Source organism: Pteropus vampyrus, unplaced genomic scaffold (assembly GCF_000151845.1).
Source record: "Pteropus vampyrus isolate Shadow unplaced genomic scaffold, Pvam_2.0 Scaffold2, whole genome shotgun sequence".
Classification (NCBI taxonomy): Eukaryota; Metazoa; Chordata; class Mammalia; order Chiroptera; family Pteropodidae; genus Pteropus; species Pteropus vampyrus.
The window spans coordinates 378710-449664 of NW_011888783.1; the positions used below are offsets into that span (position 1 = coordinate 378710).

Sequence of the window (70955 nt, forward strand, 5' to 3'; positions counted from 1 at the left end):
TGTGAAACAGTGATAAAAATGTCTATAATTCACAAAGTCAAAGCAAAGAAACAGAAACTTCTGAGTCATGAGATGCTATTCATTACAATCACAATTAGACAATTTTTGAGGCAAAATCCTCAGTCTACTGTGAAACAGCATTCTGCTGTGAAAGTCTATTTAAAAAAAAAATTAGCAAAATATTTTTTATTGACATTTGTGTTTTCAGGAAAAGCAAAAACAAATGAAGGAAATTCTCCCGAAATTGAGCAAGCCACTGGTGATATGGGTTTTTAGAGTAGTCAGTTAATATTTCTTAGTTGCATATCAAGGGCAAGCTTTCCAAGGAAGTGCAAAAAACTCAAGCAGCTGATACATGAGTTTAACCAAGTCTTTGATGCAGCATTTCTTTGAAGCTTTATGGGAGTTATTTCGTCTCAGTATGATTTTTTTTCTCTAATTCTAAATTGGGTTGAATTTAGTTTATGTTAGTGTTCTACCTGTTCACAGTCCAGTTGTACTAAGCAGGCTGTGGAGAAAGTTGTGGAACAGACTCTCTGGGTTCCAATCACAACTTGCTACCTACTAGTTGCTATCTCTGGACAAGGTACATTACCTCTCTCTACTTTAGTTTCCTCACTTATGTGATAGAGATTTATCTACCTCATGGCTTTGTTGTGAAAAGTAAATATGAAAATTTAGTACAGCGTTTAGTAAATAGTAAGCACTACATAAGAGTTTGCATGTGGAAATTTAGACAACCAGATATGCACATTAAAAACTAAGCATTAATTTGCTAATTTCCTGAAAGTTTTACCCTAACATAATCAATGAAAATAACCATGAGAGTACTCTAAATTCATTATCTAATTTAAATCTCAAATCAGATCTATGACATTGATATTGTATTTTTATTTCACCAATAAATGACTAAAAATTGGAGAGACACTAACTACTTGCCCACTCACTAAGTGAAATGGTGAGTTTGGGCTTCAAATGCATGTACTCTTAGAGATCTAGAAATTAAGTATTTTGCTGTGCAACTTACAAATCTAAAAAGAAAAGTACCAGGGAAAATGAAATATCAGTGAGGTTTAGCAAAAAGGTGATGGATAAAACGAGTTAGCAAATGACAGGAACAACACTTGCATGCTGTTTCTCTGAGCGTAAGGCTGCAGTCTTTACCTCTCAAATCTCTTGCTTTAAGAGTTTCCAGAGATAACAATGTCTCGAATGAGAGAGGGTTATGAAAATACATTTGCGAGCACATCATAATTAGCAAAACACTTAATTTTCATTTTCAGATGTGAAAAATCAAGCTGTCAAGTAATCCTCCTACATTTGTTGGCTGCTAATAGGTAATAAACAAGCTCATTTTTACTTCACTGAAAAATATTTTTTTCTCTAAAGAATGGATTGAATGTTACTTGAAAAATAGTTTCTATCAAATTTTATCTGTTTTGAGGTTATCATTTGAGTTTCACCATTTGGCTGCACCTTCAGATCATGAGAAGACTGAGACAGTGAAAGAGACTGCTATACTAGGAAGAATTAATGAGATACCTTTATCACCTTCAGCAAGAAACTAAATTAGACTCACACTAATGATAATTTCTATTCTAGGAAAAGTCTAAATGCCTACCTAAGTATACCTGTTACTCAGAAATATGACAGATTAAAACAATAAAATACACACATTTGCATGGCACAAAGAAGCAATTACAGAGAATCATTTCAAACTCCTTTCTTTCCTTAATTTTTTTCTAATTTTTATCTAATTCTAACCACTAATTTAATTTTTATTTATTGTTTTATCTATTTTTGTTTTCATTATGAGGAATATACTTTGTTACACACAATCTGTAGGGAGTGGGAGGAAGTGGAAGAGATGGGACAAGAGAGTAAATCTGGGCAAAGAACTCTAACTGGTGATTAGGAGATTGTCCTGAGTCAATTCATTCTATAAATGGTTTTGGGGCACCAATCATGTGCCAGGTACAATGATAGGTACTAAGGACTGAAGAATAAAAATATGGTACCTGTCCTTATGGAATTCGTAATCCAGAAAATTCTTATTTTCTCAAGAATATTAATATTTCACAATTCTTATTTTCTCAAGAATATTAATTATACTTCCTTATTGTTTTATTCTGTTCTCTATTTTCCCATTTTCTCTTATTTCTCTTTGTTTTTCTTCTCTATTTGCTGAATGGCTTTCCTTTTCTACCTAATTATTTCTTTGTTGTCCACATAAATTAAAAAAATTTTTGTGTGTGTATGGCAGAGTTTATCTGCAGCTGGGTTTTACTGTATTATTATGTGATGAAGCATTCTGTCGTAGAAATAGTAAGCTCTTGGCATTTTTTTTTTTTTCTCGCAAAGAAGAATCTTGTGATCTCTAGTCTGAGGGTTAAAAAAGATTGTTATGCATATTTGACTGACAATATTTTGAGACCATGATCTTGGAGTCTATTGTTTCTTATTTGTTAATATTTTATTTAGGTTTTTTCCCCCATTAATATTTATGGGAAAGATTATCCTGTATTTTTTTCTTTTTTTTCTAATGCTCTTTTCAAGTTTAAATGTTCAAGTTATTCTGAATTCATAGAACAACTTGTAATATTTGTTTTTTTTCTCCCTTTGGGATATTTTATTTAAATTGGTATTTTTCCTTCAGTTGTTGAAAAAAATTTACCACCAAAAACATCTGGATCTATAGTGATTTCATGAAAGAAATAATTATATATTTGATTCCTTTAATAGATATATGACTATTCAGATTTTCTATTTTTTTTCTTGTGTCAGTTTTGGTAGGTTTTGTTTTTAAAAAAATTGTCCAATTTACCTAGATTCTCTAATTTTTGGTATAAGTTTTTCAAATATGTTATTATGATCTTTTTACTGTTTCTTGGTTTTGTAATAATGTCTCCTTTCTCATTCCTGATATTCTTGCTCTCCTCCCCCTATCAATTTTAACTGATAGTTTATCAAATTCATTAGTTTTTTCAAAGAACCAATTTTCAGGGTTTTATTTTCCTTTTGTGTTTGTTTCTTATTTTATAAATTCTGTTTTTTTCTTCATTATTTCTCTCCACTTTCTTTCATTTTTTGAAATGTATACATATTATGTATGTTTTCATATTAGATAACCTACTCAGTTTGGGAAATTAAATAATATATTCTAAATACTGAATTCATCAAAGAAGAGATAAAAATTAATTTTCACTAAAACAATGAGAGTTACTTCTACTTCTGATTGGGTTTTTAAAAGTCTCAAGATTCTGTTGCTCTTAGCCTAAGAACTGAACATGCCAGAAAAACTATAAAAATATTTTAAAAAATTCATTAGAGAGTTGAAAACAGAAAGAAATCTAACTGAATAGAATTGCAGAAAATGGTAGGACTGTAGAGGAGAGAAAAAATCCACACTGTCCTCATTCTAAGTGGAATGATGAATGAAAAAGAATCTGTCATAGACAGGGTTAAAGGGAAACCAGACAATTTTGAAAGGATTTTTAAAGGTCACATGTAGACTGTGTGACAGATTAGAATTTTGGGGAGCGCCAGTCACAGAATAAATCTATACCCACCTTCCCAGTCTTTCCCACGAATTCTCCCAAAGACTTGGAGGTAATATGACAAAGGCTGGGAACAAAGCAGGAGAGCTGAGATATCTATTTTCAGCCATGCAGAGATACTTTGAAATCCAAAGTAGCTTTTCTCTGAAGGTGGAGGCATAGTAGGAATGGGAAATTCATCCAAGGAACTCTGGGCTCTTGGAATGAAGGCATATCAAGAGAACTGAGAGATATCTATGTGAAGTGCTCCAGAATTTCAGCTACAAAAGACTAAAATAAGAAAGAAGAAATAAAAGAAACTCCACTTGAAGGGTCAGGGTCTCCCATATTCCCAGGGCTAGAAGCAGGACTGCAGAGCAGAGAGAGATCTCCCCAAATGAAGAAAACCAGGGGTAGGCATAGAGAGCAAAGAGAAAAACAGTGACACAAAAGGTTGCACAACAAGTTGTAAAGGAGATATATACCATAAATTGGAAGCTATTGACTTAAATGTAAAGCAACAGAGATCTCTTCAATTTCAACAGTGTTCAGATGCACCCTGTCCCCACCCCACTCCCCCAAGGAAAAAAGCGCACAGAAGAGAAGATACTAGCCTGTCCTTCAAAACATTTGAAGACAGGGTTAAACTGATTCAAGTTAATAATGAGAGAGATTATCTCATAATTCTCTTTTCTTTTAATATCCTTGTCAGGTTTTGATGTCGACATGCAAAATGTGTTTTTAGTCCTTGAAATTTGTTGAGACTCCTTTATGGCCTCACGTATTGCCACATTTTATAAATGTTCCAGGAGTATCTGAAAGGAATACATATTCTGCAGTGCTATTTTAGTGTTCTATAGTCAATTTTGTTAATTATATTATTAAAATCTTCTATAGTTCTCCTGATATTTTGTTTGCTTGTTCTAGCAGTGACTGAGAGAAATGAGTTAAGGTCTCCTAACATGATTGCTCTTTCCATTTCTCCTTGTATTTTTGTCAATATATTCATATATTTTGAGATAACATTATAACGTGCATACAGATTTGGAATGGTTTTATTCCTTGTGGACTGACAACTTTATCATTATAAAATGTCCTTTTATTTTTTATCTCTAATAGAACCTCTTGTCTATTTTGTTTTACATTAATGTAAGAATATCAGGTATTTTTTGCTTAGAATTTGTATGGCATATCTTTTTCCCTACTCTTATTTTCAATCTTTTTGTATCACAATTAAGGTGTTTCTTTTGTAAGGAGCATATATTTGAGTTTACATTAGTCATTTTATTATTTATTTTGTCCATCTCATGTTGTTTTTTCCCCTTTCTTTTTAACTTCTTTTGAATTAATCTAATATTTTCTACGATTTAATTTACACTTTAGTAGGTTATAGCTTCTTTTTTTTTTTACTATTCTTTTTTTAAACTGATACAACCTGGACATGGATGAGAAATTTAGGACTCATGTAACAGTTTTTTGGGTGTTGGTTAGGCACTTCACCTTGGAATGTCATTATTGATAGTATCTTGAGGAAAAATGTCAAATTTAATATCATTTGCAATAAGATTAGACAGATATGCTTTGCATTTTAAGGCAACAAAATTTTGTGTCAATTACTTAAAAAATGGGAAGTGAAGTGAGCTAGGAAATTTTCTTAAAGCTTCATTGTATTTCAAGGATAATATTTAGATCTAAATATAATTTTTTGTTATATAAACTGTGGGTTGTTGATAAAAATGTGAGGGAGGTGTCTAAATTCTCCCATCCTCATCTCATTTCTGAATACCATCACTAGGTCATTGTTTAGAGTTAACAGCCATTTGCTTGTTGGGTTGAAGATAATAATATTTCTAATTTTTAAAAAAAGTGGGTGTTTTTTTGTGAGCTTCGAGGGAGGAAAGAAGAATTAAAATGACTTTACTGCACATTGCTTAATTGGCAGTTCCTACCACAAAAATTTAAGGCTAACCACTAATCAGTGGTGACTCATATAGGCTCTCAGGGAAAGCTAGGTGTTTTTATTTCTTGACTGTTTCCTTGATCACTACAGTGGAATTTCTTTCCAGGAATTTTATGTCTAAACTGATCAGCTTAGTTTATTTATGCAGTTGAATAATTGTATCTATTGATTTGGATCTTTGATGATGATAGTGATGATGATGATGAAAATGATGATGATGAAAATAACGATGATGAAAATGATGATGATGGTGATGATAATTCAAAAAATGCTTATTGAGCACCTGTAATGTGCCAAGCATCATTGTAGGCATGTGAGCTCTAGCAGTGACTCTAACAGACAAAAATCTCTTAATTCGTGGAAATTACATCTTAGTAAGTGTGGAGGTTTGGTAAAAATTAAAGAAACAACTAACACTTATTGAACATTTGCTATATAAAAGATACTAATTTAAATGATCTACCTGTATTAACTCATTTAACCATCACATCAATCCCATGCAGTGAATACAATCTTATGTAGAGGAACGTTGAAGTACATAAGAGTTAATTTGGTCAAGCTCATCCATTTTGTAAATAGTGGACTCAGTTCAAACTTAGGGTGGTTTCAGAGCCTCATTCTTAGCTCTATAGTATGAGCATGATAATATATAAATTGATTTTGATGATGGTTTTGAAAGGATGCCATGGATACCAGTTAGGTCTAGATATAAAACCATTCTATGGTCATTGCATGACTTAGAATTTTCTCCTTTATTGAATTGAGGAATTGATAATAATATTGAAGATCTAACTTCAATTTCTGGCATTATGAAACTATTATTTTTAGTGTAATAGATTAAAGATATTTGAATGCTTTCATGATTATTTTTTAGAACTTAAAAAATCATCCTGTGTAGTACTTTGTAATCATGAGCATATTTTGGTATATTTGCAATTACCACTTTTTAAGTAGACTTTACTTTTTAGAACAATTTCAGTATTTTATAGAAAAATTGAGAAGATAGCATGGAGAGTTCTCATATACCTTTGCACACTGGATTCTATGTTATTAATATTTTAAATTAGTATAGTACATTTGTTAAATGAACCAATATCAATACATTCTTATTAACTGAAGTCCATAGTTTATTTGGATCTTATTAGTTTTTGGCTTAACATTTTTTTCAGTTCCAAGATTCCATCAGGTTACCACATTACATTTAGTCATCATATTTCCTGAGGCACCTCTTTGCTGTGAGAATTTCTCAAACTTACCTTGTTTTCGATGGTTTTGACAGTTTTAAAGAGAATTAGTCAGGATACGTTGAAGGTTTCTCATCTATTAGAATTTATCTGATGTTTTTTCTCATGATTAGACTGAGTTATGGGTTTTGGGGAGGAAGATCACCAACGTAGAGTGCCATTTTCATCACAATATATCAGCATGACTTATCACTGTTGCTATTGACCTTGATCACCTGGTTGACGGAGTATTTGCCAGGTAACTCCACTTTAAAGTTCTTCTTCCCTCCTCCTTTCTCTACACACTTTCCATACTGTACTCTTTGGAAAGAAATTACTATGTACAGTCTACACTTAAGGAGTGAGGAGTTATGTGCTCCCTTCTTTAAAGTGGAGCATCTACATACATTATTTGAAATGCTTCTGCACAGATTTATCTTTTTTTTTTAAATTTAGTTATTTATTCCATAGTTTATATCAGTATGAACTTATGAATATTTATTTTATTATTTGGGTTATATAGCTCAATACTATATTTATTTGTTGCTAAAATTGTTCCAGCTTTGTCCATTGGGAGCTCTTTCATTGGTACCTGTATTTTTTTTCTTTTTTCTTTTGATATATTCTCATCAATGTGGTGGGTTTTTTGTTTATTTATTTGCTTTTTGAGCATCTCCTTACTTTCTGGCACTACAAGTTGCTCCACATTCATCTTATGTATTTCCTATCCTAGTCCTAGAATCAGTTATTTCTCCAAGAAGCCTTGATTTCTTTTGTTGGAGAATGGTAGTAGAAACCAAGATCTAGACACTAGGTGTGCTTGTTTCTATTGGCGTATTATTTTTTTTAGACCCTCTAAGTTGAAAGAGCAAGGAAATAAATGTGTGTATACTGCTCATGTATTATGTGTGTATATATAAATTTTTATATATGTAATATATGTGCAATATACTATACTATAAATATATATATGTAATTGTCTGTTAAGTTACATATGAATTAATATTGATGTATTCAACTCTAGTGCATTGTTACATGGATCATTCTTGCCTCCTCCACTTGTTTATCTACAAATTCTCACCCTAAGAGGGAGAAAATGGCTCTTACCATTCACCATCCATACAGATATACTCCAGGCAGCCCTGAGGTCTAGGCTTATTAGGAGAAAAATGTTATTTGGTAGAAATAAATCCTGGAAAACTGACCCAGTGAAATTAACCTTTAATTCTCTCAGATTTACAACAATCACCACAGAATGTACTGGGGTTGTTACTTGCTGAGTCAAGTCTCCAGAACAGTTGAGAGGAGCAATATTAGTATCCGAGTGCTTCTGTGGGGTCCTGAGAGCAGAGAAGCTTGCCTTTCCACCTGGGAGTGCTGCTGAGATTCTGGCTCTGGTGGCCTATATAATATAGGTAGTTATCTTTCACTTGCATTACAGTAACTCATTTTTTTTTTTACTTTGATATGTTTTTCATTCAATCACATCACTGTCAGATTATAATAACAGCTACATAGTTTGTTATGTGGCCTCAATCATAACACTTTATTTTTTAAAAACATTTTTTCATTCTCAGAGTTACTCTTTTTATACATTTTTACAGTTCAGTCATAGCTTATTTTCATCTGTAATCTTGCTTCTCTCTCTATGCATGTAGCCATGGAAACCATCACAGAAGGCCTGTGTTTTACAAATCGTGGTATAAATTATAGGCCATTACAATTGTTATGTTACTTTTCTGGTAAGAGTGCTGCATTTTCACCTATGAAAAGGGTTATGACTGCTGTTAATTCTAAGAGGATTTGTGGTAGTTTGGTGTGGGAGTAGGTCAGGAATGCTGTGGTCTTCCCATCAATCAGTGTCATGATGAGATAAGTTATTACTGGATAGTTTTAATAGCTGCTTTTAAGTTTACTGCGAATGACTATATCTCTAATTAAGGTTCTTGAATCTATTTTAATTTTCCATTAAATATTAAACCTCACAAAACTCCCTTTAGAAATACATATTATTCCACATATTTGTGAAACATTTACTTTGTGCCAGGCACTATGCAAGGTGTTATAGGCAATAAGCTCAAAGAGTAATGGAAAGAATGAAACAAATATGAAAACCAGCATAGCATAAAGAAGAACATAGAATGTTAATTGTTTAAGGATCAATGAGTAAAATAGAAAACACTCAATGTATTTAAGACAGAGGGAATTTAATGCAGGAAATTGATTATTCAGTTGCTAAAAGAGAGTAAGAGGCCAACCAAAGATAGTGAAGCAAAAGCAGAAGGTACTACCAGCCCTGGGCTGGAAAAACAAAAGTAAGAGGCAGTGTTACTGGAGCCCAGAGACACAGGCCATTGAATCACTGAGTGGAAGATGAAATCATGGGTAGCCTGTCGACAGGGGCTAAAACCATGGAAAAGATACAGCAGCTGTCAGAGATACCTGCAGCATAGAGGAAGAAGGTGAACATCTGGCTTCTCTGTTCTTCTTGACCTCCAGTCTTTCACCATTGCTTTCAATTGGCCAAACCGAGATGAGAGTCTCCTGAAAAGGAGCCTGGTAATGCAAACTGTAAGGATCAGTTCTCATAAAAACAGAGTAAGAGAGGACAAAAAATGGATCGAAAGGTAAACAGATCCTGGATTGATACTGAATGCTGCTGAAGATTCAACGTAGGGCTAGCTGAGATGAGATTACTGCAGTTTTTCTCACATGCTAAAATAGGTTCTATTCTGTATTTGAACTGTATCATCGAACACACTGAACAATTTCCACTTCATTGGGAAGGAAAATTTTGAAAATAGCTAACAACTGGCCTAAAATATTGGCTTGAGAATTTGGTCTCTATTCCTTTCTGCAGGTATCTTTGCAATCTTTAACTCTAGTCTCTAGCTTAAAACCAAAGAACAGGACAAAACAATGCCTCAACCACCTCCCACACCACAAAGTTTCTTTAAGCTGATAGATGTTATTTGCAATATCAAGGCCTGTTTCTTTTCAAACTAAGGAAAATTGTAAGTGCACACTCAAACACACATTAACAAAAATTCCAGAGTTGATTATGGGTAACGTTATAAATTTTATGCTTAGACAAGCTATTGCATTATATGGGACTATTTGATCTTTGTATTTAAGAACATGCTAAGCTATATAATGTAAAGTTATATTAATACATATATACAGATAGCCAAGTCTCTGAGGACAGATTCCAACAATTTGTTGAAATATTTTTGGAAAATATAACTACACATACACCCATAAGTACTCAAATATGAACATTCTAGATTTAGATGATAGAACAATAAAATTTAATAGTTCTGAGAGGACAGAGTCCCCAAATTTTCTTAAATTTATTATATTATTATTCAACAAAAATGTTAAGTACACCTGGGGTCCAGTAAACCTTATGACCTCTTTGATACTTTAATATTTTTCTACTTTTTTTCTTTTTCATTCTTTTTTTCCATTTGTGCTAAATATGATATATCCCATGATTTATATTTAGTCCTTTACTTTGTACTTACTGTTATGCCATTCTTCAGAGATTTCATCCTCTGCTGTAGATTCTATTATCACATTTGTGCAGATATTTTTGCAAATATACATTTTTAGTTCTGAATTCACTCCTTTGTTTTTGTGTAGTATCTCTAGTTAAATGCTTCCATCTTATTATTTAGATGTTCTGCTGTCATATCAAACAAAACACTTCAGTATCAGTAAGGGTCCAGGCAGGAAAGAGATGACATACTCAAAGAACTAATTAAAGATATTTAATGAATAATCTATTTATAGAGGTGTGGACAGGATTAAGGGAATCAACAAAGCATGATGACATATCCAAGGATGAGCAATGTCAAAAAACCTTACCACCCTTTGGCCTGAACATCTAGGGAAGAGAGTGGTTACCAGAAACTGGAGAGAGCTAAAGCTATAAAAGAAGGAGTTCTTGAGAAATGATGTGGCCGTAGGTAGAAGAATGCAGCTTCTGCTAAAACTATAGTCCAACTTGGAAGGAACAGGGGGAGAAAAAACACCTGATCTCTATTTTCTCCCACCACCTCATTTCCTGGGCCTCTCATCGGCCAAACCTAATAGGAATCCAGAGGACAGAGGGACATAAGTGATGTAGACCAGTCTCCTCCTGGAGCACAGGCTAAGGTAGAAGTAGGAGTGGAGGCACAAATGGAGAGTAATCAGTCTGAAATCTAAAACCCAACTGATTTTTTTCCCCCAAATCAGCTTCCTTTACAAATTTTCTTAATTTTACTAATGTTATTCTGATTTACTACTGAAGAAAGACAAATCAGACTTTTCAGAGATAATCCTGGCTGACAACTTCCAAGGATACCTGTCTGGTTTCCTTCTATCTAGGTCTCTAGTAATGAGGATGAAATCTTGGGACTCACTAGCATTAGGGAGACACTATAGATAGATGAATGGAATCTAGAGTTAGACTATATTAGGGCATCCAATGCTGCAGAGAGTCAACAAAGTCTGAGAGTGTCTATTGCTCATCTGTTTCCTATTCACAGGGATATAAAGACTGGTGAGCTTATATCACATAGGACTCAAGGAATTGAGCTGTTATAAGTGGTGGTTAAAAAGACAGAGCTGAAGCAAAGCAATCAGAGGGTACATGTGAATCAAACCAGCAGTCATTATTATAGAAGTGCTACAAAGCCTTAGATAAGAGGGACATAGTGAATCTTTTCACAGGAAACAAAGCAGAAACAGAAAAAGTAGGGAACATAAAGTATAAGCAGGTCAAAGTGAAGTGATCTGAACATAGGAACTGGTATAACACTTTATACATGATAGAAAGCTGTTGTAGAAAAACAAGTTATGTGTATTCTTGATATCACAAATGTGCGGTTTTTAAAATTTACCTGTACAGTGAACTGTGCTTGACAATTTTTCTATGTCTCTCTTGGGCAGCTGCTTGAACAATTATTGTAAAACTACCATTCTCTTCAAACCCCCGCCGCATTCTTGGTTTTCAATCTTTTTATCAGAGGAAGAATTTCTCCAAACTTCACACACACTAACAAACAAAACAGACTCTTAATGGGGAATTTATTCTACTCTGTCTCTTTTACCTGAAAGCTCATCTAAATCTTTTATTATATTCTATTTTCCTCTATTCTCTAGAATAAGAAGTGTTCTTCCTTTACCGGACCTTTGATCTCATTCTTCACCTTTTTTTTCTGATACTTTGATCCACAAATTAATAATTTTTCTATTCTTTATTGTCAGCATTTTTCTTCATATTAGCTTCTTCTCAGTAGCCTATAAAAGTGGTCAAATATTACCCAAAATAAAAAAAAAAAAATTGCAGATTTCAACTCTCTTTTTAGCTATCATTTTATCTTTCATTTCCTCTACTGCCAATCTTCTTGAAAAGATATACTGTGTTATCATCACCTATTTGTCATCTCAAATTCATCTTTTTATCACCTCAAAATCATCCCTTTATCTACCCTGATTTGACAACAATTACTTCACTGAATATGTTCTGTAAAGTCGCAGTTGAATTCTGGTCTGTGACTTTAACCAGTACACCAATCTCATGGCCTTCCATCCAAGACTCTGAATGCACAGTGTCTTACTCTCTTCTTTATAGCCTATCTTATTTCATTAAACTACATTTTTAGTATTAAGAATACATAAAATTTGGGGTTTTTATGTAATAGCACTTAGGTATTGAAATATTGGACTTGTGAATGAAGAGACGATGATTTGTAGGGAAGATAGGAAAAAAGGGCGAGGCTGTGGGCAGTTGAAGGTATTAATGGAAAATTTGTCTACTTCAACAGCCATGGGGTTCAGGCTGGCTAGGGAAGGAAGTGAGAACAGAGGGCACTAAAAAAATGGAAGAAAATAGGTTGTGTGAAGAGGAATGGGGGTAAGAGATTGGTCTGGATGCAGTCAAGGTACATGTAAATGAGGAACTGAGATAGAAGACAATGGTAACAGACAGAAGTATTATAGGGTTATGTATTTACCAGAGCAATTCTGAGTGATGATAAATTCTGGACGGTGGCCATCAGGGAATTTAGAAGAGATTAAGATGGAGAATTTTAGTTTGAAATGTTCAAAAAATTATGTCTTTTATGTGGGTGGGAAATTTGTATATTATGATTTTTTAAATCTCTAACTATGTGCCTAAGACAGTGTCTTGATCACTGTTTTTCTTTAATTATTAATTGATTAGTTTATTAAAGACCATATTTTTGAATATTTAATTCACTACAAAAGCTTAAAATGGTCTTACCTTTGAGTAGTACTTTGTTGATTACTTAGAAAAAATATTTATGACAAAATACTTAGGAATACTGACATATTCTTTTTTTTAACAAATGTAAATTATTTTTATTAGTGATGATGATTAAACAAAATCTTTCTCAGGTTATCTATCAATTAGTGCACATTGGTAAGTTAAATAACTGATAAAAACAGTTTTAGATTTCATATCTGTAAGTTTTATTTGAAATGGTTTTAAAATTTTTGAGAAGTTTTTTTTTTTTTTTTTTTTTTGCTATGTTAGTCATAAATCTTTGAGAAGAAAACAGCTGCAAATGGATAGAGGGAGAGTTTAAGAGTATATTCTGTTTCCTCTCTGAGACAAAGGGAAGAAAAATCTGTTAGCTCAGCAGGGGAAGTTTGTTTTGCAACTTGAAAAGCCTTTGATTTTCTTTTTTATTTATTTTTTATTTGGAAAACAGCTGATAGGCTATAGTAGCAGAAATTGTGAAACTAGAGAAAGTGAAGTTTTTATAGATAGACTAGAAACACAACCAGTTTGTAGCAAGGCACAGGCCATTTCCAACAGAGCAAACTGTGTGCACACATGGAAAATTCCACCCCTCATTGGGCTGTCCTAGGATTCTTCATTCCAAAAAGCTCTGCGAAGGAAAGATCATAGTCTTATAATATATCACATTTGATCCTGAACCCAGAAATCACTCAAGCTTGAAAAGAGATTTTAAAAATCTATATGCAGTATTCTTTTTCATCCATCATTTAAAGATATTAAATCACAAATGAGCCTACTTCTTTGCACTAACTGCCTTTCCATTTTATTCTTTAAGTGCTTTGTTTTGAGTATGTGAAAAATAAAGACCAATTTTTAAATCCTTAGGGAGAAAATTGCTTCCCAAAGCCCATTCCATTCTTCAAGACTATTATTACAGACCAAAACATTAAAATGCCAGAGAGCTAGTGGAACAATAAAGCAAAGGTCAGTCGGCATGATACTAACTTAGTCAAAGAAAGTACTTTCCAGGTAAAAGCATTTCTGCTTCTTCTAAAAAATGAAAATGGTAAAGAAAACAATTCATTCACATGAAGTTCATTTGATTTTCTCTGAGAAATATATTTTATTTTCGTGGCCTGGACTAGGAAGCCTGGAAAAAAAATCACCATGAGCTGTTATTTGCATTTCACATGTTGACTGATTGACTGACTAATAGCCACGTCTTACTCTGTAGGGAGGAGAATATTGAAAAAAGATGAAAATGTAAGTGTGCCTCTGTATGTGTGTGTGCGCGTGTGTGCGTGTGTGTGTGTGCACGCGCGTGCGTGCATGCGCTTCTGCATGCTTTGTGTTTGTAGTATTTTTTGTTACAAGATTCAAAGGATAGTTCTGGAAAATAAGGAATGGGCTCTGTTAGTAAGAGATTATGAGATTATCTGTGTTTGGACTTTCTCTGATCTTTTTGAATTATTTAATAGTTTAAAAATGTTTTGTTTCTAAAGCACAAAACTGCAGTTGTTATGGAAGAAACATGGTATCGTTAGGAATTCAGACCTGAGGTTTAAAAAAATTCCTCAGACTTATCTGACTCTATTAAGATGACCAAATACTGCATTTTAAATGAAAACATTGAACATAACTTTTCACTTATTCATGTTGGAAATAATCATTAAGCAATCGCAATGAGCTTGTTAATATGCTCTGTGCTGAGGCTAGATAGAGAGGAGGAGGCAAATTCTCTGTCTTCGAATTGCATACAAATTGTATCTTGTGTAACTGTTTAGAGATTTCAACAAGGTACTTTGGGGAGCAGGGTCAAAGGGCAAGTAAGGCTTAACTCCCTAGGATGGTGGTGGTGGCCGGAAGGCAGGCAGTGTAAGGGGAGAAAGACGAGCAGAGTTGGAATATGGAGGAGTCCCCATAAACATGATTAGAGATTTGAAAGTCAAAAACTTGGATTCATGCAATCTTCATTTTTTCCCCTTTCCAAAACCTCTTTGTCTTTGCCTCTCTCAAAGTATTGCATTTACTTATAACACTAAATCATATGACATTTTACGAAAGAAAACTGAAATATGAAAAGATTCCAATTAAGATGTTTGCAATTGAATCTGACACCATCAAAATAATACATTGCATACATAGGCTTCAAGAAAACATTTTAAATTGGCTATTTCTTTTGGTGTCTGAGTATTGTCCATAGTTCAATGAAATTAATTTGCCTTGTAATCCATAAATTTAAGAGGGAGATATAGTTGAGCCATGCTTTATTAAAACATGTAAGTGCTACCAGGCTTCCATTTCTCACTTCCTGAAGCATGCATGTATCCTTTTATTTAAATATAATATTTTATTTGCATATTTTAACACTTATTTTTATATAACTTAACTTTAATAATACTTGTCTTAGTTTTTGAGCTTCTAGCAGGAAACTCCAGATCTAGCAGACATACAGCTCCCTTGGTACTTATCATTGCCCCATAATGGTTTGATTATGAATTTTAAGGACTATATCTTTGGTACATGTTGCTTTCAGCACTATTTATGTGCCGATGTGTATGTATATGTATAATTTGCTTTACACTATCACTTATCCTCCAAGGGCCATTTTTAAAAAAATACTTTGGCAGAAAGTTATATTAAGAAGGTAATTAACAAAGAAACATATGAGTGATATTTCAGGATAGTCCTTAAAACTGGCCAAAGACTCTCAGCCTGATTCTCAAAGATGTTTAGGTAACTGATCTTTTTTTTTTTTTTTCCTGGTCTCATCATTGAATGCAGAAAGATTCTTAGACCAAGCTTTGTTGGCAAAGAAAGTCTAATGAAGGAATGTACTCGTTTCTGAGTGTTGCACATTTTCTGTTCTCGGGTATTGTGCTGTGTATATACAACTTCAAGATTTGTGAGGACTACTCAGCCCAGATGAGGTGACCCTCTTGACATACACACATACTCAGATAGCACACATGCATTTGGTCTCACTATCTGTCCATTCAACTCAGGAGAACAGTTGAGTTTTCAGAAGACTGGTTTTTAGAGTGATCATGTAATGCATTGATCAAGCAGGACACTTTTGAAGAACAAGGGGGTACTAGTAACAATTCTTCAGGGATATGTGTAAACCAGGACAGTCCAGTGTGAACTGCAATATCCATTTATTCTAGATTATGATACAACCCTCACTCACTTACTCCCATGTTTCATTCTTAGCTGTGTGCTCCCTAATGAGCCTTTTGAGACACAAATACTTGCATCTCTGCCTTTTCTGGAAAGTGTTGCTGATATCTCATTTTTATATCTCTATTATGGTGACTTATTTCTGTATCTTTTAGAAAAGTAAACTTTGTATCTGATCCTTTTTTCTGTGAATTTAAGGGTGCCATTGATATTTCTGAAAACAGGGGTTATATAATATGCATGTGTTACATATGAATACAAAGAATTATGACCTTGCACAAGTTGCTTAACCTCTATCTGACTTAGTTTATTTGTCTTAGTAAAATTGGATAATGGTATCAATCTTAAATCTGTCATAATGTCTACTTAGTACCTAAGTATATTAACTACACTTAGAGTTCTTATAGTAATTAATAGATAATGTATTTGAAGAACTTCGAACAGTGTCTATCATGTACAATGCTTGTAGTAATTATAGTAGTAATTATTGTTATCCAGTTCCTCATTGCCTCACCCACAGTCCTAGACTCTGTGTTTCTTTCCTGCATCTACATAGGAGATCTTGTCTGTCAATGATGCTTATCTGTTCAGATCCTCAGATCTTCTAGTTATGATAACAGTCCACTGAATATGCCATTTTCTCCCATACTAGATTGATTATCGTTAGAATGTGTTGCTTGTTTCCTTGTGGCTCAACTTTACAAACAGCCCAACCTTAGGGAAGCTGGCAAGAAAACACTCCCATTTGCTTGAGAGACCTGCTATCTGTCTCTGCAGCTGGTGATTGTATCATCTTTCTTCTCATCTCTTCCTAAGGGACACAAAAGAGAAAGAAAACTATGTCACCATGCTTGCTGGAGTGCTAGCAGCAACACCTGGTGCCCTGTAGGTACTCAACATATGTTTGTTGAATTAAGCTGCATTTTTAAACTTTTCTAAATCTATCTTAGAAATAGACATAACAAATTTCTAACTATTTTCATTTGACTAGAGGTAATTACATGGTTTGTGATCGTATAATGATGATTTTAATGTTGGTGACAGAAAGTTTCCCATGACCTGTGGTAATGTACTGTTAGTGAAATTAATGCCAGATACCTTTGTATACTGACTTCACTTTTCATTTTGATAAAATGAATATAAGCCAAAATTTCAATGGTATTATTAACCATAATATTTATACCTTCAGAATGTGTACATAATAACATTTGACACTAAATGGAATTGGGATAAAATTACTTAGTTGTTAAAGAATGTTTGCTTTTATGTGAAGTTGAAAATTTATAGATTCCATCAGTAAAAAAATGTTAAATGGCCATTTACTATATGCTATACACTAAGCTAAACACTGGAATAAATAAGACAACACATGAGCCCAGTTATAGGCATAACAAGTTTTAAGATGTACATTAAACGTCCAAGTTTAGATGGAAGATGTCAAGTAGGGAGTGAGATGTACAAGCCCAGAGGTTATGTGAGAGGCTGGAGACATAAATTTGGAAGTGTTGGCTTACAGATGACATTTAAAGCCTTGAGATCTGATGAGCTCATTAAGGGAGAAAGTCTAGACTACAAAGAAAAAAAAAATGCATCTCGGCCTGAGCTCTAGAGTGTCAGGATATACAATTTTTTCATAGTTCTAGGAAAGAGACTTCTTGCCAAGGTCACAAGACAAATGTAATTAAAGTTAAAACATAGTTTTTATTGTCTATTATTTAAAATATGTTAGCAGAAACCTGGTAAAGAATGCATCTGTTACGTAGTTTCGATCTACACACAAGGGTGGTTAGTTACTTTTGCAGTACAGTGATCAGAGATATACACTTTAGGGGGAATCAGTAGTTGAAAGACTCATGAAAAGCTTGAGCTATAGAAGTGGTTCAGCTGTCTGAATTTTTCATCAGCCCCACAGGATGTGTCATGTAGCTAATGGAGAACTGAAGTTTTCCATTACTGAAGTTTCGTTAGTGAAATGAGTGTGGTTCATAGTATGTGTGTTCACTAGAAATATACAAAATATTCCATTCTTTATGATTGGAAAAAATAATGCAAGGAGTCCAACAGCCTGTATTCTTCAGAAATATATCTTATGATTAAGACTGTACTCAGAGACTTACAGAGGATTCTGTCATCTGACACTTGCCTAGTAGTTTAGCTGAATATTGCTGCTAGAATTATTGGTGCAACTGTCTTGACTGAATTTTCATGTAGGTACTTTTTAAAGTATTTAAAAGGACACAGAACTGAGACTTCATCAAGTTATCGAATGTATTATCTAACATTTTGTTTTGCTTGATAAGAAATATTTGTACAGGTAGCAGAATGTAGTCAGATACTGGCTGTGGTCAGAAACTGGCTTTCATTATAATATACAACCCAGTAGCAAGAAGTGTGTGTGTCTGTGTGTGTGCGTGTGTGTGTGCGCGCGCGCGTACATGTGCCCTCGACCATCTTTAACTAACTATACCAATATCTACCAAAATAACTTACTAATTATGGTAACAGTATTTAATTGTTGTAGATTAATTTGTACAATGATGTTACTTGAACATCTAGTGTGATAGAGTGATTCAAATCTATGATAGTAGTTTATAAGGGGAACAAAACACCCAAAATATCTATGGTGCATAGAATTGGGGAAATAAAAACAAAATCTTTTCCCAACCCAGAAATTCCTTCCATAAAGAGAGTAGGAAAAGAAGACACTTCTATTATTAAATAAGCATTAAACCAGAAAGTGATGCCCATCTCAGGCAATCAGCTAAGACAAAGAAAAGAATCTCACCCTTTCCTGTAGCCAATTAGACCTGACCTATTACATCTATCTTCTCAAGATAAACAGTAACTAATTTTCAAGTAGAAAGACTTCATGACACCATTTGTCTCACATAGTTCATCCTAACTTTACCTAGTAATTGGTATAATCAGCTGCCTTAGCTAGTTGGCTTTATTGAGAGGAAAAACAAGCATTTCTTGTGACAGGAGAGCATTTTGCCCCTTGGAGCAAGGTACCCACAGAAGTTAAGCTCTTACCCTTCCACAGAAACTGGGAGATTGGGACGCTATTCCCCTTATGTTTGCATTTCAGAGAGATGCCTCTCAGGTCCTTGGGAAGACATTCCTGGGTCTTATAGCTGACAAAAGGCCTATTTAGTTTTTAAACGGATTTATATAAGGAGAGAGGACAAAGTATTTAAAAATGACAAGTTTTTAAAAGTGAATGCTCAAAGAAAAAGGAAGGAAAGAAAATTTGCTTTCCTTATTTTCAACAGAGAGAATTAAACCTTCTAGTTTTTATTTGTAAAAATAAAAGAAATAAGACTTTATTTGAAAAGCAGTTAAGTGTTACATATTTTAGGAGAAGGCTGGTTGGTTACGGAAGGAATAGGGTTAAGAAAGACTACATGGAGAAGGTGAATCGAGGAGTTTAAGACTGATTGGGATTTAGAAATGTGTAAATTAGAGTAAAAGCCTTTCAGGGATGATGTAAGTAGCTGATTTTGCTTTTCTACTGGGAGAAGCTGGTATGTCTGGACTAGGTGGCTCAGGTTCCTAGTGTTCTTAGGTACACCTGGGTGGAGGAAGGGCATCTGTTCCAAGACTTAGGGGAAGTGTTGTGAGGTTAAGCCAGAGTGGCCTCAGAGCAAATCCCTGAGAAATGCATCAGGGAAGCCACGTAAAAATCATAGCTGGGAATAGTAAATAGGGAAGCCTAAACAAGAGGTAAGAACTCAGAGATGTTCTGGAGACTTATTAACATAAAGAGATCAGGTCTGGTTAAAGATGCTGAGACAGGACGGACATATCACTGAAAGCACAGTGTGCATTTATTCCATGGGGCCATCAAAATAAGTTTAGTTTGAATGGAATATTAAGGGTTTATGAGAGAAGTTAGTTTACCCTGCCTCATTCCATATATCTTTTAAGTCGCTTACGCAGAATAAACAAATGATAGATTAGAGATAATAAAGAATACCATCGAGAGTATAAATAGAAATTTTAAAATGACCAGGAAAAAGAAATATCTAGACCATAGGAAAAACTGTTATTGATATAATTTAGCCACAAGTTTGTTCGAGCATTTGTAATAGTCATGATAATAATTAAAATGGATATAGCCACTTGTATAACTTTTCTATTAAAAATAAAACTTGGGGGGAGAGGTAGAAAGGTAAAGGGGGTCAAATATGTGGTAACAAAAAGAAATCTAACTATGGGAGGTGAACACACAGTGTCTATATATATATGTGTGTGTATATATATATATACACACACATATATATATGTCTTACTGTTAAAAAAAGTGAAAAAAATTGCTTTTTTTAAAAAAACAAAAACAAAAACAAAAAAAGAAACTTACTAGATGAAGCAATACTTTCACACAAAGTCAAAAATTATTTTTATGTGCAGTTTTGTATAAAAGATCTAAATAAGGTCCTCAACAATGTTCAGACAGCTAAAGCAGTGAAAACCAGTAAATAATTCTCATAGGTTGACGTTAAGTGTGTATATATTGAAAAGATTAGAAAGATAGATTATGGTTTGAACATAGAGGCCTATGATCTGCAGGTTAAGCAAGGTGTTTGAACTTCATCAGATTGGCAACAGGAAGCTATGAAAAGTTTTTGAGTAGAGTGAATGACGATATCATCAGTAGGAAGATAGATGAGGCAATCGTGTTAAGATAGATTAGAGAGAGGAGGAAACTGAAAGCAAGAGCCTTTTAAAAGACTGCTATAACCTATCTGTGAGATAATGAAAGAGTATGTTAAAAAAGGAAAAAAAAAGGAACCAACATAAGAGATATTGGTGAGTAAAAATCTATGGAACTTGACTATCCATTCAATATGGAAAGAGAAGTATTCGTAAAATAATGAATTACAGTTTTGAACAGGGAGGATAAGTTAATAATCATTTAAATTAGCAGGAACAGGGAACAGAGAAGGAATGGATTTTGTGGAGAAGGCAATATCAGTTTTGGACATCTTCGAGGTATTGGTTGGTGATACAAAGGAGGAGATACTTAATTAAGAAATTGGAGAGGCAGACCGAAGCTCAAGAAAATGGAGCTGGACTTATAGCTGGTCATGTAGTTATTCATATAGTGGTGATAGTGGAAGTAATTCTATTAAACTTTAGATATTATGCTAAATTCTATGGAAAATTTTAGGACTATCAAGTCCAAAAATCAGAGCTTGTATTTGGCATCTAGAAAAATATATTTTTTCTATAAGTCTCTAAATAATATCGTTATTTATTATTATGAATAACCACATAGCAGAAATAAGTATTATTTACAATAGAAGCATGAATTATTTTGTTTTGTTGGCAAAGAAATGTATTAATCATTTAGAAGTGCAGAATGTTGGTATTTTCCTATGAAAACACTCTGACCTCCCTCCCTCCATGAGTTTGTAAAGTTTTCTCTACATTGGGTTTAAAATGTTAAAACAGGAATATCTAAGAGTGCTATCATGGGAGCTGATATTTAATGGTGTTGCCAAGAAACATGACAAAAATATATACGTCCAATTGTGAATCTATATTTTTGCTCATGTTCCAAATTGATAGAGATTCTTTCAGAAAAAAGGAATAGAATATTGCCATTCCAATCACTCCATTGTGTCAGAGAGCATACAAATAATTACCAAGTTAGACAGAGTTCAGTAGAATACAAAAAACCTGAAGGTTACAAGTAAAGATAACAGTGACCATTTTTTAGGACTATATGGAAGAGAAAGAATTTATGTAGTTGCAAATGCCAAGATTTGCTGAACTGAATTATCTTAGCATTCACCCAACAGAGCTCACACAGAATTCTTTAAGATCTTTTCTTAGATGAGATGATATTTCAGGTGATCATCCATTATCTGTTTTGACATTCTCGATGTCAAGGCTTTTGCCTGGAATATGGTTTTCACCTCTTGGGCTGGAATTTTTCTTGGAGACTTTCTTCAGACCTACTCTGTTCTCATCCTGCCCTTTACTCTGCATGTTATTGTGTTTCCATTGGCCAGCTGTTTATCTGCCTGGGGCTACCAGATATCTATCTATGGTCAAATTTCTGAGCCCTCTACTTGTTCAAGATGGATGTTCACTCCAAACTAATAATTTTCTGTAAATTGCAATATGGGCACTGAAATCATCTTATCACAAGAACTTGGAGCAAAGTTACTAGGGGAAAACAAGACACGAAGAAGATGTAGAGAGAAGGATGAGCTGGCATATATCTGTTTTTTTTTTTTTTTGTATAACATACGCTGCCCTATTGTTTTATTAAATCTGAGCCAGGTTTCAGCTGGTTGCCGAACTGCCTTAAAATCTGAGTTCTTAAGCAAAAAATAAAATGATGGGAATAACTGCTAGACTGTTTCCAAATCATTACCAGAAAGAAGGCTGGCTGCATGTGGGATGAATGGCAAATAAGCCTGTTTCAATATTATTTAATGCCAGAGATTCAGGGCTTATATTAAATTATACTTTAATTTAAGATTATTGGACAACAATTTCAGTTGGAATGTTAGCTATTAGAACTTTCTATATTTCTAATAGTTTTAAATATATTCTACCATCACATACTGTAAAATAGTATACTATACTTATTATATTATTATTATTATTATTATTTTATTTTTTTTTAAAGTAAAAAGAGAAACCGTCGTTCTCTTTAAAATAATACAGTTGGCAACCACTCCAGGTCTCACAGCATATGGGTACTTGGACTTGGCGGATATGATTTGGCGATTACTAACTGGCATGCCCAGAGTGGATAAAATCAGAGAAAGTGGGGGCCCTTATAAATCTCTTTTAAATAGACTATTTCTGTCAGGGTGTGCCCCATATTGTTCTTTACACATTCAAGTTCAATTAATTAGTTTATTTTCTTTTACTCTTTAGCTTCATTTTTGTTTTTGAATTCGGTATTAGGGTGAATTATGCTTGTCTCGGCCAAAAAAAGTTGAGTATTTTCTATTGAAGGAAATTTAATCCTAACACTTATTTATTTATGAGATAGGTGTTAACATTTGCCTCATTTTATTAATGAAGAAGCTGAACCTAAATGGGTGCAACTTCTTCAACGTCATCTACCTTAGAAGTGGTAGAGATAGGATTTAAACTAGATCTGTCTATCTCTACACCATGTTGTCTACTAATAATTAGATTTTTTTTTTTGCTTGAGGGTTCTTGTATCATTTCAAATAAAGAATTAGCTATTAATTTTTCTGTAACAGATCTTTGCTTTGCACTTAATCTTTATTGTCATCTGTTCTTGCTTCTGTCTACTCCTATTTCCATTAAGATTTGAGTTTTCAATTTGTTTGGTTGCAATTGTCAGTTCCTCGGTAATATTAGAGGATCTGAATATTAACAATCCTGACTTCAAGTATACTTATATATTTATTATAATGATATGAAAAGATTTTTTTCATTATTTCTTAGTTTATTTTACTGTGTTTTCCACCTGGGTAATATGGCAGTGAATAATTTCTTGAGTGCCAGAAAAACTATGAAGCCATGTTTATGTGAATACAGTGCTAAAGCAATTAACTAAAAGCTAAACTGTTAATTATATCTTCCTTTTTTTTCCTCCAAACTAGGTCCCAAAACTAGATTGTAATAACGTTTTCAATTAATCTGTTTTTTTTTCTTTTCATATAGGTAGTTCAATAGTCAAATATTGTTTTCCTTTTCATAGCACTCATTAATTAAAAAATGATTCTTTCTTTTTTGAAGCCAATATCTAGTTCGTCAGAAACTGCATTCTTTCATTTTTGTAGCTACATCATTACCACGAGAAACAAAACTATCAGATGCAAATTACATTTAATCCTTTTGAGTCCTAACAAGCACATCAGTATTTTACATCATAAGGAAAAGTTCAGACTCAGAAGATAGCTACAAAGATTTTGTCTCATGGATTTAGGAAAACACCCTACACATTAAAATTATTTTATAAGTAGAATTTTGGAAAGTCATAGAAAGTCTTGTTTTTCTTCTAATTCTCATTAGGTTACATTCTGTTACTGTTATTGCTATAGCATATGTAATTTTGCTTTTGAATGGGCCTAAAAAAGATCAAGTGGCAAAGAGTTGCTAAACATTGGTGCAAACTTAATGCATGATCGCTTTTAACAACTAACAGTTCAATAAAATATGCTATTAAGAGACCTTTCAAATTAACCCGTGTGTGTGTGTTTTACTTTGATGCAGAAAATTTTTTGCAAAATATAGAGTGATTCATCCAGATTCTCCTACTTTCTTTGAACCTCTTGTTTGCCTGCCAACAGTTCATAGGCAAAAGGTGAACATTTAGCTGACTTAATGAAATATTAACACCTGTTACTGATGCTGTATCTGAGATCACAGCTTTACAAATCGCCTCTACATTTGTCTAAACCAGAGCAATATTAATAGAATTTAAAAATTTGAAGATTCTAACTAGTAAGTTCAGAAAAGTAATTTGAGTGTACAAGACTAAAGTTTAATTTGTATTATAAAACAGCAGCAAAGATTAGTTTGTTATAAACTTACTTGAATAATAATTATCATAAATGTTTCTTTCAACTAGGTAGTTTGATTTAAATCAGAAATAAAAAAAGAATGGACCTAATCTTATGAATGAAAGAAAGAATTATATCATTATAATGAGTAAAATATGAAAAGTGTACCACAATTCTGCAATTATTTTCAGAGAGCAGAAACTATTTGAATGGTTACTTCTAGTAATACCATGTTTTATTCAACAATTACTTTTGGTCTGTGTTGTAAAGTACAAAATCTACAATGAATTTAAAATGTAAAGATTAATTGAAATCATTTAAAAATGGACAGAGAACAAGTTTAGAGGAATGACATAGTGTTTTCAAAACATCTTAAGTATACGAATTGACCTGATACTACTTTATGTGGGAATATAAAAGAGGAAAAGCAATAAGCATTTGATTAAGAAAGGGAGATTGGCTATTAATTTCCTATTCCACGTGTTGGGGATCTCTACACAGCACAGAAAGCCTACACAGACTCCCTGCTCTATAAAGAGGAAAATCCAAGTAATCCTCTTATTGTGGATGATTGTTTGTGGCCAGCCACCATCTCTGAACATTCTCTTTCTATCTCCTTTCTTTCTCATGTGAATCTCCTTTCTAAAAATGCTCATCTTCAGATGCCCTTACTACTAGGATGTAGTTATGTAGTCTGGGTTTTACAAATCAGATGTGGACTCAGAGAGTAGCAACATTAAGAGGAAGCCTTGCATGGGGAGGTGGTGTTCTGACAAGCACGATAGTGAAGGTACACAGTTCCCTGGGTGGCAGTGGCAGATGTTTTGAAGTACGATCCCAGATGTGAGGATTGCTAACTGAGACAGGGATGTTTCAGGCAGAGAGGTCGTGTGTGTGTGTGCAGCTCTGAAATTATCTGTAGGGATAATTTCAGAGCTGTGTTCACTAACTTTCTCAGAGATTCTTGGAGCTGCCTAATGTCTCTTAATAAAGTTTTTTTTTGAATGGAAACTAGCCACATTGGAGTTCTTATTTACAACTAAGGACTAGTTGTAAACAACTACCCACTGCCAGTAGAACTTCCTCTGGAAGTTAATGAATTCCTTTCTTACCTCTCTCACCTCACTCAGATCTTGCTTATATTATAGCATTTTTTAGAATTCCCAGAAATCAGACTCTAAGATGGAAATAGCATGCAGGATGTTTATTAGGAAAGAAAGGAAAGAAAGCAGGATTGAGCAGAAAGAGATACTGGGCTGTGATGTAGTTTCAAAGAAGATTCCAGTGAGCCCTATGGAAAGATGTGAAGCTTGAATGGCTCTCAGAATAGTCCTCCATGTCAGTCAGCCATAGAATGTGAGCTGCCCTGGGAAGGCGCTGACCTTGGGTAAGGTGATTCTTTTCATCTAGAGCAATTATGAAGAGGTTTGATGACAGAAATCCCAGCAGTTGGAAGCATGCATCCTTCAGGGTACAGCTTCCACTATACAGTTCATATGTTTTAGTATTGTTATTTCTTTTCACATCTGTTGTCTCATAAGACTGAAGGCTCTCAATCTCATGCAAGATTTCTCAAAGTGGTAAAGCTCATAATGCTTAAGCACATGAGCTTGGGAGCCAAGCTGCCTGGGTTTCATTCGTGGCTCTAATGCCTACTTACTGTGTGACCTTGGCAAGTATATTAAACTTTTCTGTTTCTCATATATATAACTTTTTTATATATAAAATAGAAGTAATTATCTTACTCATAGAGTTATTGTGAGTGAATCTATGTAAAGGACATAAAAAATTTGGCATGGCATCAACACTCAATTATGTTAGCTAAAATTTTAAGTGCCTAGAACATATTAGGTATTTGATTTTCATTTTAGTGAATGACTATGCCATTGGAAGTTGGACAGTGGAATGCGGAGTTTATGGCTGCACCTACACTATGATTTAAAGATATTGATAGCCTTTGCTTGTCCTAAAAGATCTCTTCCTTAAAGAGAAGTACTTGTTAAAATGAAAAAAGTTTTAGGTAACTATATTTTCTCTTTATAATATCTTATCTTTTCCAGAAGAAGTTAATCATAACATATTCTCAGCCATCTGAGCTAATGGGGCAGTTTTGATAGAGTAAGTAAAAGGAAAAAAAAAAAAAAAGAAGAAAATATACAGACGAAACAGCATGGTTCTAGGAGAACCACACTGGCATGAAGATACTGATGCCTGATGAGAAATGTCCCACCCAGGAAGAGGAGGTGGTGTTGGTCAGAGACCGCCTGATGTCAGGCAGGCAGCTCCCTGAAGGTGGCAGGCATGTGTCTGGCACTGTGTACTAAAGAATGACCAGCACATTGGTCCTGGGGCTGGAGAGGAAACATTCTAAGATTTCCCAGGTGTGTTCTCTTTATGCACTCATAGCTTTCTAATTAGAAAGTGAATTATAAAGTTCCTTGATTGGAATGCTATTTGAGACCAAGAGAGTGGCCTGCCTTTCCTTTTCCTTTTTAGAGGCACAGGCAACCAGTGATTTTCTCCCAGACCTTGGTGGGCTTACGGGGGCAATCTTCTCTGATAAGACCTCCATGAGGTAACATTCATAAGTCTTTTTTTTTTGTTTCCCTTTTCAAACTTGATAGAAAATGTGAAATATTTTTATTGCTCATAGAACAAACAGATCCATGGCTATAATTTGTGATGCTCTTATATTTGTAATAGAGGAAAATGTTTTTCTCTGCCACTGAGGCACTATATAAGGATATGGGGAAGGGTCAGTATAAGATGGTGATATGAGGGGAAGTTCTTCTTCCTCAAAAGACACTATACGTATGATATTCTTCTCTAAGCTTTCTGAGAATTTTCATCCTTGAACAAAGAAAAATTAAACACACGAGGAACATAAAATATTTCTTTTGTGGTTGAGTTTCTGATCTAATAATCATTTAAGTACCTCAGGCTATGCTCTTCTAGAAATGTAAACAGTTATTAAGAATAAAAGCATCTAAGAAAAGTATGGTAAGTTCTCAGAAAAAAAATAGTAGCTAATATTTACTTAGCACTTGTACTGTGTTTGACTCTGAAATAAACACTTTACATATGATTTTACTTAATCTTCACAATTACCCTATGAGGTAGAGGTCATCCTCTTATTACAGAGGAGGAAATTGAGGCTGAAAGATAAAAAAATAGTAGTTGGAGCTCATTTGGCCTCCGCCCTACCCACTTATCACTAAGTGTGTTATCTCAACAACTTGCTTGTATTTCAACTTGTATGCAGAAATCCTATTCATGATTTACCAGCAGCAGCACGCATTTCCAATGATGATGGTGATATTCTAGAATCTGTCAGAAGGTAGACTTAAGAAGGACTCTGATATGGGAACCATTTACATTACACTTCTTTCTTTTCTTATAAATTGTCTTTACATGTCCCATATCAGAATCATGTAGAGTGCTTGTTTAAAATACAGATTCTTTATTACATGTCAATTATATCTCAATGAAACGGGGGGAAAATAAAGAAAAAATGAAATAAGTTTCAGAAAAAAATAATAAAAAATAGATTCTTGGGTCCTACCACAGACCATTTAGTCAGAATTATTAAAAATGGAGGTAGAAATTTGTAACTTCACAAGCACTTCAAGTGATTCTTAGCCCACTAACTTTGAAAAACACTGTTTTTAGTCTTGGACGCTGAGGAGCGGTATGGCACTTTGTGGGATTTGTGAGAAAAGAAAATCAGTGTAGTCTTTGATTAATTACCCTGCAAAAGAGAATAAGAAACATATCTAAAAATACTACCTTAGAATTGGAAAGGTTGATGGGTGAGAACAATAAGTTATTAAAAACCAAGAATAATTTAAGAACTAATTTTACAGATAATTGATAATGAAATGATCTGATAATAGTGAAAGTAGAGTACCTAACTGTGAGTTTTAAGGAAGCTGTAATTAAGAGGATTAAGGAGACCAGCTGAAAAAAGGATTAAAGAAGTCAAGATAAATTATAACAGAGCAGGAACAAGAAACTTATTTTCCGGAGATAAGGCAGTTTTAGGAAAGAGGCATTAGGTATCAGATTGATTTGAAATCTATAATGGACGAAGTATTTTTCGTAAGCGATATTTCTCATCAGAGAAGTCCCTCATACACAGGGAAAAAAGAAAACCCAATGCCCTTTAAGGATCATTGCTTCACTGCCTCTGTTTTCAAGTTTACAATATTTTGAATGTTAATTTTAAATTGCCAATGAACATTTCAGTGATACAGATCTTTCCCTCTGGTTTCCAAGTTAAAAAGAAGACTGATCATTTATCTTTAGCCATGTTAGAAATCAGTGTTAATTTTGATATTAAGTTGATATGTAACAAGAGAACTTTGTCCAAATCGCCTTGGCCCAGCTATCAATGCTATGAAATTTCTGAGGAACATACATAAATGAATCAATGGCAAAAGGCAAACAACCTTTGGTGTTTCCAAAAATTATACTTGTATACTGGCTCTCTGGTAATTTCTGCCCCCATCTCCTCAAAGCAAAGAATTTAGACCAGATGTCTAAGGAGGAGTTTTCTTAAGCCCAAAGCCAAATACTATCACGTCACATTACATAACTCCTAAGCATTCATGTCCTAAGACAATAAGGCAGCCAGCCAGGCCCATGGCCCAGGGTAAGAAGAGTGTACCAGAAAAAACAAATGCACAAAGGACGTGCACCTTTACCACTTGTGCAATAAATTAGACTCGACTTTTAGGGCTCCAAAGGACCCTTCCAGGTAGCCAAGTGAGAACATAGGAATAGTGGCTCAGTCTGTTTCAAATGGGCATATCCTGTAGTTCCTTACCTATTGTTTCCACACTGTTGAAACAGAAGTAGAAAAGAATATTCTACAAGTTCCACCCATTTTGAAGCACTTAACACATAGTGACAACCATCCACATATCTCCTCCCTCCCAAAAAAATGTAAAACAAAAATCTACCCCCAGACTGTGTCCTTGAATCCCACCCCAAAAGATTAGTACTACTGTATAAACTTCAGCCTAAGGGATGCATTTTTCCAAAGCTGAATGATTGAGAATGAGATTATGCTTTGAAGTATTTTTGCTATCACTTTCAAAACTAAAAAAATAAAATAAAATTTTAAAAATTCTGTAATGGAGATTAGAAGAATGATGCTTTGGCTTTATAGAGAAACTTTCATAGATAAACTCTTTTGGGAGAGGCTTATGTGCTACTTGGATTGAGAAGTTCTTTTTTGCTTTGTACAATAACAGTAAATATATCTATTTTCATGCTAGACATTATTTTAAGTGTTTAACTCAAAACATTTATAACGCTTCTACTAAATACACCTGAATTATAATTCTTCAAGTAAAAAGCATAATTAAAATATAATTTGCAACTTTAAAAAACAGAATTTACATTATTCTAATAGAGCAACAGTGTTATTTGCTATTCATTGAATAATTGGGTACATTCACTATATTAAATAACTTGATTAAAATATATAAGATAATAATAACATATAGTGTTATAAATTGCTTCCCAGAAGTTTGAAACACTTATCTGATCTGAACAATAGCTAAATTGGGAATATATATGTACATATAAATAATAATGAATATATGAATATATTTTTAGATATACTCTGGTCTTTTGACTGTTTTCATACTAATACTTATTGTTTGTGTTCACTAATTTTAGAGTAAAATATACATCCTGATAATGCAATTTTCCTTCCCCTACAAACCTTGCTATTTTTTTAATTGAAAAATTTGAGATAATTATAGATTCACATATAGTTGTAAGAAATACTATATGAAAGTCCCCGTGCACTTTGCCAAATTTTCCCAATGGTAACATTTTCCTAAATTATAGACTGTCACCCAAGATAATGACATTGATACACTCCACCAATCTTATTCATTTCCCCTAGTTTTATTTGCATAGATTTAAACTATTCTTAGGCATTTATACAACTATGTGAAGTTGAAGATCATTTTGAGCAAATCCCAACCCACAGTACACACAAAGTGGAGCTGTAATTTCTTTAAACATTAAAATAAGTGTAAATTTTAGGTGAGTTGATAAGTTTGTGTTCTTAATCATTCTACTCAGTGTCAATGCCAGCCATCCAAAAACAACCGGGAACAACATGTAGTCGAGCATGTTGAGTTTATTGTCCCTTGCAACAAGCCGTGGGGAACCATAAGGTGTCTAAGAGTTTTTAATGGATCTATTATAAGCTTTAGGCTTGTGTTTCGATTTTGGAGAGGATTCAGAGAAATAGGACTTTGCCCTGGATTGAATGTGTGAGGAAGCAGGGCAATTCTGCAATTGAGGGTAATAATAGATCTCATTTATAAGGCAAAAGGAATGAAGTGAGGCTGGAACTGTAACTGATAAAGAAGAAGCAGGCACTCATGTTAGCCAGGATGGAAGATGCTTGATCAGTTTATTATTTGGACAATATTCTGGTTTTTCTGTGTTCAGACATGATTAGGTGGTAGTCTTATATTTTATTTTAATTTATGTATTAATTTATTCATCACGGTGATAGAGTAGCCTTGTCTGATAGTTATTTTGTATATCTTCAACAGGAGAACATGTGATGGCCAGGTCAGCTCCCAGGTATCTCTTTTTTGACCAGGAATATGGTAAGACTTTCTATTTGTTCAGATCTTGTTTTATTTCTTTTAATAACATTTTATAGTTTTCTTTATATTGTTCTTTTTGGTTTTCTCATTATCAAAAGGAGGTCCCCCTCCCTTTTCATTTATTGGTGTTTATTGCTAGAATAGAGAAAGCTATTGGATATTGCATATTTATGTTGTGTCTTTCTACCTTAACAATGTCTTTTATTATTTTATTTTTGAACATTTCATATCTTGGATTGTCTGTCATCCAAATAGGCTAAATTTGTTTCTTCTTTTGTGTTACTTATGCTAGTTATTTAATGTTTTTGGATATTTGCTTTTGTTAAAACTTTCAAGGCACTATTTAATATTAATAGTAATAGCATTCATCCCTGTCTTTAACTAGAAAGATTTTGGTTTCTTTCTCTATTATAATATGTACAATTGGATTATGATAAGACAATAGCCACATATTTTATTTCTGTTAATCTTTTGTTTAATACTTTTATTGGAAATGGCTGCTGAATTTTATCAAAGATCGTTTAATCATCCATTGATATGTTCATTTATTTTTATTTTATTAATATGTAAAAGTAATGAACTTCCTGATAGACTTCTTGATAATGCATCCTTTTACATTCCTGGAATAAACCATTAGTCATATATTTTCATTCTGATTTATTACTGTATTGTACTTGCTAATTCCTTGTGTAGCATGTTATATATCTTACTGAAGAGCTTTTAGACTAACAAGAAAAATATTATCAAGTCTCTAGAAAAATGGTAAAGATCTTGGCATGAATGGTCAATAAATATAAGAAAAAAATGTTCAGATTTGATAGTCGGAAGAATGTGCTCACACACACAAACACAGAAAACAACATATTGCATTATATTAATAGACCTGTCAAAAAATAAAAAGAACTGTATTTCCTATCACTTGTAGTGATATGGAGAAAAATTAACTCTTTCACACACTAGAAAAAGCGTTACAATGCTGTTTGAGAAAGTAATCTGGAAACATTTATTAAAATAAAGATATATAACAATATTAACAATTTCAGTCTCAGGAATCTATCAAATAGATACGTGAGAGTATCATTACTTAATAAATATCTGAAAATATCTTGAGTAAAAGAAAAGGATAGAAAATGGTGGAAATGGAGAATGCCCATCAATAGTGGAATGGCTTTAATAACCTATGAGGTATCTATATCATGGAATATTATACTGTCATTAAAAGTAATGAATTAATTTTCTACTAGTTAACCTGGAGAGATTTCTATGATGCATTTTGGAGTGAGAAGAACAAGGTACAGAAATGTGGTAAATGTAATCTCAATTATGACAAAAGGAATAGAAAATTTGTGTATGGTTATGTGCACAAATTGTGTCCTCTAATTTATACATCTTCTTGATAATCTATGAAAAATAACTTAAAATACTTTTCCTATAAATATTGTTATCTTTCTTATGTATCCAAATATAACGCTTTCTTTCTATGTGGGTATAAAATTCAACTATTTTATCTGAAAACAAACAATAGCTTTTAATGTGTCTATATACTTGTAGTTAAAGAATCTTAAAAAGTAAAAACAAAGAAAACAAAAACAAAACCTGAAGGGCCCTGGTCTTTAGAATAATAATTAGATAGTAAAATTATAAAACTATTTATGTTACTATTTGATGCCTCCATTTCTTAAGATTCAAAATATAAACAATTTTAATACTTATAGATAGAATTTAAATTCTGTGATTCAACATTAAAAACAAGTTTAACTTTAAAGCTATCTATAACAATGCAAAATATATCTCAACATATCAACATGCATCCAAAATTGAAGATCAAGTAAGGTAAGCAGAAGTGATAGAGTAAAACATGCCTCTTCAAATGATTTATTATAGTAAATGACATGCTAACAATGAAAAGGTGAGCTGACAGAGGAACTCCTCTTCAGCCCTATTTCTATCACAGCTGGAGGTGCATGGATTTCTTGTTCTTATAAAAGAATTGCTGCTACATGGTGAGCCCCTGCAATAAAAGTTAAATATGAATCGGCTTTCCTTCTTAAATATTAATAATTCAATCATATGTAAAAATAATTTAGTAATGTATAGTATAATTAAAGAAGTCAGAGCTTCTAAGAGCTCAAGCTTTTCTTGGAGATTTACTCAGAGGCTATAATCTTTATGTGATGACAGTCCTGAATAAGCAAAATATTGATAGTGAAATTCTGTTTAAAATGAAATATTTATATCTGTAAGCTAATTAGTTGTTTAAATCTATCTGATCTAAAACAGCTAATTTTTTTTCAATAAGTTGCATATTTTGATGCAGTGAATATTCGACTTTGTCTCTCTCCTTCTTTTAATTTGATCATTAATTGCTGTGTAACATAGACTGAAGAGAGGTATTGTTTACTTCTCTCCTAGGTTCCAACAGGAAAATAGCTTTAAAAACTTAATTTCTATTATGCTTATGCAAACTTGCTAAAGCTTGAGAAAATCAAGCAAAATTTCTGGAGGGAGGGGTAAATTTACATAATACTTATAAATATTTACATGGTAGCCATAAATATTTGCCCAATACACATTAACTGGTATTTAAATATCACTAAGTACAGTTTAAAACTGTTTCTGTCAATTAATTCCTGAAGATATCAGATTTGCAGCCTAGGGGAAAAAAGTGGGATTAGGTACTTTTAAGAAAGGCATAAGAAAGAAAAGAGAAAGTACATGGAGAAAAATAACTTTTCTCTTTCTGATTTAGAAATTTATTTCTTTAACAAATATTTATCAAATGCCAGGGACTCTTCCAGGTGCTGTAGATGCAGCTGCAAAGAGCAAATGTCCCTAGAACTTAATTCTCAATTGAGCTCTCCCCAGGTAAAGAATGAAGACCACACTTAGAAATGATCTTGAGTGTGCTTCTAAAAAGGATATTACCCCATGGGAAATAAAAACTTCCCAATAAAATAATGCAACACCAAAATTTCATTTTCACCAATGCTTTAAATATCTAATATCAGAAAGAAAAGCACCATAAATTTGAGGGGAAAAAAATCATAGCTAGAGGTACATCATTTAATACAATGTCTCACAGATTATTGGAAGATACCCATTTTAGTAAGCATGAAGGACCTCTGGCAATGTGAATTATTTAAATATACAAAGGTGATGATTGTGTTCTTGTCTTTCTATTTCTGCAAACAAATGAACATAAAATATCCAATAGAAATAGGCTCTTACACATTTTTACTCTAAATAATGCATTAGAGTGGAAAGCACTTATGAAGAAACAGCCAAAGCAAACAGATTTTTATTTCTAAAAGACTGAGGAATATAAACAAGTCTTCTCAAGATACCAGATTTGAGCATTGCACCAGCGAAGGCAGATTGGTCAAGAGTTATCAAGATATTAAAATCAAGTGATATGGCAGAGCATTAGTTTTATATTAACATATATAGTTTTTGTAATATTAAAATACTCTAGAATGTCTACATGACAGAAAGAAATTCAACATTTACTTACTGCTATATTTTGTATTTACTTGAATCATTATAAAATAGAGAGACAAATGTCTGAAACAGCCATACTCTCTCTCTTTGGGACTCTATATACACATTTACTTTATTTCGCTATTTATTTATTGCATTTTGTTTATGTGTATGCTGCCTGCCACGAACTGTTTGTGTGAAGCTCTCAATCCAATAATAAACAAGCAAGTAAAATAAATATGCTATAATAAGAGTAGGAAGTACTGCAAATAACAAAAGATGATATATACATTGTTGTCCAATCAAAGAGTGATCAAGACAGGCTAAGTATTGGGGAAAAACTTTATGGAGGAGAGATGTCTAGAGTTGAATCACGAAAGCTTCCCTATTTGGTTGGAAATAAAGTACATGTAAAGCACAGTGAGCAACATTAACAAAGTTGAAACTATGGTGATATATATTGAGAGCAGTGATGAGACCTGTCTCACTAGAGTGATAAATCTTTTGTAGGTGATTGTTGGAGAAAAGTTATGATGAATTCAGATTTCTCAGGAGACTTGCATAACAAAATAAGGAAGGTGCATTTCTTTTAAGAGACATCAAGAATATCACTGAATATTAGGTCAAAGCAAAAGAATCTGGCAAGACATTGCAGGAGCGAGTGTTTAATATGAGATCACACACCACACACAAACACACATACACAAAGTATAAAAAAAAGTATACTCTAAAAGAGCAAGTTTCCTCAAGATACTTGAGGAACCTCAAAAGGTTGCTTAGGCTATGGAGAAGGAAAAATTTGGAAAGAAAAGAAGCAAAAAGAAGGCTATCAAATTTGGGAGGAAAAGAAGTAAAAAGAATGTCATCAAATTATCCTGCAGAAGGGGCTGTGTGCTCATTTTCTTGACCCATGTTCTTCACATAGTGATAACATATCCTAAGTAGGTTTCCATAATATGAGAGTAGAGATACCCATGGCTTACTTTTTTGGAAGAGATCTTCCAGCAGGGGGAACTCCAAAGCATAAATAACTATGTGGTGTGTCTAAGCAGATAAGGATCTAAATTTCATCTAGTTACCTGTAGCTCAGCTTGATTTGAAGTAAGAAAATAAATTACTATATGGCTCAGAGTGGCAAGTAATTAACTATGAAGATCTAGGGCCTGGAAGGGAATTCTGAATTGCAAAAAGAAATGAGGTAGCAGCGACAGTTTTGTGCTAATGACCAAGTACCACTGAGACAAGATTTTAGGTCTTCGAGGATAGATAATGATTGAGGACCAGGTGGGAGTTCCTTGACTCTGGCACTTTGGCTATATTTATATATTTTTTAGCTTGCATACAAGTACAACAAATTGTATGTGCATGTGTGTATGTGTGTGTGTGTGTGTGTGTGTGTGTGTGTGTGCTGCATGCATGTGCATGTAATGCAAGAGGTGAAGAGATGTGAAGCCAAATTATATATCTGTCATTGTAGAATGAGAATCTGTTTAAAGTATAAATATGGTTATAATAGAAAGACAAAGGTTAATTAATATTTATTCCACATACATATAGCTCGTTTGATTATGAATTCTGGTACCTATTTGGTGACTGGCAGTAAATTCTCAATAAATGTTTGTCAATTAAATAGAATTATTGGTTGAACTGGATGAGGTCTTACATTTTTTTTTTTGTCCCAACCCCCACCTCTATCCCCCATGCATGAGCAGAAAGTCCCTCCCCTAAGCTCTCCAAAGAGGAAGTGTGGACAGTCACATCACAGGCCTCTCAGGCCTGACAGGCCCAGGCTTAGGGAGGCCACCAGTATATGGAGTGGGTGGTTCCTCAATCTTCGCTCATGATTGGCAGGTCCAAGGCTCTTACTCCACCACAGCCCCCATACTCGCGCATGCGCAGAAGGGCCCTCCGCTCAGCTCTCCACAGAGGAAATGTGGGGTAGTCACCTCACAGGCCTTCCAGATAGGGGTGGTTCTCTTATCTGGTTGGCTCCCTTTTTTCTGTGGTGGGTGTTGCCCTGAGTCCTCATTTAGAGACCCGCCTGACACCTGGCAGCACAGAGACACCACCTGGCAGCACAGGGACACGGCCTCACTTCGGATCTAAGCCCTCTCAGTCAGCACAGTCTGAAAGAAGGGGGTCTTATATTTTCTGACATCCACTTTAGGCTACCATACTTCCTAAAAAAATAGTAGAAAATTATGGAATTATATACCTAATTGGGTGCGTAGGTCATTTTTTCTCTAAGTTGGAAAATAGCTTTACATCTTTCCTAAATATACACTCTCACTCCAGTCCAATATATATTTTAGTTTATTTCCCCTCGAAAATCCTACTGAGTTGAAAACCTATAGTTATTTGGAGTTTCTTCAATATACAAAAATAAACGGATGTTTCTTCAATATACCAAATGAACAAAGATTTTACTTAGTATTCAGTGACCACAGAAGGCATCTTAACCTGTCTCCATAGCTATGTATTGAAAATACACAAACCTTCAGAGTTAATAAAAAATTTGAATGTATGTTGCAGTATTACATTTGGAAATATGTGATTATTTTAAGCATTTTACATTGACCAAGCATGTGAAAATCAATGTTTTCATCATTCTTAACAGTTGGTAGTTTTCACAGCATGATCCCATGCTAATGGAACCTTGACTTGCACAGTGAAGTAGAAACTAATTAGTCTGTGCTAAGGGTATAATATATGGGTAATATATGTATGTTAAGTGTGGATTCAAGTTTATACATAATTACATAAATATGAAATATTTTAATGTATCTTGGAATATATGAAAGCAAATACAGATTTACTGAATTAGTTTTAACTGTATTATATTAATTAAAAAATATAATTTTTAATTTTTTTTTTGGTTTTAGAGGTAATTAGTATTTATTGCAGAAAAATTGGTAAGTAAAGAAAATAACCATAACCATAGTCTCATGATCTAAATATTCTGCAGTATTTCTTATGGTCTTTTTCCAATGAGAAAACATGTTTGATCTGACCAGACTAAGATGGAGACAAAACTATTCAAAAATTCATTTCTCTACTTTAAGCTCTAGTCCACATAATGCGAGGGATGAGTTTTGGTTCATAGCAGACTGGTTCCTTAATCATTCTCCATTTTCCCTCGTTCCTTAATCCAAGTTCAAATCCTTCATCCAAATAAATCTGCCTCAGAAATTATTATACATATTCTGTTTTGTTCTAACATCGTATCATTTTTCTTGATTAAAAATGAATGTAGCATTACAAAACCTAAATCCTAGAAATGGAATCCTAGAAATATAATGTTGCATGTTCCTTTCTCTTTGGTTTGATGCTTATGTCTTGTAGTACATCTAATATTGGTAAGCTTTTATGATTCACAGATACCCAGAGATTTCTCTGACTTCTGCGTCTAGAAAAGCACCTCATATATAGTAGGCACTTAGTAAATATGAATTGACTGTATCTCCTTGTTAGATTATGTGATTGTTGATGTCTTTTTTTAGGCCATGAGTTCATTACCAATTGATTTAACCACAGACTATACTATAGATCAGCTGAGGATGTAATACTGTTGTGGCAATGGCTCTATTGTGAAATTCTTTATGGTTTTCCTGATTTTTGTTTATAACTTTGTCTCATGTGTTCTGTTATCCTTTTATTTTTCATCCAAAAATCAGAAATAATATCTCTATTGAGATTTTCCATTGGTATGCGTAAGCAACTGTTGCTTAAAACTATTTCTTTTAGTTAATGAAACATTGGACTGTAGAAGCTTCTGGAATGAAATAAAATGGCTTTCTTTAGACTGATAGAAATACCCTGAGGCTTTCTGCTTATTTTAAGAGAGTATTCTTCAGCAAAGTTTGCTCTATCAACAATTAGTGTCTTCTTCATAACTCTTAAATTATTCATTAATGCAAATCCAAAAATCTAATCACTTTATTCTCCACCAAAGTTGAAAGAAGAAAATTAATGCTATTTATTTCTTTAAAACACACTCTTTGGTTCTTTTAGTCTTAATGTGTTTGAATAATGATAAATATAATTTTGATATGCCAGGTTTCTGTAGTAATTTAATTTTCTGAATAACAAAAGAAAGATGAGGACAGAATTTTCCTTTTATTTATTTTACTTCTCAGAGAGTTCTAACTGATAAACTGCATCTGCTGTATACATGAATTTCTCTTTGCTGGCAGCAAAAATTCTTCTAATAGCTTTATATTCATTCCATACTTGTACATTGAGTAGTTTATGGTATATCCTTAACCTGCATCTCCTCTCCTTCTTTGCCCCAGGGCTTCATAAGCAGAATAAAAATAAGGCTGCAGGTCTCCACTTATTACTGTGGAATCATGGCTACCATCTCAAAGCATATTCTTCAAGGTTACCTTCTGGCCAGTGCTACCTTTTTGTGTTCTGACTCTCTTAATCAAGGAAGAAGAATCAGATATTAATGATGGTTTTAACTATGTAAAGCAGTGTGTGTGTGTGTGTGTGTGTGTGTGTGCACACGTGTGTGTTTAAAGTCTTATAGAAGCTGTTTAGGAAGCTGATCATGTTCGCCTTGGTGTTCTTAGTCTGAAGCTTAAAAGCAAATTTACAGTGTTTCTCTACTAATAGTACGCAAATTAATGGCAGTTATGATTTTTAAAAAAATCTTATTGCTACTGTCTTACTGCTCTTGTTTTTCTTTAGCTATGATGCATAATTTCTTGTAAACTGTGTCAAAATCTTTTATGGAATGACGTAGAGTATAAATACAGATATATACCTAGACAGAAATTTATACATAGGGCATACTGAGCACCTCTGCTATGGTGGCAGAATGACAGCTATTGGAGCCCTTCTGTAAATTTTTTCATTCAATAGGAGGATAATGTGAGTTGAGAGTAAGACAAAGCACATTAGTGTACTTTTCACATATAGGTAATATGTATTATTCAGGTGTGGCAGAGAAAATACCATACAAAGGTTAAGCAATATAGATAGCGGATAACAAGGTAACTTTCTAATATTTTGTCATCTATGTATAGCTAAAACAGGGAAATATTTATATTTAAAACACAACTAACAAGAAAAGATGAGAGTGTAATTGTAAGTTTACACAAGTTATTCCCGGTCATGTGACCCAGGCCTAGCCAATTCAAGAATTACATTTCAGCTGCCATAGTGCTTGGCTCAGGAATAGGTATATGACTTATTCAGAACCAATGAGAAGCAATCGGTATAGGAGACCCAGTTATGGAAGAAGCAAGACCCACTTCTGGACATTTCAATAAAATGAGTAATAAATTCCTTGTCCAGAGGTTAAGCAGTAAACATTTATTGAGTCTCTAATTTAAAAAAAAAACATGTACCAAATCAAGGTCACTATCAGTGACCCTCATGATGGCTTAGACAACAACTCGGTAAAGCATTCTGTAGTCCTGACTTTGTGCACAGCTGCAGGAAGGTAGTCAGGGACCTCAGGTGTATCCATGTAAATCACAGATCATATAATCTTTAAAGAAGCAATTTACATGGTCTGCAACATAAACAATGTGCCCTAAAATTTGTTAATTTTATGACCTGTAGAAAGGCCAGGTCCAAATGATTAATTTTAGAACTCAGATAAAACTTATTCTAATGCTCTATTCAACGTTTTTATGGGAAAATACAGTTTTTGCAGCTTGGTGGGGATAGTCAGTTAGGTCATATGAGTTGGCATTGTACCGACATTTTAACGGAAATCAAGACTCTCCTTTTTTTTCCAATAATATTCAGATTTCCATATTTTTATGAAAGACATTAGTCCTTTGAAGTATAGATACTCAATTCGAACAATGCAGATGAACTCTCAACCTTTTCTTTTCAGAGAAAGAATGTTAAATTTTTGAGGTTTGACAAGAGAGAAATTTTTAATAAGGAATTATCTGCAAATAGATTTGTGTTAAAACAATTTTATTGACCATTTTAGGGTCTAAAAATACATTAAGCTTTTAATTGTACGACATTTGCTAGTAAAGGATTGTAGCATAATTGTTAGTGAGCTTTCAGAAGGGTTTCTTGCAGATAATGTTTGAATAATCTATTGCCTAAATTTGAATAATTTATGCATGAACCAGTGTAGAGTTATAATTGCAATAACAATGTTCACTTCAGTAGCAATGGCTTACATTTGAAGTTGGACGTCAATTACACTGTATAGCTTAGTCTCTGCTTTTCATTTCATTTTTCACAAAGGATTCTGAGTAAAGGGAGATGGCTCAGAGCTTGACAAAAGTTACCCAGTGAAGTTTTAAAGAGTTTTTTCCTAAAGATTCTTATTTTATTTTATTATTATTATTTTTTTATTTCAAAGTCTGAAATCCAATCTTGCATGCTTCTGTGCCATAGAGATAAAGGAAGCGGCTGAAAGTGCCCCTGGTTGGACAGAAAGGACTTTTCTACTTTTCTTCTGAAGAAGCAGCTGCTCTCATCAATAATTTCCTGAAGCAATAGTCCTGGAGTGTAAACAATATTTTATACGGATGACAGTGGAACAGAATATGTTATTACTGAAATTTGTGCACTTCACTGTGGAGAATGAATTAACCCTGTGTAACACAGCATCAAATACATTGCATTTTCTGAATAGAATGAAAGGGTTAAGAGTTTTTATATAATAGGAGTCTCTGAATCTAAAAGAAACAATACAATGATTATATTTTCATAAATATATAAAAATTTCATATCACATTACATTCTAAGCAATTAATCCTACTAATCTTAGTGTTTTGCCAATCAATTCAAATGAATTTTGTAATGTGATGCTGAATTTTTGCTTTCTTGAAAAATTTTAAAACTACTGAAGTGTTGAAGTTTTAGAGGGCTAATTTTCTTTATTTTAAAAAGATGTCAATGGCCCATGAATTATTTTTGTATTTTCTGAACTCAACAACCAAATATTTATAAACACTTTAATTAGTTTGATCAAAATTAAAACAATTTTAACTGTTTCTTGAGATCAAGTACTTCCATGGAAAACATTTGTAGCTAGAAATTTTAACATGTATTTTCACTCATTACAATTATCAACAGATCCCTTCTCTCCAAATTTTGTCTATTCTTGCTATAAGATTTAATTTTTTTTTTTTACCATTCTCATTAAAGATATTCTTAAAAGGGGTAATGACTAGGAAACCGAGTATATAAAATGAATTGCAAAGGCAGAATAGTTAACTCTTCCATCACAGATACCCTAACTTATATTGAGTTGTAGATTCTTGAACTTATACCCAAGTGAGAAAGGAACCGTGAGTTCATTTAGTTCTGTCCTCTGCTTCTAAGCAAAATAAAGCAGTACAGAAATAATGTAGGTATGTTTTGGAAAAAATCTTGACATCAGATCGAATCGTACAGCCTTTTAAAACTTTTTTTTTTGTTATAAGCCTTACTCTCAGGGAAGTATTTCTGCTATAATTTAGATCAATTATCATTTGCTACCCTCTAATTTCTAAATTTACTTTTGAGATTATCAAACCCCTCTATTGGGATTACTGAAAAATTTAAATATTAAGGGTATAATCAAATATTTATTTTATTGTAAATGTTGTTGAATTAAAAGAAGTTTTATATTTTACTCACTGGAGAAGAATATTGTATTGCTATTTATTTCAACTCCTCTTTTCAAGTGGGAATAGAAAAATAGACAAAATTTGGTAATCACAATTATACCTTATTAAGTAAGTTTTACAACTAATATATAGTTCCAAATATAGATAATGATTACTTTTATATGAAAATGTACACTGTAAAATACAAATTCAGTTGGCAATATTTGTTTTTAATATTATCTTCTTGGTTAGAACAATCAACAGAGATGAATTTAGACCATAGTATTTACAATTGGCTAATTACAAGTGGCACAGCATGGATTTTATCAATAATAATTTTGACTAATAACATAATAATGTAATCAACATTGGAAGATTAAGTGCTTTACCTATTTAAGAGAAAACTTGCTTTTCACATTATAGAGAAATAGTGGACTGGAGCATGAACCCTGTAGTTAGACCATTCTGCCACTTAGTCTGTGCTGTGGCCTTGGGCAGGTCGCGTTGGAAGGTCTTCCTTTCCTAATCAGTAAAAAGTAATTACCTGAGAGGATTATAATTTTTTTTATTATATTTAAAAGGGCTTAGACTAGCACCTGGCACATAGTGAACACTCAATAGTATTTGTTATTATTTATGGTTTATATGTAAGTAGATAGCATTATTTTAGGTAAACTTACCTATTTTTTAAGTAGTGCTCTCTATTTGGAAACACTGTGAGAAATAGCAATTTTGACAAAATTCTATAAAAATTATAGTCTAAATCTTTCACTGATTTAGATGGTTCTTTTTCCCCCAAATTACTCTGAATCAGTACGGTTTTCCATTGTTTATAAGATATCAATTCATGACCAGGGCACAAGAGGAAAGAAAGCACTTTTGTAAAAAAATTTGTATATTCAGTATATTAATTTATTTCACTTACTTGTTAATTTTTATAGAGGATCTACAATGATACATGTACGTGCAATGTAAATACATATATATTCGATACGTAAATAAGTAATATTATATATAATTAAATATATCTTATACATTTAAATTGTATAATTAAGATTATGTATATAATTTAAATCCTCTCAATGAATTTGTGAAGTTGTCATATTCTTCTATTATGATTGAGGAAAAAAGAACATAGAATGAGATTAGATTAACTAATATATGACAATACTGGGATTGGAATCTGAGCTTTTCCGCTGTGAAACACATGCTTTCTCCCCAAATACCATACTATCCTTATAGTGAATTTAGGGCAGTGATACATGCTGTAACATAGGATGACAGTATGACAAGACCAAAATGTCAAGAGGGTTAGAGTTTGAATTTACATTAAATGACTCAAATATCAATTTTTTTTATTTATTTATTTTATTTTTAGATTTTGACATTTGAATTTCTTTTGAACATAGGTCACTTTTTGCAAGCTAGGTAGCAGAATCAAACTAAGGCAGTCTACTCCTCTAGGGATACGAGCCAATTCTTAGAATATTCAGCAGAATGACATAACGCAATGTGTTAACAACGGGGTTATAAACTCTAAATAAAAACCACTTATCTACATTTTTCCTTAGGAAACAGGCAAAAGTCCGGTCCTTAACAGCATGATATACAGAACATCTTGACTTAAATTACATGCTGGCCTACCTATTGGTGAACCAGATCAGAGCTGTCCTAGGAATTGGTGAACAGAGAAAATATTTACATTTTGAAAACTTGCTCTAATGTTTAAAAAATTCCTAGTTGCTATTAATAAGAAAGTAAGTAAAAAAATATATCAAAGATGCACCCAAACTGATATTTGATTTTGCCAAAGTCTTCCACTAGAATACGAAGTATAGGGAATAAGATAATTAGATATTTTCAAAATAGATTACCTAGTAATAAGAAATTTGACATACTGCATTCTTCCATTTGTCACAAGAAAAAACTGACATGAAGACTATTTTAGAGAAACGCTCAACTCTAAAAAGGGTGGTGGCAAGAATACTTCCCACTACAGAATAACTTCCTGCTTTTCCATACAATTAACATTGCTATTCTTCCATGATACAGGTTCATGAGGAAAAACTTGTCAGGAGCTTTTGCCAGAGCCAGTAGATGAAAAATAGAGCATGTCCTAATTAACTAATTGTAAGCTCAGTTAACATCTTTAAGGATGGACCCATAAAACCTGGCCATTGTTTTGTTAAACATCTGCAAATTGTGGAATTCCTTAGCCCTTAGCCACAATATCTGCTAGATGTTTTAAAGCTGGGCTCACTCCCATCTGACTCTTCAGGAGGGTGCTAGTCTCGAATGTCACCATAGCAGTAACCCAGTAGCCTTTGGATGTATAGTAGGCGATGCGCAAGTGGTAAAATCTTGGCAGAAACACCAGGATGCCAAAGATCAGGATGAGAACAGCCTGGCCTGCTCCTCTTTTGCTGATATAGCCTGCTAGTGGGAGGAGGCCTACCACGTGAAAGGCATCAATCAAAAATAGCACTGTAGCAAGCGCAATGGGTCTTATATGGGATCTTAAGAGGGCTTTTCTTAAACTGAAGGTCAGTGTAGCCATCATCTGTGCTGGGAAGCCTTGAGCATTTTACTTAATACTGGGGATTCCAGTAGCCAGGTTGGTAGGAGACGGCATCATAACACACTGACTCAGCTACAGTCGGAGCGCCGCTCCAGGCCGCCTGTGCCGGGACCTGTAGCTCAGGGCTGGCCCCAGAGACTCCTAAGCCCTCCTGGTTCGCCTCACCTAACCCCACCCCGCCCTGACAAGCTCAGACCTCAAATATCAATTTTAAAAAATAGCAAATGAGCTCAATAAATAACAACTGGCAGATTTTTACTATTTAACAATCTTGCTGAGGTTATATGGTTTCTGAGTCAGTGTTTACCAGCTATGCTGTATTTTAAATCTAAATTATAATGATCGAACATATTATATCATTTAGGAATGCTTGAACAGTGCTTTAAGAACATCTAATGAAGAGGAAATAGGGCATTCTACATGAACTATTTGTTGCTAAGAAACAGTTTATTAATATTAGTATGTTTGCAATTCTGTGGGTTAAAATAAATAAGAGATTTTACCTCAATATTTCTAAAATAGAATGCCATGATTAAAGGGAGTTTTTATCCCTAATATAAGGATTTTCAAGAGATCTAACCGGTGAACTCAGGAACTTATATCTATAATAGTTCATTCGTAGAATGATATTTTATAAATACTTTTAAATATTTCCCTTAAGCAATGTTTTTTCTAAGATAATCAAATTGACAACATTTCTATCAGGATTTAAAAGAGACTAGAAAACTCAGCTTCCTGAAGTTGTGTGTCTCTTCGTATTCAGTCTCAGACACAGTTCCATTAAATTTTTTTGTTGAATACATTTAAAAATCTCTTTTGAATATGTCATACATATAAACCAAGAAATGACTTGATTGAAAATGCTGGACAGTATATAGATAGAGGTAATTCTAAAGGATATATATTAACCTTCATTTATTCATTGTCCTAAAAATAGAAAACCATCACTGTGATTTTAAAATGGATTGTTCTGCGTTGAGTCGTTGCTTTTGAAAGATGTAATTGGCTTACATAAGTCTATGCTTTGCATCTTATAGGAGTCTTTACACATGTACCTCTTGAAGAAAATAGGGTGGTAATCAATCTCTGTTATCACAAAAGGAGGAAATATGCATAATGACTAAAAACATGAGCTTTAGGGTCAGCCACTTTATAGCTCTTTGACCTTGATCAAGTGACTTGACTTTTCTAAAGCCTCAGTTTATGTACTTGTGAAATGAGATTCCTGATCACCGCATGCCCATTTATTCAGTAAATGTTAGTGATTATTATGAAGATCATGGGTAATATTACCTCATCCATCATGGCAGGAGACATAAGCAGCTGATTTTCTAACTCTCAATTCCAGATGTTTCTGGTTTTGGTCACATAAACCATTGAAGAATAGTAAAAGATTTGATTTTAGTACGAGAACTTCAGTGTAAACTTTTAGTTAAAAAACTCTTAAAGCTGTTTCTTTAAAACTGTGTATAATATTTACATAGTTCTGTTCACACAGGGGTCCAGAATTGCATATCCGCAGAACTATTACAGTCTCAACTGAGAATGTCTAAAAAGATTTTAGCAACAGGTGCAAAACAGCTGCAGTTCTATTTCTATAATAACAATGGATGGGTTTATTCTCTGTGGGCTCTCTTTTATGCATTCTGAACTGACACTAACATTTAGGACACAGAGGAAATTAAATAATAACCAAAAAAAGAATCACATTTTCATGGGCGAGGACAACTTGAGAAGTATTTTGCACATGCAATAATAGTTAACCATCAAAGTCTAGTTTATTTTTTTAAGATCATACTGAATTGCCATAGCTGCATTGGCATTGAACGCTAGGATAAATATGTGCCCAAATTTACAAATTAGTCTCTTTATTAACTACAGAATTATAATAAATTTGATTTGGATACTATTTTACTTTTTTCATTCAAAACGAGTTGAAGAGGATGAGTAATTTCCATATCGATACTGTAACAACCTTTGCCATAGTCTTGCTAGGGTTGGTATCAGAAAGAATCGTGAAAGGGCATATTGATTTTCTTTGTGTCTGTACTTTTTTAAGTGTCATTATCCTCTCTCTGACTCTTAGCCCTATCCTAACCACAAAAATAGCCACTGGGTGCTCAGAGTTCTTCATTAAGGATTTAGCAAAGTCCAAATCTTTTAAAAGCCCACTACAGAGGTAGTATTTTAATCCACAGGAGCCCTCAATGGCAGTGCAATTAACGGTTCTCCCCTTTATCAATAGTTTATTAGGAACTATGTTTCCTTTAATAGGAAATGGAAAAATTAAGATTTGAAAGACATTTTTGGTAGACCTGGACTAAAAATAGTATGCATTAATATTCTACATTTTCTTGAATTTCATGAGGTAATCTTTGAAAGACATCTTTTATGTGTTAGTGTATGTGTATCTCTATTTCAAAGAGAAATAATTTGGCCCCAATTTTTTGACAATAAAGACGAAATTGTCTTAATTATCTACATTTTTTCTACATTCAGTCTAATTCACTTGTCATGAATTCAATGTGTTGTTATTATATATTTATCTCAGTTACCATTAATGAGTCACTTTATCTGTCTGTCCCTATCATCTATCATCTATCTATCTATCTATCTATCTATCTATCTATCCATCCATCCATCTATCTATCTACCTATCTATCTATTTATCTGTCTATCAATCAATCATCTGTCTATGTTGTATTTATCTTGACACCTGTGATTGATACAGTTGCAAAATAAAAATACTTTCAATTAGTCTACTGTATCATGGATATTAATTTACTGATAAGATTATGAACTTTGATGGCAATTAAAAATAGGAAAATATTTTAAAAGACAAATCAAACCATTGATGACAAGAATGTTTGTCAGTGTTGTAGTCAATTGTACTTTGATTTTATTTTTGAGAAACTGCTTCATGATGATTTGTGTGATCCTAGACATGTATTTTAATCAATAAATTTAAACTTGATTTTTGACAAATATAAATGAGCTCTCCTAAATTCTAGTTCTAATCCACACTGATGGAACATAAAAACTTGTCCTCAAATGCATATTTTGTAAATAACTTTCAAATTGAATTTTTTTTTTTTTTACTTTTGGATAATTTATTTTTCTTCTAATTTATAGAAGATCCACCTAGGAGTATTAGAAAAAAATGTTAACATAAGACTGTAGCATCCATGATGTTGAAGGCTTGATATGTAATTGATTCCATTTAATAAATAACTAATAATAAAACCATCTATGTGATAGACATTTATTGATAATACAGTCAGGGTCTCCTAAGGAAACAAAGATGGATTAAAACACTGTCTCTTGGCTTCATATAGCAAAAGAAACCAAAAACCAAAAAACAAAAAAGCAACGCACAATCAACTAACATACTTCTTATCTGTAATTTTGGGTATTGTTTAAACATGATCTACTTAGCTGTCAATTCCAAATTATGATAGAAAATTAGAAAGTGATCTTCTGTATTCTGAGATACTTTCCACATTTAGATATAATATATTCTTTAAAAATTACTGGGAAAATTACCATTTAATTTATTTAGTATTAAGTCCTTTTTAAGACTTGAGATAAATGATACTTTTAAAATTATACATGTATGCCTGAGGCTTCAGGTTCTGAAATCTAATAAAAAATGTTTAATGCTAAATAATTTAAAATTAAAATCATTCACAGATTAATTAGAGACTCAAGCTAATTATTCTGTACATTTTATTATTCCTGGCAGACAAATTGCTGCAAAGTCAGCCTGTTCTAGCTGAATAGTGTATACCCTCGCAATCTGGCTTTGTAATGGAGACTGTCACATTCATTGGTAGTATTTTTGCTTTGTTGGTTAGTGAAGCTATGACACTGATATGCCTTTTGTCTCCTTGTCTACTAGGCAATCTCCCATTTATCCTTCAAGGCTCAGCTCAGATCACTCACCCTGACTCTGATTCCTTTTCTGTATTCTCACTGTGCTTGGCACAAAATACTATTTCTGGCCTTACTGGAAAGTTTTAGTTACTAGTTTATTTAGCTATCTCTCTTTTGAGAGCACAGGAAAGGCATCTTATTTATCTCTGCATTTTTAGAACCCAGAAAAAATGCCCAATACATAATAGTTGTTGAATAAATACTTGTTTGTATTTCTCCAAGAAAGATGGTGAATGATTTGAAAATTTCAAGTGGTGCTCTGGATATTTGCAATTCTTGAATGATAGTTAACTGGCATTAGAATTATTAGGCAAGTAGTAGCTCTTATTGCTCATAAGTGGATAATGTTGGGAGAGATCAGGAGCCTATGTACAAATGTGGGCCTAGAATTGCTTATAAGTGTGGTGCTATGGCCACCAGCAAAACTCAGTTAATAGGCACCATTGTGTTGTTGCAGGTGTTTGCTGAAAGAGCTAATCAATGGAAGTCATAGAGCAAAGGCAAAAGACCTTACTCTTAAACGTTAATCCTAAACCTCAGATGTGAAGAATGAAACTTGTGGAAAGTGTTCCAGGAATTTATAGGAATGAACTATTAACTACAAATGTGAGCTTACTGGAGGCTCTAGTAAGGAAGAGTAGCTACTTGTATACTCTTGATTGAAGAACAGTCCTCCTCTCTCAGGGTTGTCCTTTTTGACAGAGTGCGTAGCTTATGCACACATGAAATCCAAGGTCTCTTTTTTCAGAAGAGTTACACCTCTCAATAGCCAGACTTGATACCTCTCAGTGGCCAGGGTTATATCTCTCAATAGAGGATCCTAGAGAGAATTAGAAAGTAATCTAAGGTGAAAACCATAATTGTAGAATCTTCTGGAAGAAGAAGAAAATTAAAACTAAAGTACCATATTAAGAACAAAAATTGTATGGAGAAGAAATATTAGGCCAAAAAATCTGTATAATTAGCATGTTACTCTTCCCACCCAATTTGGAGCTAGGATTCTTGGAGGAATTCATCACAGCCTGTTCTGTAGATTGAAGGGAGTAAATCACAAGGCTGAGGAGTGAGGAGACCTTTTTTACATAACAAAACAGAGTATCTGGGCTTAGCAGCTCCTATGAAGTAGTGTTAAGCATGTTTGACCTGGCCGATTGGTAACAGTGCTGTGGGTGTTATCGTCCCCATTTTTTGTATGAGAAAACTGAGGCACAGAAATGTTAAGTAATTTTTCTGTGTATAAATGATGAAATTAGATTTGTCCCTAGGCAGTATGGCTTCGGAGTCTGTGTTCTTTATCACTATGCTATATCAAAAAGCAGAGTGGTTTTAATGATAAAAAAGCAGAATTAGGAAACCTCACTCGATTGTTCATCAAAATTAGCTTCCTAATGAATATCTTCTAAATAAAACTTCCCCATCTTAATGTTGGCCAATCACCAAACCATTCCACACAGGTAAGTAGAGAATGCAAATATGTTGAGGGCAGGATGCTCCAAATAAGAGATCAAGGCTGGTTGGTAATGTTCAGCTTTTTTCTCACAAGCTCTCTAATTAGATAATTAGTAATTATTCCCTGGAAAAGTATAATGGGATGGAGGCTGTACTTTCCTAAGGAGTGAGATTTCCCACTGCTTTATGGAAATGCTCATAGAAAGCTCTTAGACAAGATGGGCTGGAACTTGCAATCAGGATACTGAAAAGTAAAATTACATTTTCTAAGATTCTGAAATAGGAAGGAGAATAGTATAAGGTTAGGTGCATGGACTTTAGAGGCAGTAGACCTGTTTTGAATTTCAGATCTACCACTTATTAGTTGTGTGGTCTTAGAGAATTTATCTCTCTGAGACTCAGTTTCTTCATATTAAAAATGGAAATAAGAATACCTACATTTTATTAACGATGTATCTTATAAAACTATGTATTCCAGACCTAAGCCTTTCAGGTGAAGAATCTGACAAGTAGTTTTCTGATCGGGGTACAGATTGCTCCTCAATAACCTATCTCTACATCCCTAGATTTAATTCAAAAGCAAGGCCTGACTGCTTCTTGTCAATGTAGAATGTTAGAGAAGTAGATTTTTCTAATTAACTCAAAATGGCAATTTCCCAAAGCTGTCGGTTTTCAAGATTGTAGGTATTTCATTTTCATTCTGTTGTCATAAAAAGCAATGTGACGAAGATGATCGGAATTACCTCCTATTATGAACTTGTTAATTTGTCTGCTGTAATTTTCTAAGTGTTTTCTTGGAACACATCCAGAAATTTGTAAAAGAGATCATCTTCCATTTCATATTGCTACAGACTGTGAAACAATAACTAATTTGAGACAATAAGAATTGTAGCTTATGTAAACAGACATAAATACAAAACCTGCTGGAAAATGCACAATGTTTTTAATTCACTGGCAAATACCACCAACCAAGACTAGAAGAGATATATTTTTTTGCAGAGGTTATTTTTGTATACGATGAGATAAAGGTATGGAAATATGCCAAGATGTTAGTATACTTGTTCCACTAATCATTTGTTCAATAAGTACTTATTAAGCACTTACTATGTATCAAGTAATGCTCCATGCAGTGAGCTACAAAGACAAAACACCTGTTCTGGAGGAATTTACATTATAAGACCAGCACAGTTTTGCTGAAGTTTGACAAGTTTTTTTCCTTCCTAAGTTATTTTCCCTCAAAAATTTTTTGTGCACTTAAACATATTTATTTTTTAAATAGTTATGGTCACTGTTTCCATAGTGATAATAAAAGCTGTTTTACTTGTTTTCTACCCATTACTAATTTTTATTTATTTTATTTTATTTTAGTCAAAAGGAAAGTTTATTAGAAAAGGGGCAACACTCCACAGACAGAGTGTGGTCTCTTCTCAGAGGCAAAGAGTGAGAGGGACCAAGAGAAACTTGGAAAGGCCGTGAGTGAGGGGAGGGGCATTCACTAATTTTTAATGACACATATGAACTTGATTCATAAACAGAAAAGTTCATGGCTGTTCCTTTGATGTGAAGACTCATATGTGCTATCTGTACTCAGGAACTTATGTGATACTATATTACTAAAGTAGTACAAAATTTACTTCAGTACATTTTGAGTATTAAATGTATATTATTGTCATTCTTTGAAAACTGGTAAGCATGTAATATACACATGATAATATTTCATAAGTCAAAGTATGTGATTTACTCAAATGCCCTATTAATCATTTCAAATGACAGAATTGTATCTTTCAACAGTTTTTTTCTCACTTACTTTACTATGGTAGAATATTTGTCATTAATTGAGGAACAATTGTAAAATGCTTTGTATAAAATAGCTTTAATCTCAACCATAATGATGAAAGATATATTGTTCTCATTTTATAGATGAGAAACTGAAGGCTCACAGTTATGGAACTTGTCCAGTGCCACACAACTTGAATGTGACAGGTCCAGAATTCAAATTCAGATCTGTATCAATTAAATTCAGTGTCTTACTACATTATTATACTGCCTCTAAAAACTTGAATGTACATTTGAGAACAGCTTCTTAACTAAGGTCTCTGGTAATGATTGCAAGATTGTCTAAGTGTACATCATATGAAAGAGATACCAGATAACCAATTCAAAGAGAAAAGTGAATATACAAAACCACAGCAGCATCTGATGAAACAAATTGCTTTATTTATACTAAAATATTTGCAAAAAATGTTTAATCGCATTATGAGGCACATTCCTAAGACAATGGCTATTGCCGCTTGTTAGGTAAAATTAATTGATCTTTAAATTTTGTTTAGTACGCAGCATAGAATCATCAGTAGTCCTTTTATTTCATGCTATAAGAGATTCATGTTTTAAATACATTGATATAATTCAAACTTTCAGAAAAGCTGCAAGAATACTACAAAAAACTCTCATATACCGTCTAGCCAGATTCACTAGTTCTTAAAATTGTGTCACCTATGTTTCAATCAGAGGTATTTGAGAATAATTTCCAGAAATCTTGCTTTTTACTCCTAAATACCCAAAGACATTGATAAAAAGACTTGAGCTGAATACTAGTGAAAGGTATTTAAAATTTTTACCAAGTGAGAGGTACATATCAGGGATCAAGAGGACTAGGAATGTACAACCTAATGGTATTTGTCTCAGAATTTCTGGAAATAACGATTTCTATATCCTTCGGCATATGTTTCTATTTAGTCTTTATTGACTTTGGCTTTCACTGGCAGGGCAGAACCTCATTGAAATTCTGATGGGCTCTGCCCTGCAACTTCATCTATGCAAAATGTCTCTATTGCTAATAAATTCGCATGTTCTCTTCTGATTATAGCTTCCTAGCTTCCTTCCTACTGACCTATCTCTTCATATCTTCAACTTTCCCTATAGTCCTTAAACCTCATGGCTTACTATATCCACAAATATTCTCTAAACTTTTCCCATTGCCTTTCTATTTTACCAACTGAGTAAAACCCCCAAACTGGGTAAATTCAACTATCTACTTTCTTTGTGCTTAATCTCATGTTCTGGTTAGAGGTGAAAAAATTATTGCTACTATAAATTCATGGCCTTCGAATTTATCTACACTGGTCAGGATTCTTCCTTCTTTCATCATGGCCTTTGAGAATCTTATTGTCTTACGGGTTCATGAACATGTCTAGTGATTATCTTGTTTCTCTTCTGTACCTTCAACTTCTTTCCTTCTACAGAATTATTCCCGTTAAAATTTAATCAGCTATACTCTCACATGGGCAAGGGGACCTCTTGTAGCCTCTCTTAATTCAATATTTTCAAGTGTATCTACCCAAACATCTTCAGCCAAAGTTTCCAGGACCCACTTTGTCCTTGTTAGAAGTACAGCATAAGAGAGTTTGCTATAACTCTCATGGGATGGGGAATTCAACCTTTTATGAAGTTCTGCTGCTCCTAAGATTAGGTTCTAAGCCTTCTCGATATAATCAGTTCTCCAGCTATAGAAGGTGAGTGGTTATTTAAAACCTGACAAAGAAGTTCTCTGGCTTTGCTTTAAATTCGTGATCATTTGCTCTCAATTTGTCATGTTTTTTTCTTCAAAGCATCACTGATACTCAGCAACAGCCTTACCGTAATTTCAGGGTCCTTACAAGTACTATTTCCCAGGTACCTCTCACATGCCAGAGATACTGTACAAGCCAGTGCATCCTCCTTAATATGTTTGGTTCCATTCACCTCAGGTAAAAGTATGAACAACTACACTCCTACAACATGTCAGAGATTATCAATCTTACACCCATCACCAGTGATATGGGCCCATTATCAGCTGATGGTGGAGAATCCAATTTAGAATCCCATGGAATCAGTTTCCTAGGATATTCCCACTACCGATTTTCTGACTCAACCCTAGAAACAGAATGTAAGACAGATTCAGTTGTACATGATTTTCTGAGAGAATGCTTAAAAAAGCAAAACAAGCAAAAACAGCCAGGGAGTGAGAGAAGCAAAAGAGCAAAGGCAGAAAAGCTGAGCAAGAATAAAATCTGACCTTGACCTAATTCATGGGGGCTGGGGGAGGAGGAATCACACCACAGAGTTATCTCCAACTTGAGGTAAAAAGGCTGTTCTTTTGTACCCCGCATCAGTTAAGTATAGACTCTGGGCTACCCCAAATGTGAGATGCCATCAGTGAAATGCAATCCTCGAGAGAAGGGAGTAGCTATTAGCAGCATATCCTATGGCAAGTAGGTGCAGTAGCTGGTTAAAAGACGAAGCACCAGTACTGATGCTGCATGGATAAACCTCAAAAACATGATGCTGAGAGAGGAAAAAATAGGTACAATACAGTACTTATTGTATGATTCCATTTATGTGAAATTCAAAACAGGCAAAATTAATCCATCGTCAAAATGGTAGGTACCATAGGGTAAGGAAAATAGGACTTAAAGTAATGGGGAACTGATACTGTTATCTTTGGTGTTTCAGAATCAGCTATGGACTGTGGATGGGAGATTTACAAAATGCCAATATTTGGGTCCTGGCTCAAAATGAAATTAAAGATTTATGCACAGGGCAGAAAAGAGGAATTTTATGAGTTCAGAGATGTCCTTTTGACCATTGACTCTAGCTAAATTAAGAGATTTCTTTCTTGCTTGCTTTCCCGTAACTTAGCAACATGTTAATTAATCCTACACTTATTGAGCTCCAATTGGGTGTAAGATATTTTCTCTCTCTCTTTTTTAATTTTTTTTTACTTTTTATTCTCATTTAATTTTACATTTTTCTATTCTGCTTTTCCAAATGATAATTCAGAAAAGCTTTCTCTGACCTAGCTTTTGTTCCAAACTCCTTTCCAATACTCTATATTTTCTTATATAAAATATGATTACTTTGAGTAAGCCTCATTGGAGCCACTCCTCATAAAAGCGATTTATATGGTTATAAATATATCACTTAAGTTTAAGCACCTAGCTTAAACAACTCATGCTTCTCCCCTGGGACTCACAACTCAATCAGAGCCCTGTATGTCAGAGACATTGAATGAAATATGTACAATGTATAAAAGTGTCTATCCACACGAACCTTTATTTATCCCTCATGTTGTTTTAATACTAGTTGAGTATATGGATACCACAAACTTTATTTTTTACCAAAACATTCATTTCAGTCATTCCATACATTCAACATTAATATCAAAATATGAATTATGCTATTGTTTTCAGAAGAAACAATTACAAACTTGTGATAAAGAGTAATAATGTAGAATTCACACATTATAACACTGTGTGAAAAATAACACTGTCATGTACAGCAGGAACATAGATTATCTTAAAGTTCACTATTGCCTTTCATGATCTTTTTTCCATCTTTGAAGAAATATAAAATAAAGATTTTAAGTAAGAACTATAAAGTTAGAATAAAGAAATTATAAAAATAACTTAAAGTTACCTTTGCTATTTATAAATGCATGAATTTCAATTGGAAATGTATTATGAGATATTCCGAAAGCAAATAACAAAAAGAGCTTTGAATAGTACCTATGATTATGTTGATTTTTGGCAGCTTTCAATTATAATTGATGTCCACTGTAATCCTGATTGATGTTTAATGCCAATCATTTCCAATTATTTTGGTTTAACAAATGGAAAGTTCTTATAGAAATGGAAATGTATTTACCTGGTTGACAACCTCTTTTGCAGTTTACCTAATTGAGAATCTGCTTCTGATATGTCTTTGTATCTTTTAGTATTTTCATTATATCCTGCTCTCTATTCTCCCTCCTTTTAAAAAAATTTCCATTTCAACTTCTTCATATAAGCTATACACATGGAAAACTTGACATTCCAGACCTAAGAAAAATATCTAGTTGCCTATCCACAAATTAATGACATAAAGAAATAGCTCTTCTTTTGAAACCACCGTTCATGCCAAATTCATAAGCTGCCAATGTCATACTCAATGAATTTAGAGAATATGATAACAATTTTTTTAGGTTATAGTTTTATCTGCAATATGAAAGTTTGTTTCATTCACATAAGAGTCCATATGTAGACAGTCCAGGTATGGCAGATCTGCTTCACGAAGTCCAGGGACCCAGACTCCTCCTGGTTGATGCTCTCTGACTTTAGAATTTTACCCTTGTCTGCTGTCCCATAATGACTCCCCACCATATCCATGGTTAAAGTAGCAAGTTAAAGGAAGGAAGAGAAAAGGGGGCATCCTCCCTTTCTTTCAGGATGTATTGGAAGTTATTTGTATCATTTCCCTTCATATTCTTTTGAGCAGAATTTAATCATATAGCCACACCTAGCTGAGAATTAAAGTCTTTACTCTTAGGCTGCTATGTAACTAAGAAGAGGTAAAAAGATAGTGGAGGATAACTACTTCGTCTGCCACAGTGGCATGGAACCTGTCAGTTAATACTGGGTTGGTGACTCGCTTATGGCAGAAGTCTCTGTTTTCTTCTTTTCTAAAGAATGGAAGAAAGGCATATTTCCCTCTTTCTTTGGAGTAGGGCTACAGAGACTTTATTTATTTGGGATGGAGAAAGATCACTTTCTAAACAGCAGGGTGTAAAACCGTGTTCATTAGAGCATAAAATAAACTTTTTTTGGTTCTAAATTAAAAATAGAGGGTTAATTCAAATGCATTTAGGATGTAATTTTTCATCAGTCATTTTACACTATTAAAGTAGTACATAAATTGATTTATTCTTAATTTAAATTTACATCTACTGTATGGCTTCTAGGAATAGTGTGTAGATGATCTTTGTGTCTCTCCAGGGAGCTAGAATAAGTTAAAATATCATCAATGATGGGTATTGATTTTATTTGGTGATTTGACTTAAATACTTTTCACAAAAAGAGCTAAATGTATCATATATGTATCTCATTTAATATGCCAGGAAAGATATTACTATGATCTTTAAAAAAAAATTTCACTGTATATATTATATATATATATATATATATACATAAAAATATATATATAATTTACTGACTTGGCATTATTCAAACTTGATTCAAACTAGAGGAAATAAGTTAGTAGTTTTTAAGTTCAGAAATGTGCAGCTTGTAGATGTGACCTAATAGAATACTAATATTCAAATATAATCTAATTTGTTCCTAAAAATAACTTATTATAGATCAAATATAATTCCAAAAGTTCTTTATCAGAACTCAAAAATTTTTGAAGAAGCAGCTTTTCATGCTTGAAAGTAGCTTTTCTGTAATCTTGAGTCAGTTCTGACCCAGCAGGGAATGCTCGGGGCGCCAACACTGTGGGAGTCCTGAGGACAAACCCTGCTGTGTATTTGCTGACATCCACTGGATTTTCTTGGAAATTCAATAATGTAATGAATATGATTCCTCCTCAAAAGAACACGACCTATTCATAATACTCCAGGGGGCTGTGGGGACTTTTTTTGGGAAGGTTTGCAAGAGTTAGCCTTTATACCTCAGATGCCTGTTATCTTTAGTCACTACTCAAAATGTCAGCTTTTTCAGTAATCAGTACTCTGTACGTGCAGCCATTTTCTTTTTTCTTGAGCCAGCTTCCACAGCTCTTCTTCCTCTAAAATCTTTCTCTTTTGCCTTTTGAGATCCTCATTCTGTAGGGCAAAATTTTTATATTCTTCTCCAAATCTCCCTGCTTAACTGAATCTTAGGCACCTCCAAAAAGATTGCATTCTTTGTAGGTCTATTAACTAATGTTGCTCACAGTCTGTGAGCCAAATAACTCAGTATTGGAAGTGGGGTAAGCATCCTCACCACTCTCATAATCCAGTGCCTGTGATTAATTTTTTTCTGAGCCTCTTAAATGTACAGCAATAGCAACAACAACTACATTTCTTTGAAGATGAGGCCAGCTAGTTATACATGTTACTACCCTTCCACATTTTAACACCTGATCTCCAGATCATTTGTTGTCACTCTGAGGACTTTGATGTCCATCTATAGCCTTTCTCTCAGAACAGTATCCTGCCATCCTCCAAAATGAGGTCAAACTCATATTTGGATTTCTCCAGGAGAGAAATCTATCCAATGATTACAGTACCTTATCCATATCTGTCGACTTTCTCTTCACTCCACTTTATCTGTTCACTGCCAAGATCTACCTTGGACATTTTCCTTATCCATAATTATGTCACTTCTAAGTTATTATCTCAAAACATTCTGCTTTATATCTGTAATCAGCTATGCTTTCAACCTCTCACATTAAAAAATATATCACATTGGAAGAATGTACGCTTTTAAGTCAATAAGAATTGAATTTGCCTTTCAATTTTGGATTTTTTAACAGTGTGATCATCAGTATCTTACTTAAATTGAGCTTTAGTTCTCTAAATAATAGTCATGACATATTTTAAACTAAGTTACACACTTGCTTCAGATTCCTTAACTTTTTGATTGTACCTAATATAAAGAAACACGTATTCTTACTTTTTTTAGATTAAATATTAAAGCTCACTTTCTTGTTTCTTCTATCACTCCTTGGACCCGGAATAGAAAGACAGAAGGTCTTCGGCTAGAGCACATGTCATACAACTCTACCTGTGTGTGATATTCAGCACATGCTAAGGAATTATAAGTATTATATGTGTTCTTATTGAAAGGTTGCTGGAGTCCAGGTTGCTGAATTTTTCTTCTTTTGTTCAATATAGAACCAGCACTAGCAGAATTATTGTAAGAACTAGATAATCATTAAGTGCAAAGTCCCTATAATATACTAAGTGACCAATAAGGTTTTTACAATTTATTATTTCCACTGCAAATATTGCTCAACACTTTAGAGATGCTAGGTTCCCTGCTCTCTACTGGCTATCAGCACAAGGCCTATGGTCCATGACCCTGCTGATTTTCTTGTCAATATCAACAAAATCTTCTGTCTTTTGCTCCCCTTCGGCTGGCAGAACAAAATCTTGTCTCAACCAATTATCTATCTTCTTTGGTTCTCATGGCTTTCTAATGACTGCTGGAAAAGTGACACAATAATGCAAATTTCCATCACAATAAATCCATGACCTCTGGCATTAACTGTGCTATTTGAGATACCTAGAAGTTATTTTCTGTTTTCCTAGGCATTCTGTTTATCTGTTTTCTTCAGCAAGTAAAAAAACCAGAATCATCCCTATTATTGTGTTACACCATTCTATCCCCCTTTCATAACGTGACTTAGTTTACAGAGATCTCCTCTTAACTTCCTACTGCCCTGTCTTAAAATGATCCAAATTTACATCCATAACTTCTCCTTACGTTCTATATCTATATAAATAATTATTTTTCCTATTTAAGACTGTAGTGAATCCCCTTTATTAAATGAACTGTGCTTTATGAGTAATCATTTTTTTCCTCCAGTATCTTCAAGTTTCTTCTCTACCATCTTCTTCTCATTATATTTGAAACATACTTAAGTCCCTTTTGCTCACAACCTCCTCTCTTTACCTCCTGCCCACCTCTCTTTAGGCCTCCCTCAAATATGTGTTCACTCCTTTTCCTCTACTTCTTCACTTTTTATTTAGACCTAAACTTTTGAAATTTTACTTCCGCCCCACCCTAACCACTTTAATGACTCCTCTTTTATTAATGCCCTATGATGCTAAATATAATAGGTACATCTCGGTCTGTGTCATCTTTATCTTATGTTAGCATTCGTTAATATTTATCATTCTTCTAAAAAATTTCTCTTGCCTTGTTTTCCACGATCCTTGACTCTTTTGACTTTCTTCCAGCATCTCTCAATGTCCTTTGCTGCTTTCTCTTTCTTAACATGGGCATCATTTTTCTCCTTGATATTTTTTACTAGTTCAAATAAAACCCACACTCCTATAAGCATGGCATTTACAAGCTCCTCAGGGTCTGTCCCCTCTTTACCTCTCTGTCTTCATTTCTTACAAGTTTTCAACTCCTTCATGCAAACTATTTACTTTAATCATGCTAATCAAACTGTTCTCTTTTCCCCTTTCTGAATGCCTTTTCCCTGTTTGGAACCCTTCTCCCTCCTACTTTGTCTTCATTGTTTTACTCACTTTTCAGTCTGACTTCCTAACATCTCCAACATGGGTTTGGTACCTTGCTTTATGTCTGAGGGCATGCTGTACTTACTTATGACTAGCTCTCATTTCCCTCTACTGCAATTGCCTATTTACTTTCCAGACTCTTCAACTCCCTCTCTCTATGTGTGCAGGAATAACCTTGTTCCTTGTTGTGTCCCTAGTTCTCAGAAAAGTGACCGAAAGATACTTACTGCATCATTTAGAATTAGTTTATGATAATCTTTAGTCACATCTGATTAAACCAATTGAAATATCTTTCTTTTACCTGATCTACCTGGTAATATGTAATATATCTTTGATAAATTCTTATTTGCCATTCTGGCTATCATAGGCTATTTTTCTTTGTCAATGAAATAAAATATGTATTCTCTATCATTCTTCTCCAAACTTCACTGTCTACAGAGCACTACTACTATTTCAGCAGCCAATAAAGAAATCATCTTTACTAAGTCCCATCTCTTCTAATATCCTGCTATTATTTTTTTCCAAAAAAAATTTCTAAAGCTAATTTTTGTCTCCTTTGAATTTCTGCTCTTGCCATCTCTCATTTGTAATAATGCAGATTTCTCCTCTTATTGTATATCTCTAGCTCTGTACCACTGTTGTCAATCTTCAGTTTCAGCATGTAAATTTTCTTATTAACCCAAACCTGTCATCACATGAAGAATTTTTATTTTTTTAAGCAGGCTTCGTTAATGGCCTGGCATTCCGAGATTTTGCTTACTCTTCTCTCAAAAGTAACTGGATCACATGCTAGTCGACTGTTTTTTAAGAGGCCATTTGCTGTAGATATAGTGGATAGTTAAGCCTCAGAAGATCCAAGATTGTCATTTCACTGGAAAATGAAAGAAAAGTTTCCCAATTCATCTTGTTTCATAGCTTATCATAGTAAATGCTTCAGAGATGAATGCTTTAACATTCTCTAAGATTTTCTGAAAGTTTTAAATATGTATTCACTTTACTATTCTCAAATCTATGTACTGAGAATATTTAATGACAATTCACAAAACATTGCTGAACAGTGATAAATTCAATTATATATCCGATTGTAAGATACACTTTCAAAATATATAAAACTTTAATACAACTTTTAAATACTTCCTCAAAAATTTTTCACTTTAATATTTATCAAGAGAATAGTCGAGATCCCATTTACACTTACATTAATAGATCTTGTAACAGTTGAATGAGTTTGATTATGTTATGTTATATTGAGTACATTATATGTGTTGCTATTGGGAGTTTAGTTATAATATGAAAACAAATGGAAGGGATTATGTGGAGTCAAACAAAGGAGAAAAAAATATTTGTCTCAGAAGAAAGCTCTTTATTGAAGGAGAACCACAAATCAGTCTTTTTCAAAAATAGTGTTGTCTATTTGTGGTATCATTACACTGATGGAATTATCCTTCAAGCCATTTCTCTTTCCAGTTAAAAAATTTTTTCAAAAAAACTGCACAAGGTGTCCCTTACAGTGTAGGCAGAACATTTAGAGAAAATTTCCTGTGTAACTCAGCCCCATCTGTTCAGGATAAAATTGAATGCTGTGGCTTAATAATCTCTTCATATAGAAGTAAACATGTGTGAACTTTACCATTGGACTTTATCTCATTAGCTGTAATTGAATAAATCTAAGCATTGTTGACATACTAAGTTGGAGGGCAAGTATAATGAAATTTTCAATTCTGTGTGCTAGAAATTTTACATTGAGCTTTAATATGAATCTGAGAATTACTGCTTAAAATTATGTATTAAATGACATATTGTTTAAATCTCAAAAAAGATGACTTATTTAAGGTGGAAAATTTAAAAGAAATGAAAAGTTTGAAGAGAAAATAACATTACCTATAATCTCACCACCTAAAGCTAACTAGTTATTAAAAAAATTTTCTTTTAGAATCTTTTGTATGTATTTATTATGTAATAAGAATAGATTTCCATTATACTTAGGGTCAAGAAGAAGAGCCATGAATCTCATTTTCCTACTTCAAATTTCTCTTTCTCCTTTTTATAATTGGCGAGAAATCTTATCTTCTTCATTTATCCAAGGATTTTTCTTTTCTTTTTTATTTTTTGTGTGTGATAAATATTTACCAAAACATATTTACTATGATGCAAAATTGGTAACAATCTAAAGATGCAACAATAGAAGATCTATTAATTATGGTATTCCAACTAGATAGGCTATTATGCAGCCATTTTTAAAAATGATTTTTCTGAATTATTTATAAGCTCCTAGAAAAACACTTATATCATTGTTGGCATCAACAAAGAAACAATGGCTTCTGCTAGCAGTTCTCTCCAGGAGAAAGTTGCTCTTCCAGCCCTTGCCCTGAAGTCAGACAATCAATTTCTCTCTGTATGTCCCTGTCACCTTTTGAGCTGCTGCCCTGGTGCTGGAGCACAGAGTGAATGAGTCTGTCAGAGAGTATCTCAGCATGTGGGCCCCTAAAGAGGCAGCCTTCTGTCTTACTCAGCCACAATCTCCACTGGTTTTCACAGCCAGAAGTTGTGGAGACTTCTCTTCCTGGCACTGGAAGCCTGGGCTGGGGAGCCCAGTGTGGGGCCAGGTTCCTTGCTCCTCCAGGGGGATCTTCTTAGCCAAAATTTCCTACCAATTCTCAACTGCCATGCATGCGTGTGGGACCATCTTGTTTTGTGTCTCTGCCCTTCCTACCAGTCTCGAGGTGGCCTCTTCTATGTCCTCAGGTGTAGGACTTCCATTCAGCTAGATTTCAGGTGATTCTAAATGATGATTTTCCTGTAGTTTAGTTGTAATTTAGACGTGTTCATGAGAGAAGGCAAGCACAACATTTATCTACTCTACCATCTGGACCAAAAGCAATGTTTTTTCTTTAATATTCATATATTACATTTTTTTTCTGCATCACCACTTTACCTTTATATGTGTTATATCTGGAACTTTTCAGTGGCTATTGATCTTTTCTCTATGTTCTTTGATTTTACTAGTAAAATATCAAGCAACTCTATTTCAAGGGCTATTTTAAAGTCTGTAATATTCGTTTTAAAACAATGTTTAAAAATGCAACCCTGTTGTTTTGGGGTCATGAGTTATGATAACATATTTCAGTTTAAAAGATTAAGAAAATAACGAGTTCTAATAACAATATTTAGTATTTTTATTAAGAAAAGGAATTATAAACTGAAGCTCAAATCCTTCTCATGATAGTCTGCTTTCATGTGTACTATCATCTATACACCTCCTCTGTCAGAATATGGCCTTCCCATTTCTAATTTTTGCCTATAAATTAATTATAAATAATTTGGGGTGGAAGGGGAAGCGAGACATCTTAAATACAAACATACGCAACAATTTTTATTTTATTTACTCAATTCTTTTATGTCCCTCAGTAGAATTTAATTTTTATGTAGATTTTACCTATTTTTGTTAATTTAGTCCCAAGTATTTTCTTTTTGTTGTACTGTAGATGGTATATTTTCTTCCATTACAATGATTTTTATAATCAGCCACAGTAGAATTTTTTTGGTTCAAATACTTGGTGAGATTTGATCTTTTTGGTATTCTATGTATATAATTATGACATCTGCCCTAATGTCTTCTTCTATCTTTCAATTTTTATATCTCTATTGTTTTATTGCCTAATTATACTGGATAGTTTAGAATAGTGTTAAGTAGTAATGGTGTAAGCAGTTAGTATTATTGATTATATTAGTATACATTCTAATGTTAATTTAAAATCGATACATTTTGGGGTTAACTCCACTTGTGGTTGTGTTTTGTTCTTCTGATGGCTTGCTTTCTATTTAAGATTTTTGAACCATATTTAAAATATGGTCTTGTTTTTATCGGGACATCTCGGTCAGATTTGGGTATTAATATTGTGCTGACTTCGTAAAAATAATTGGTTAAGTATAATGGTTAATTATATGTGTCAACATGAATTGGCTATGGTGCCGAGTTTTTTGGTTAAAGATTAGTTTAGATATTTCTGTAAAGGTATTTTATTGATGTAATTAACATTTACAATCAGTTGACTTTAAGTAAAGAAGATATTATCAATAATTTGGGTGGACCTTTTCCAATCAGTTGAATGCTTTAAGAACAAAATTTGTGGTTTCCTGGAAAAGAAGAAATTTTGTTTCAAGACAGTAACAACAACTCTTGCCTGAATTTCCAGCCTGCTGGTCTGCCCTGCATATTCAAGCTCCCCCAAATTTTTGAGCCATTGGTTTTACTTGATTCTGTTTCTGTGGAGAACCCCAAATGATAGAGTAAGTTTCTTTTTTTCCTTCCCTCTCCAACATTAGAGAAGTAAAATAACATGGTAGTTAAGAAGATGGGCACTGAATATAAAATTTATAAAATTAAATGTGTACATAATCATAAACTTGTGAATAGTGACAGTTATGTCTCTTTTCAATCATAATGTCTCTTTGATGTTGTTGCTCTTCTTGTATGATTATACTAAGAATGCTAATATAATGTTGTTGTATAAGATTGGTGATAGATGTCTTTGTTTTTTTTTCTATCCTAAAGGGAAATGATGCTTTGCATTAGGTTTTGTTGTTCTTGTTAATACAGGATGTATATGAGAAGACAATTTAAAAAAAACCTATAGTATAATTTGTAGATAGAAGTGAAAAATAAGTATCATGATTTAGTAAGCTCAGCATATGAAGAGAGTTTTCCGTTTGTATGGAAATACATATATATACGATATATATACAAATATTTGTAAGATATATTTTTCATCTAGAGAAGCTGTTAACATCAGGTATTGAAATAATGCGAGTATAGAAACAGTCATTTATTCCTCTATCATTAAATGTTAAAAGAAAATTTTCAAAAATAATTAAGCAGAATCAATGACATTGTTTTAGAGAAAATTATCAATAAGAATATTCTAATGAGAGCAAATTCTTTTGAATTATTAGGAAATTTTAAAAACACAAAATAAAACTTTTAAGGTTAGTCATGTTCAAAATGTTTGGAGATCATTATGCCATAGCATTCTTTGCAATTGTATTATATTTATTTGGTAGAACTTTTAATAACATTATATTTGAGTTCTGAAAATTTTTGGTAAAATTTTTGAATGAACATTAGCCTGAGGTTAAGAACTTTTCTTTTTAGTCAGGGTGGAAGTGAAAGCCAAAGTGATTCTAAAGAATGAGCTGTATAGATAGGAGGCATGTGTGAAAGGCAGAGGTATAGATCAAAATAGCATGCAGTTTTTAAACTTGGTATCTAGACTGTCAATATACGAAAGACTGAAAGAGAAGATCAAGAGAATGACCCAAGACTATTTACCTTAGTGGTTTGGAGAAAATAAAGGTTGATGGTTAAGCCTTTTGTGAGAAAAAAGAAAAAAAAAAAAAAAGGCTCTCTGAGGCGGCTAACTTTCTGACACTTCCTGAAAGAGCTGTGGAGGCATTTAGCATATGCCACTGTAGGCAGGCTGCCCCTGAGGTGGGCTGGGGTGATATAGGCAAACACCATTCATCTGCTGCAGACCTGTTGAGCCTTTGGGACATCCAAGCAAATATATCAAGTTGGCAGCTGAATATATGAATGGGTCAGGAGTTTAGAGGAGATTCAGAGGAGATATTTATTAGGTGGTTATGGTATTTTGGAAGATAGTGGAAGTCTGAAAGAGAGTGTAGATGAGATTGCCTGAGGAAATAGTGTAGAATGAGAAGACAAAAGAGTCTCAGAACCAATGTGATTTAGAGTTTAGGTCTTAAATAAAAATGACATGGATACAAAAAAAAAAAAAAAGTTAAAAAAAAAAAAAGGGGCAAAAAAGGTAAAGGCCGCCGAAAAAGGAAAAAAAAATATTTTTATTTTATTTTATTTTATTTCTAGTGGAGTGAGTGATGTGATTAATAGTGAAATAATGGGCACAGAAAGCAGATTGATGTGGGCTGAGCAGGGAGTGGGTGTTCAGGAAAAAAATACACTTAGTACTCTTTTAGAGAAAAGTGTTCAGTATGAAAAAGTAAGAAAAGGGTGGTAGCCTAAAGTGGAAAGGACTTATTAGAGAGTCTATGTTGTCTATAAGGTACCCACTTCAGCTGTTCATAGTTTGTGATTTGGGCATTACTGGCACGTGAGTGTGTGTGTGTGTGCGTCAGGGGGCTAAGTGTTCTGAAGAAAGCCTTTCTATATTCTTAGTAAATGCTGATAATATTCAGGTCAATGGGTACTACATAATAAATGACTCATAGCACAATGAAGTTATTATTCCTAAAAGGCTAAAAATTTCTATCTTTTTATACCTTATTTTAGAGAATCAAGACCAAGACCTACAAAGATTTGAGTGCTCTCTTTATTCATGTGGATAGGGTAGATCCTTATTGTGATTTTCTAACATCTAGATTTTCTAGCATCTAGGAAAATCCTCATTTTCCAGCCTATTCTCTTGGCGTCTGGAGAAACATTGGACAAAGAGAAACGATTTTCCTCCTGTTCTATACTTGCCCTCTGGACTGATCGGCTGTTTATGACTATTATTTGGCACCAATCCTCCTACCCACAGTGGAGGAGGTCTTCAGGTTGAGTAACCACGAGTGGGTGCAGCTGTAATTTGTTGGTAGCAGTAGAAATAGTGAACAAGTTGCTCAAATGCTGCGAGAATTCTTTGAAAGACACATGGACAGTCAGCCAAGTAGAGACATTACTGTCACATGGCAACAAATGAAATCGGTAGTGAGAGAAAATTCAGGTTCTTTTCTTTCCATTTTGATCTTAGAGAAGCTAGAAGAATTATTTCAAAGAATTAATGCGGGGGTCACCCCTTTCCCCCACTGCACAATCTGTCAGTAATCTGGAGAAATAACTGTTGAATTACTTAAGTCCCAAGAGAGAGATAGACTTCATTTAAGAACCGCTGTGAGATTATATATAACTAGATCTAACTCACATATGCCCTTGTTATATCTTGTCTATAGAAGGAAAAGAGAAAGAAAGAATTGGAATCAAATTATATCTATTAGAAAGTTGGACTGGATATGAGGAGGAGGCAACAAGAAAAAGATAAAGTTAAACTGAGAAGAGCAAGAAATTAAATATTGCAAAATAATTCATGAGTAAAAATGAGTTGTAAAATTAATTCATTGTTCTTTATCTCTACTACTTTAATAAAAGTAGGGTTTTCTTTATAATAATGTAATTAGTTTGCAAGTATTGTTTTTATTGTTTTTATTTTTTATTTATTTTTTTAAATTAAGTTTATTGGGATAACACTGGTTAATACAATTATATAATTTTCAGGTGTACATTATCACTTGGCATCTGTATATTCTATTGTGTGTTCTCAAGTATTATTTTTAAATCCTGTAAAAACTGTATTGAAAGTCAATGCAATGTATTCTGGATTTTATATAGGGCTTTTCATTGTTTGAGGAGATCTCAATTCTTAATTTGCAAATTGAATCATTGTCTTAAGTAATATGGATATATGACAAAAATGCCAGTAATCATAGTAAGAGATCATAAAGTTGTTTTCTTTGAAAAGGATATAGAATATATAATTTAAGTTGTTTAAATAAAGCAAAGAGTGAGAGAGAACATTGCATTGAGCTATGAATTCTCAGGTCCTCAAGTTATACATGGGAACAGTTGGTGAGATGATACGAATACTCAGAGTGGTGACTTTACTAGGGAGGTTCTCCTTGCATTTTTAAAGATATTTATATCATCCTATAGAAGAACTCTGCTATGCAACCTGAGCCACTTGACTGTTGTAGAGATCTAGCTCTGTGTCTACTACCTTACAAGATGTAATAAGCTATTGACAAACTCTGATATTTACTGCAGAATAGGGCGAAGATGCCATTTCCCAGCAGTATTTCTCTTTAGCAGACTTTAGATATCTCAGAGCTCATTTATCCAAAAGATCATGAAGCAATAGCAAATAATTAATTATCTAAAATATTTCCTGCATGCCTATGTCTACCATTAATATGGTAGAAGATGAATAAACATTAATTCTATTTTTATGTGTATTATTAATTTTCAGATATTTTAAAATTAATTTTGTTGGCATTTTATTTTTTATTTAGATCATTGAAACCACATGTATGCAGTTAAAGATGAAAAGTTATAATACTTTTTTTTTTTTTTCCAATATTAATAGCAACTCCCAAGCATTGGAGGCAGCAAAATTTGGGCTCTGGAGCCACATTGATTGGCTTTTACCTTTCTTCAAGATAAAGAGATTGGAAAGCCTCGAATTTTGTAAGCAGTTGGCAAGGCTTATATTTTATCTCTTTTTTAAAAGGAATCCATTTATACTAGGTTTTAAAATGTATTTTCATTAATTTCATGAGTCTCCTATTTCTCTTTTCTGGATTACAGTTTTCAAAGTTTGCATTTAAAAAATTGTGTCCTGTTTTTGATAGGAGTACAGATGGGTTTGCTTTACTGTTTGTTCTGTTGTCATTGATTATTTTTGGTTCCTTTTACTTAGTTTTGAGAAGGAGGTTTTGTAATCCTATTATTATCTTCCTGCTATGCACCCCTTCCCCACCCCATGCATCTTTATGGGTAGTGAGAGTGCCAGGGAAAATAGTGCACACAGTAGGCAGTCACGGTCTTTAGCTCCTCCAGTCAGTTTACAGGAACCACTAAACCTGGAGAAGGAGCTCTGCCATCTTGCAGTCCTCTTCCTTCTCCCCTGCCCCTCCCCCAATTAATAAAAGACAATGGGTGAAGCAACATATATACACAAAAATTTATCTACATTGACTACATTGAGACATATCAGAAGTCTGAGATACTCAAAGGTTCCCTAAATTATCGGTCTTGATACAATCCTTTAGTATTCACACACATCTGCCCTGTTTTGATTCCATCTTTGACCACTATACACATCCCTCTCAGACTGCAACTTGGACTTCCCTCCAAACCAGTCAGAGCATGATTTCACTAACTACTTACTAATAGTCTTTACTTCCTTTGTGTGTTGCTTTTCACATGTGTTATTACTGAAAGACTGAGATGGGCCTGGGGTTGAGAGAGTAAATTGTAACTGTAACTGTGACAGTTAATTTCTGTCTCAGCCAGTACCTCTTCTCCATTTGATTGAAACTCACCTGTTTTCTTGGCTTATCTCACTCATATAGTAATAATAATTTAGAGACCCTGTCTCTATTTTCTTATTTAGTTTGATTTTCTTAATGTTTTCCCCAAATTTACTGTTTTAACATCATAGTATATATGAATAAAAATGATTTTTATCCTTTAACCAGTATGAATTAACATTTTTCTTACTGAATTCTTCTTTTTATCATCTGCTTAAATCATATGTAATAACATATGTAATTGGGATATAAAATTAGAATAGGTCAGTAATTATAATTTATAGAATTAAAAAGTTTCTAAAAAATCACACAGCATTTTATAATTCACAAATACATCACCAAGCAATCTGATAAAGTTGCTTTTTTCTTATAAGAAGAACTGTTGCAGAGGGAATTCTTGAATTAATAGAAGCCTCATGAATAATGGCAAACAGGTGCTTTGTGATACAGAGCAAAACCATGAAGCGTGGTGGCCTTGAATATAAAAATCCCTTTTCTGCAAGTCCTTCTATTTTTTCAGTCAGCCCTCAGAATTGAATAGCATTTAGTCTTATGCATGTAGAGATTAGATATTTCATGAACTCAAGGACCTGACTAGTCGCTTGTGAATACTATAAAATTCTATAAAAATAATAGAAATAAATTCTTGTGGAAAAGCAAAGAACATAGATCTAGGTGTGAGTTTTTAAGAACAAAGACTGAAATATTTCATTACATTTAGAAAGAATTGTTGCTTGAAATCTCATATTAAGATATGTTCATTTAGGTGCCAAGAGTGATACATTGATGGATTGCAGTACAAAGGGGAAGAAAAGATAGGAAGGTACAGTACTACATATGTTACTAAACTCATTTCACCTGTAAAGGAAAGAATATTGATTTCATTCATCTCACTTAGTTGGGAGTCTGACTTAAGAAAAATTCAAGTTCATTGACATCAACTCTAAAGATGACAGGACTGTATTGAGAAAAGAAAGAAAAGGGAGCTGAAAAATGATATATGTAACTTCATTAAGAAAATTTAAAAACACTATTTTTCTTCATGAGAAGGCAGCAAAGGAGCCAGAGATTCTGGTCACATCTTTAATCTATAGCGACCTCAATGGCATTTGTGATCTATGGGCTTTAACTTATGAGTGTGTGTATGTGTGAATGCGTGTGCATTTTTTCAAGAACAATCAGGACACCCAAATCAATAGATCTAATGCATAAAACTCTCTTAAATGAATGCTACTTGTTTTATGTGTGTTTATGTTTGAAAACAAAAAGCTGTATAAAAATAATACAATAAATATATTTTGCTTTCAATAAAAATAATTGTAGTTTTTTCACTTATTAAATTTTGTTCTTTTACTGTTTTTGCCAGACTTCTTTTAAACAATAGAAGGTATCACCATTGTTGTCTCTGAATAGTAAAAAGTTAACTGTGATTCTTTAGTTTTTCAATCTTACATTTAGCATATATATATTGAGTGCCTTCTACATATAAATGATTACATTTGATACTATGGGAGACATAAGATGAATCAA

The 70955-nt window shown here is 33.4% G+C and overlaps 1 pseudogene; it reads right to left on the bottom strand.

The window, feature by feature from the left end:
* Positions 1–44624: 44624 nt before the first annotated feature.
* LOC105291799 lies at positions 44625–44974 on the bottom strand (annotated as a pseudogene).
* Positions 44975–70955: the final 25981 nt, after the last annotated feature.